The following is a 61,573-nucleotide window of genomic DNA, read 5'->3' as shown; positions in this document are numbered from 1 at the left end:
GCAGCAGGAGGGGAGGCCCTGTGGTGCTGCTCTGGAGATAACTACCTGCAAGAGAGGGGAAAGCAAATCAAGAGATGATTAAAGAGACATCCCTGGGCATGTCCTCAGGGTGGGGAGAGATGAAGCAGTTGACCTAGGATCCCAGAGCAAGAGCCCAGGAAGGACCTTGGAATCCACCCACAGGACTGTGGGGCCCTGGAGACCAGAGTGGCACGGTGCAGGGGGTGGATGCTGAAGACAGTTCTGATGGAGATGCTGGGAGACTCGTAGGGCTGAAGGTGGGCGTTCAGCAAGAGGCGGTGGTGCTAGCTTATAAGTCCAGTAAAGAGATTGCCAAGCTGAAGTAAAGACAGGAACGTGGTTATATAAAAGAATGTGCGTGTGTGTATGTGTGTGTGTGTGTGCGTACCTGTACACATACTCCCTGCTTCTTATGTGGATGGACTTGGCAAATGATCCAGGATGTGGAGAAGTGACAGAGAGGACTCAACAATGACTTTTATTCAACATGTAATTATCAAGCAGGCTGTACATTTAAATTGCACTCTGAAGTATCACCCTGAGTGGGATAATGCTTAGTAGCTATTATGAATGGTTGAGCTAGAATAAAATTACATCTGAATTGTGGATACATCTGATTTAAATTGAGTGAACGCTTTGGTATTATTACAGGAATTTTGCCCTCGGAGTGCACTTATTAAGATCAGCCAGAACAAGTATGCTCTCTCTTGCTCTCATATAAAGTCACCCCCAGTCCAGGAGGATCCAAAAGTGTAAGTGGCTCCCCCTTCTCATTTCCCGAATTATATTTATATTTTTGCACCTAGAATCAGTTTCTGAGTTGAGATCCATTCCTACTTAAAATGTAGTTCTGTGATTATTCTTCCTTCAGTGTCACACCTTTTACCTACCGGTTATTTGTCTATCTTAGGGGCCCCCAATCCCCAGGCCTCGGACTGGTACCAGTACGTGGCCTGTTAGGAACCAGGCCTCACAGCAGGAAGTGAAAACAGTGGGGCTAACGAGTGAAGCTTCATCTGTATTTGCAACCACTCCCAGCGCTAGCATCACTGCCTCAGCTCCACCTCAGATCCTCAGGCATTAGATTCTCATAGGAACACTAGTCCCTTATGCCCAAAAGGTTGGGGACCATTGGTATCTGGTTCTAATCTCAAATCCAGCATTAGTTTACTGACCTTTCAGAGAAGCATTCACCCTTGTCATGAATCTGAAGAAATTATTCCCTTTTTATTTGTTATGATTCAAGGTCTTCTAATGAAGTCCAACTATGAAACAGTTAGTTGCAGTTGAGAACAATCACCTGTATGCCTCTCCCCTTGGGGGTCAAGAGTGGAGCTCTGGCCCTGGCTGGCCTCTCTGCCTCACTTTTTGGGTGCTTTTAGTAAACCTGAAAAACTCTACTTCCCATTCTTCCTTCTTTGTTGCTCTTCTTTCTGAGAGGTTATAGGTTAGAAACTGGACTGCGATCAGTCCTAACACATGGGAAACAGAAAACCTTCAATGAGGAAATGCTGTGTGTCAACTTAGTCTACTCTGGAGGGGGGCTATCTGAGGGGCTTGGCAGTAGCGTGGTACGTAAGACTAGGTTTCAGAGGACAGGCTTAGTGAGTACAGCTTTATAATGTGAGTTCAAGACAGGTCTCTGACAACCTGGCCTCACAGAACTTACACATCTACACAGGCCCTGGCCTTAGATTTAAAGATAATTTTGTGGCTTCCTAGGAAGCCTTTTTCCAATGATACTGCTATTGATCAGGCTATTTTTTTTTTATTATGGTAAAAGATACATAACAGAAAGTTTATCGTTTTAACTGTTTTTAAGCATACAGTTCAGTACATTCATATTATTGTGCAGCCAAAATCGTTATTCATCTCTAGAACATTTTCACCATTCCGCTCTGAAATTGTCCCCACTGAACACTAACTCCCCCTCCCCCAGCCCCTGTCAACCACTATTCTACTTTCAATCTCTATGCATTTGATGTTCTAAGTACCTCATATAAGTGGAATCACACAGTATTTGTCTTTTTGTGACTGGCTTATTTCACTCAGCATAATGTCCTCACAGTTTAACTGTGTTATAGCAAATGCCAGACTGCCTTCCTTTTTAAAAAGCTGACAATATTCCATTGTATATGTGTACCATATTTTGTTTATTCACTTACCGTCAATGAACACTTGGGCTGCTTTCTATTTAGAAATAGCTAAAAAATATTTTCCCATTCTCTTAATTTTTTCTTGACAATTTCCAAAAGATCTGAAGCAGCCATGGTCAAGTTATTCAGATTGAAGGCTGGGTGATCAAGGTGGCAGATACTGATTATGGGGACAAAATACAGTTTAACACCAGGTAGCTTGGTGTCCTTAACTTACCCTGAAAGCTCTGAAAAAGGCAAGTTCCTAGATGGTGTGCTGTGATGGCATGCTGGAATGAAGTCAAGGTGTTCCCAGGACACCTTTGGAGGACAACATTTCTGGATAAATAAATTGTCCAGTATAGTTTTGTTTTCTTTTTTGGGGGGGGATACCCTTTTACCAACATCTCTCCATTTTCCATCCCCAGCTCCCAGCCCCTGGCAACCACCATTCTCCTCTGTGTCTATGAGTTTGACTTATTTTAGGTTTCACATATGAGTGAAATCATATAGTATTTGTCTTTCTATCTGACATATTTTACTTAGCATAATACCCTCAAGGTCCATCCAGTATTATCCCAAATGGCAAGATTTCCTTATTCTTTACTGCTAAATTATATTCATCACATTTTCTTCTTCTATCCATCCATCGATGGACACTTAGATTGTTTCCATATCTTGGCTATTGTGAATAATGCTGCAATGAACACAGGGGTGCAGATATCTCTTTAATATAGTGATTTCATTTCTTGTGGATAAATATCTAGAATTATGGTACTTCTGTTTTAAATTTTTTGAGGACCCTCCATATTGTCTTCTATAGCGCCTGTACCAATTTACGTGCCCACCAGAAGTGCATGAGGGCTCCCCTATCACTACATCCTTGACAGTGCTTATTATCTCTTGGCTTGGATATCTCTGTAGATATAGCCACTGTCTGGCCCAGGGTGACCCTAATTTCTCCCTCTAGGGTGGACGTAGACAAGAACTCAGCTCTCCTAACATGGCCCATCAAAGGAGCTGACACTGCAGATTTACAGGAGCTGAGGCAAGAGAACCCTAGAAGGAAGAAAAAGAAATCTGCCAAGAGGCTGCCTCTGCAGGAGGTGGTGTCCTCGGACTCAGAAGATCCTTCCCATGACAACAGGTCCCAAGACTCCTACCCCAAGAGACACCCCAAGCCCAGGGTGGGAGGGGGACAATATCATTGATCTCCGGAACACCTTGAAATCTCTCTCAAGAGTAGTGCCCATGAGAGCACTCCCCAGTTTCTGGGCCACCTTAAGTCCCAATATAGCAAAAACTCTTAACACCCTTAAATAATGCTGACATCCACTTCCCCAGAGAAGGTCCCCTGCTGGAGGTCTGGGAGGCAGCTAGCCACACCACTGCTGCCACACCTCCACCTGAGCAGCCCCACTTTGCACTCATAGAGCCACCCACAGCAGCAAAGGGCTGAGGATCGTTGCCAGGAAACCTTAAAGAAGTCTAGTGGCAGCTCTGTGTAAGAGAGCCAGCGTTCCCCCAGGGCTGCCCAGACCTCAGCCCTCCGACACTGTGGACCCTGCCCCTCTGCTGAGGTAAGGCTGCCCGCCTTCGTTCTGCCCCTGCCCACCCTGTCCAACAAAGGTAGACTGCCCTGCCACCCCCGCCTGGATCTCCTGCCTGTTTGAGCTCTTGGTTTTGTCTTTCCCCGACCCTTCTTTATCCTGTTCTTTCCCATCCTCACAGAACTGTGCTCAATCTTCTGGTAGATTCTCCACATCCAGAAGTTCCATCTGACAGGTTACTGTCATAAGATTTTCAAATTTTTTGGAAGTCAGTTATAATCACAAGCCTGAAGTCTCGTTTTAAGTCGATTATCTCATATGAATTAGGGATTTTGTCACTTAGTGTTAGGACTGAAATTGAGCCCTATGAACTTGTAGGAGAACTACAAGACTAAATATACCCTATTTTACTGTTAATCAGGAAATTTTTATTGAGCCCTTCCTAATTATTTTTGTCTGTAGTCTGTTGTAGGTACCTCTAATTGAGCACAGAGCCAGAATAAAAACTCTTACATTGGAAACATTTCAAAATTATTGGGTTGTTTGTTTCTATTTTCTTTGAACACATTTTTGCAATAGCATATAAAAGTATTCACTTCTGTTCATTAATTTCTTTAATTAGCTTTATTAATTTCAAAAATGAAATAGCTCTCCCAAATTCTCCTCTTTTAGTCAATACTAGCTTTGGAGCTAGATAATAATAGGGTACAGATTATTAATAAGAAAACTATTGGTTGCTTTTCGCAAACAGGAAAGTTAGGGCAGTGTTCCAATACTGTGAAAATTTATAACCTAATTAAAAGCGATGCTCACACTCCTGAAAGCTAGGGATAAAAGGAGGAAAGTACTTCTCAAAATGTAGAAGAAGCAGGGGCATGAGTTCAGCATCAGACTGAGGCAGTCGGGTAGTGAGAACGGACCAAGGAGTGAGGAAATCACCTAGAACAAGGCGGAGGCAGTGCGGGCGGCAGGCAACCACCCAAGGCCCAGAGTTTCTCAAAGACAGGAAGGCTCGGAAGCAGCCTCCTGGGTTTGGTCTGCACAGTGGAGCCCTGCAGGGGCAGGAAAGAAACCATTCATCCAGTGGGGTCATTCATTCATTCACTCATATATGCGTGTTTTCAGTTGTACGACAGGTGATTGACTGCTGACGGTGTGCCAGGCTCCAGAGAGACTGTCAGACTTTTGAAAGATAGTTACCTTTTCTCTCTATTCTACCCCTCATCATCTCCACAGGGGTTCAGGGATGAAGGACTGTAGGACAAAAGACACATAATAACAGTTTATTGATACTGTGTTACAATGCATGATATGCTTGGTGACATTGAGTGATATGTTCAGTGTATCAGTGATAATGCCCAGTTCCATGTACTGGAGAAAACTGCAATAACGACAGTGTATTTGCACTTAAAGCCAGTATGGAATAACAGAACTGTATCCCCCTCCCCCACCTGAAACAACTAAACCGCCTGACATAATAGACGTAACAACGGTTTCCAAAACATTAGGCATAAGCAATGATCTCTGAGAAACAAGCAAGGTGAGATAGCTTCCACACTGCAGCACATGCATCCATGTGTATCACCTTAGGTAATTACCTTAGATAATTTGTGTGACAATTCAGTTTGTTACTTAATAAATCTGCACATTTACCATATGCCAGAAATAATAAAAGGGGTTCGATCTGTTAAAAATAACAATAACAACAATAGTAATAAACAGCTATATATCCAGATTTTATGGCCACCCTGTGTAATTGGCCTGGATCATAAGCCAGGGGGAGGGGAAGGACATCAGGATGGAGTGATTGACAGCTGCACAGAACTGTGAGGAATGGGTATGGAGATAAGCTCTTACCAGAAGAAAGGGAATGGATATTCAAGAACAGACTGAATGACCTCTTGAGTGACATAAAAAAGACCCATGCCTCAAGTGACAGAGTCACCAACATTGCTTCTAAGTTCCTTTCAACTCTGGAGTCCAGGGATCAACGATGTAGTCCATTACCAACTCAGAGCAATTCCACATGTATGAAAAACTATCCTTATAAAAGGTGTGGCGGGGGGGGGGGGCGGGGGTGTGTAGCCAACGCAATTAGACAAGAAAAATTAATTAGGGAAATAGACTTGAAAAAGAAGTAAAATTATATTTGTGCATGGTAAAAGGATATACCTGAAAAATCTGAGAGAATCCATCACAGCACTAATTCAACAATAAAAATAACGCGGTGAGGTGTCAGGATAGAAATATACAAAAATCAATAGCTTTCATGTACACAAATAAAGATCAATTATAAGGTATTTTGATAGAGAAAACCTTATTTACAATAGCAACAAAGAGGATAAAATATAGTCAATTCTCATTATTCATGGCAGTCATGTTCTATAAAGTCACCTCTAACACTGAAGATAGCAAATTCTGAATCAACGCTCCTAGGGAAATACAGAGTTAGGTTCCTGCAAGCCTCCAGTCACATTGTTTTCACCAACCAATCAATATGTAACCTCCTTTTATGTGTGTTTCTGTTAAAGACACCTCATTTTAATATCTATTGGTGATTTGTTAACAACTCATGGCCAACAGCACTATTACTCCTCAATGACGCTTGTCTAACACGTTTTCTTTGTAAGACACATCATAGCCTCCTTGCACTTAGGAACACTGGATGGCACTTCACAACAGTTGGGTGCCATTTAAACAGTGAAATCAACATTAAGCACAAAAAATATGAAAAACGTGACACTAAATATGCCACAAAAAAGAATTTTTTTTACAAGAGCTGAAAGAAAAAGACAAAGAAAACAGCTGAAAGAAAAAGACAGAAAGGGGAGTCAAAGTTTCAGCACTCCAAACATATCTAACTGCAAAATGCCTTGCGTATTGATTTTGGAGTTATAAATAAATTTTAGTGAGGTGAATTCACAAACATGCAATCCATGAAAAATGAGGAGCAACTCTTCCTAGAATAAACTTAATAGAAATGTGTAAAAACAATATGAGAAAAACATCAAAACATTCCTGAAAGGCACAAAAGTAGACTTAAACATTTCTTATTTTTAGATAGGATGGCTCAACATCATGGTGTTAATTCTCCCTGAGTTTATTAATGTAACACAATCCCAAAATACCAGCAAATATTTTATGAGGCTTGAGTAAAGTTCATATGAAAAAATAAACATGTGAGAGTAACTAGAAAATTCTGAAAAAGGAAAGCCATTAGGGAGGACTTATAAAGTAAGCTAACATGTAAAACACTGTAATATCTTTATACTCAAAATAGTGTGGTGCCAGCGCAAGGGAAGACAAGTAGACCAATGGAATAGAATAGAGTCCAGAAACAGACTCAAATATATACGGAAATTAAGTATAAAGGTGACGTAAATGGCTGATGTCCCTAAAATATAGAGAACTCTTAAAAATTCAGGGGAAAAATAACTAAAAACGTGGCAGAAAAATAGGCAAAAGACATGAGATATCCACAAAGATATAAGAACAGACTTAAAATATGAAAAGATGTTTAACTTCACTCATAATAAGATAAACAAGTTAAAAATACACTTAGAGAATTTCCAGTAATGTTGCAATGTGAATGGATAATACAAATCCTTTTACAAATAACAACCTGGGTAAAATATTTTTTAAATTAGCAAGTATTTAAAGGCATGACAAAATGTTTAAAAACATACAAAATGTGGAGAGTTTATTCTCCAAAAACTAACTGGAAGAAGTAAGAATTGCGAGATTGTGACACTCTGGCCTAAGGACACTTTCCAACTTTCATGGCCAAGGAAACCAAAAAATGCAGCCTGACAGGTGCCAGAGATAAGAATTCAAGACTGGAAAAGCAATGAAATCTTAAAGAAGAAGTCCTGGCAGCAAGAAACCACAGTAAGAACAAGTCATAAAATCTAAGTATAAACTCTGTTTTAGTTCCTGGCTGATTCTAAATTATTCATGTACAGGGGAGACCCCAAGAGAGTCTTATTTAAAAAAAAAAATTAGGCAGAAAACAGAGAGGAATCTCTTAGGAGAAGGAGCTGCATGGAGCTATGTCTGTGTATTTGCTGCTTGTGACCTGAAATGCATTTCCAAATCATGTACAGCTTGGGCAGCAGTAATCTAGTCCTATAGGATTACAGTGTCAGGAGGCAGGAAAAGCAGTTGAAAATTTAAGCAAGGAAATCACTGAAAGAGTGAACTCCAAAATATTCTCAAATCCTACACAAATTATGTAGGCATAATTATGTAGGGGAAATACTCAAGGCGCCAGGATAAAAAAGCAGCAGTGAGAAGCCATAAGAATGGAATAGAGATGTGAACTGCTTCATACTATAGGAGAAAAACGTTTGCAGTTTGAATACAGGAAAATTAATTTCCTACTAGAATAGAAAAAAAATCAAGCAGCCAAAAACAAACAAGAAAACATTGAAGGACGCAATAGAATATTTCACTAGAACACATTGCCTAAAGTGTTTTGAATCAAAAAACTTAGTAGACATGCAAAGATACAGAAAAATGTGTGTTCTATTTTAATGGATAAAAGACAGTCAATAGAAACTTTGAGTCTAGACGTTGTATTCAACAGACTTCAAAACAACTATTATAAATAAATATATATATGTATATACACATACATATATTTAAAAGAAAATATAGTATCAACGAAGAAATGAATAGGGAACCTCAATAGAAAAATGAAGGTGTTAAAAATGCAAAAGAAAAACTCTACAACTAAAAAGAACAACAAAACATATACTAACTGGACTGAACAGCAGGAAGAGAGAGCAGAAGAATCGCTGAACTTAAAGATAAATTAATAAAAATTACCCAATTAAAAAAACAAAAAAGGATTGAAGAAAAATAAAAAAAAACCCTCAGAGACCTATAGGATAATTTCAAGCATTTCAAAATATGTAAAATTGGAGTCCTAGAAGAGGAGACAGAGAAAGAGAAAAAAAAATCTGAGACAATGAAAACTTCCAAAATTTGGTGGGAAACAATAGATCCAAGAAGTCTAACCCTAAGCATTATAAAGACAAAGAAAACCACTCCAAAGTACATCATAGTCGAACTGCTAAAAGATGATGATGACGAGGCAGAGAAGAACAATATGTTACATTCCAGGAAACCTGACATGGTACTGATGAGTTATCAGCCAAAATATGGAGACCAGAAGACATTGAAATGGCAAAATGCAGAAAGGGAAAAATAACAAAAACCTGTAAAAAGAATTGCATGTTCAGTAGAACTAGCATTCTAAAATGAAGATGAGAAGAATTCCACTTCCAGTATGTTTTAGTGTTTATACTCTTAACACAGAACCCTCTGATAGATAACTATAAACTCTGGATGAAATAGAAATAACTACCCAGAGATTTTTGAGAGTCACCAAAGGCAGGTCCTGATGTGGCAAGTTTTCTGTTATTACATATTTTAGTTTGAGGGCAGCCTGAGGCAGGACATGGTTAGTGCCACATATAGAGGTTTAATCTCTGAAAACATGTAGTCTTGCTGGCTTGAAAAACCAAAAAACTGAGTTTGGAGAAACTATAACTTCTGGAAAGTGCATATAGAATCACAACATGGAGAGAGCCTGAGACAGGGAGCCAAAAATTTTGTGTATATAAACTCTGCCCAAATCCCTGACTAATACCTTAACCACAGATGCACGGGTAGGTTACAAGATCATTGTCCAAGGCTAAAATAATTACACAGAAATTTGAGCTGTCACCCAAGAGGCGGAGATTTCTGTTCAAGTTCAACAAAGTTAATGTCTACTAAAGCAAAAATATCAAGGCTTCGGAGGGATGTTACAGAATTCTGAGTCTCTGCAACTTAATATGCACAAAGATCTGGGATGCAACGTTAAGTTATTTGACATGAAAATGTGACCCAGTTTCAAGATAAATGACAATAAACAAACCAACCATGATATGACCCTATGTTGGATTATCAGACGAGGACTTTAAAGCAAATATAACTATATCCATTAAGCTAAAGGAAAATATGCTCATAATAAATGAAAATACAGGAAATCCAGCAGAGAAACTATAAAAAAATGGAAATTCTAGAACTAAAAGTCACAATATCTTAAGTTAAACACTGCATGGGATACAAACAGAATAGAGGAAAGATTCTATGGATCTGAGATTGATTAATAGAAATTATCCAGTCTGAAAAAGAGATAAAAAAGTTTTTTTAAATGTGAAGAAGACTTCAGGGAATTGTGAGATGATACCAAAAAATCTAGTATAGTTTGTAAGTAGAGTTTTAAAATGAGAGAAGATGGGGTGGGGGGTGCAGAATCTGGAGAAACAATGGCTGAAAAAAAATCCCAAATTTATTGAAAGACCAATTTATAGAATCAAGTAGTTCAGTGAATTCCAAACAGGATAAATAAGAAAATCATCCCACCATAGTTATAATGTTAAAAACCAAACATAAATTGGAAATCTTGAAAGCTTCTAGAATAAAATGACACATCACATAAAGAGGAACAATAATTAGAAATCACTGACTTCTCATCAGAATCTATAGAAACTCGAAAGCAGTGGAACAACATTATTAAATTGTTGAAAGAAAACAAAATCTCTCAACACAAAATTCTATATCAAGTGAAATATCCTTCAGAAAATGAAAGCAAAATACATTTTCAGATAAACCAAAAGAAGTTATCATCAGAAGATTGTACTCTAAGAAATGCTAAAAGAAATTCTCAGGCTGAATAAAAAAGATACTACATAGAAAACCAGATCTTAAGGATGGAATGAACAGTATCCAAAGTGGTAAGTACCTAGGAAATAGTTTTTAAACTGTTTTCTTCTTAATTTTCTTGATATACATGTGCATACGATACATATGGCAACTCTGGCATAAAAGGCAAGAAACAGGTAAAGTGGTAAATGGATCGATCTATATGGTCGCAAGTTTTCAGCATTTACATAGTTGTGAATTTTAACTTTTTTCTCTTAGCACTTAAGTAGACAAACAAAAGCAAACAAACAAACTAAAAGGACATGTATTATCTCAACCACTTTGTACTCTAAATCCTGGAAGGCAGTCTTTTCCAGCCTGCTCGGTACTTTCACCAAGATAGCCCACATGCTTGGTCATAAAATAAGTCTCAACAAATTTAAAAGAATTACAATCATACAGAATATGTTCTTGAACTACAGTGAAATTAAATAAGAAAGCCCCCCCACCCCCCATGCCTTCACTCAGAGTAGCCAGGAGCCGCAAGACAAAGATAACCATGAATTCAGAATTGGCGCCCAACTTCTGTCATTGTCCTCCTCACACTGGGAGACGTTCCCAGGGCTCTCGCCTTCTGCAGCAGCAGCCCCTGGCCCCCACCCAGCAGCAAGCCATCCTCCATGGAGGAGTTAGTAACCCAATGCCCTCTCCACTATCGTGTCCTTCCTGTGTGCCACTGGAACTCCCAAATCCCCCTTCCACTGTCATCTCAGACGTGCATGATCTCACTCTGATCCAGCTCCCTCCTCCCCCATATCGAATGGCTGGTGGAAGCCCTTACCAAGTGCCCTTTGGAGTCAAAGTGCTATGAATCTCCCCAGTGCCCCAAACCCTTGGCCAAGACACCAGTGACCCTGTTGAGCCTTAGCACCCCTCTTGGTGTTCCCAAAGCAATCCTTCAGAAGCTCGTCAATCTTTGTTCCAGGGAGTGCATGGCTGTGTCTTGTATGATCTGCCAACTCCATTCACACTGAGTACAAATCTTTTTCAGTTTGATGAGGTGAGCCAAGCACACAGTATGTGCTCAATTTAGTTTAGCCACCCTTGCCCCTGACACAATATATGCACTTAAGAGAAATCACTCACTCTGGGCCTGGCGTGGGCTGGCTGGTGCTCCCCAGGCAGCTGCTCTGGGACATGTGGAGTGGGGAGGATCTCTGCATGACTGAGAGCACATGCTGGAAAGCCCCACCCTGTCCTTTCTGAGTCAGCGTCTGTAAAGAGGCACATGTAGTATAGCCTGGCTGTACCTGTCTCCTTATAGGACCTGTGGTCACCAGCTGTTTGGTCCCTACTTGATGGTATTTTTCATCATATGCCCTGTATCCTCCAGTGAATAGAACAATCGTGGACGGGCCAGATGGTACAATCAGGAATAAAATGGAAGACCTCTTTCTCGGAGAGTCTGGCCAGGGAACTGTGTTTACCAATGTGCCTACCGTTGGGCGTGATAACATGGACCAAAAAGGAAGATGTCTACAGTTCATGGCTGATTGTGCTTTGGGGCAAACAATGAAAGTAGGCGGGGACCCATGACATCACTGGTCATGGGGAAATGAGCATCTATCAAATGCTCAGTAGTGAACCTTGGAAGCTGGCCATTTAGGAGGTCAAAGAGACCACACTTTACTTCTCCTAGCTGGTTCACCTTCCTCATGACTTAGCGGTTGGGTTTGCATGGACTGAGAGCTTCACAGACACATCAACAACCACTTTTATGGCCTGAGAGTTCACACCCTCTGCTGGGTGTCTCCTGGGAAGATTCTGAGTCCTAGAATGGGCTGGGGCCAGCTTCCTGACGCAACAGCGACCACAGAGACACAGTTTAAATGCATGCTGAAGAACCTATCTCTGGTGCCTATCTAGCTTTATGGTAGTGGGCCCCTGTCCCATGCCTCAGTTTCCTATTCTGTTTTTCGTGAAAATTAAATAAATTGGTTGGCAAGTGCTTTGCACAGTGTGTGACACAGTATAAGTACTGTGACTGTTATTATCACCAGGGCTCAGGTTTTCTCAGTATCTCTCTCTAAATAACAAGCAGGTCTCATCCCTGTAGGATTGTGACAGTCTCTCCTAAGAAAAGAGCAAGACTTAGCTCTCCAAGGGCACGAAGCTATTGGTCTGTTTGATAGTTCTGAAAAATGTTGTGCTTTCTTTTTAATAGGCTGGAGGCATCACCAGAACCTATTGAGCACATCCCTCGTCATGACATTGTGGGAACTTGAGGACATCTGGGGCAAGAGACCTGGCTAAAAAGTCAGGGCCTGATCACAAAAGGTGGTCATTGGTGAATAGCAAAATCAGCTGGGCATTTAAGCTCGAGCTGGTCACTCCCCATTCTAGATCGCAGTTTTTCTCATCTGTGCAGTGGGCAGGTTTGAGGAATGTGGCCAGGCCCCTGCAAGGGGCGAGGGGATCCACATTGTTCTGTAACCCCGAGACCCTCCTGGTCTGCCTCCTCTGGTTCCACTCCCCATTCTTCTTCCACGGCCAGAACAAGCATCAGAGTAATCATGGACCACAGAGCATACAGAGGAAGTGAGCTCGCACAAGGCAGGAGAAAATGGTGATGACACCCTAATCCCAAAGGGCAGCTGGGGTGCAGAGGGGGTAGAACAGAGAAGAGAGAGAAAAGGAGGGAGAGAAAGAAGGAATACTGAAAGAAAAAATGGGAGGAATGGAAGAAGTAAGGCGGAGGGAGAGGCAGAAGAAAAAAGATAAATTCCTGTCTATATCTACCTAGCAAGAAATCAGAATTCAATAGAGAAGAAAAATTCAAAAGCCACACATGCTGCACAAAGAATGTAAAATACCCTATCTTCTCTAAAATATGTTATTCATTGCCCTGTGTCACTGCAGATGTGTGTGCTGTGCCCACTCACAGATAAACAGGGTACATGTGCATGATTTAAATGTTACTCAGATCTTGTGAATAATGAACTGGGTGGAGCCATCCCAGAGGGTCTGAATCACTTCCCCTGCAAAGTCTTCCTCAGCTAAGACTTCTTGTGCTGTTTCATTACCAATGACATAGGGGTCAAAATGAACCATGTCTCCTTCATCAGCAGCTCTCAAACACCCTGGTGCATAGAACCACCTCATCACCATACAAATAAGTTAGACTTGCCTCCTGTGCCCCAGGGTATTTTAATGTACAGCATTGAAAGAGGCAGGATAATCGGCACCAGCAGGATGAGAAACAAATAAGCAGCTATGGATGGGCAGGGGAAATGATAGCCTTCACAAAGCCTTCACTGGAAGTATGAGCGTCACCTTACCTTTTCAGGGCATTTTAACGTATATTATCCCCCATTATCTATGTTTCAGGGAAGAACTCCTCCCCTCAGTTGCATTCCTGGAGATTGGCACCCAAAGCCAGGAGTCACACATTTAGCAGATACTCTCTGAATTGCTACTAGGTGCCAGTCTTATTGTGGGCACTAGGAGGTATAGCAATAAACAAAGGAGACAAAAGTCCCTGTCCTTGTGGTGCTTACAGACTATGGGCATGATAGAAAACAAATAAAATATATAGTATGCCAGATGGAAATAAGTGCTATGGAGAAAAAGAAAGCAAGAAGGAAAGGTCGAGTGTGTCAGGGGATGTGAGTGGGTCTTGAACTTTTGAATGGGATATTCAGGTAATTCCTTGTTGAGGAAGTGACATTATAAACAGACATGAAGGAAGTGAAGGAGGCAGCCACATGGATGACTGTACCAGACAGAAGGACGAGCAGGTGCAAAGGCCCTGAGGCAGAAGGGGGCCAGGCTGTTTGAGGAGGAATAAGGAAGCTAGGGAAGGGGCAAGTGTGGAAGCAGTGGGACCAGTTAGGGAGTGATTGCAGTACTCCAGGCCAGACATGACAGAAATGGTAACACCGGAGGTGGTGAGAAGTCATCAGGTCAGATTTATTTTGAAGGCAGAACAGGTGAGATTTGCTATGGGAGTGGATGTGAGCTATAAAATAGAGGAGGCAAAGATTACTCTAAAGTGTTGGGCCTGAGCTACTTGAAGGTTGACGTTACCTTAGCGAGAAGGTCTTTAGGAATACAACTCAGACTGGAGAAGGAGGCCCTGAGTCTTTTTGAATATTAATACTGCCGAGAAGTGAGTCATGGAAGAGGGGAAGGCAGGAACCAGACTCTGGGGGACACATTCCTACCCTTCGCCCGTAGGCGCCATACACATCACCTTCTCATCTCATTCTATTCCTGTTTTAGTGGTCATTGATTTTTTTTAAAAAAATATTTAATACAATTTGTTAAATGAAGTATAATTTACATATAATAAAATGCATAGATCTTAAGTGCTCAGTTCAGTGAGTTTTGACAACTGTAAACACCCAGGGCAGCATCACCCCAAACCAGATATAGAAAGTATCTTCATGCTCAGTTGTAGTCAACCCCACCCTGTCCCCCAGGACCAGTGTTCTCATTTTTCTTGACCATAAACCAGTCTAGCCCATTCTAGGGCTTCATGTAAACAGAATCATACTTTGTGTACTCTGTGTCTGAACCATTTTTCTCAACATCATGTTTTTGAGAAGCGTCCATATTGTTGCATGTATCAGTAAGTCCTTCCTTCTCATTGCTGTGGAGCATTCCATGCCTGAATAAACCACGATCTGTTTATCCTTCATCTTTTGGTGAATATTTAGGTTAGTTCCAGTAGGGAGCTATTATAGATAAAACTACTATGAACATTTGTGTACAAATCATTTCGACATCTGTTTCCATTTCTCTTGAGAAAATATTAACAGTGGAAATGCAAAGTCATAGAGTAAGTATACATTTAACTTCATGAGAAAGTGTCAAATTGTTTTCCAAAACAATTGTATTATTTTACACTCCCACAATCTATGGAGGTGTTGCTCCACATCCTCTCCAAATTTAGGGCTGTCAGTCTTTTTAACATTAGTCATTCTGGTGGATATGTAGTAGTATTTCATTGTGGTTTTAATTTGCATGTTTATTTGTAATTTGATTATTAAAGGCATTGAATACTTCCATGTATATATTTGCCATCCATCTATCTTCTTGGGTGAAATGTCTGTTTAAACAGATATTGTTAATTGGGTTGTCTCTTTATTATTGTCTTATATATATTATTTATATCTTTTGGAAATGAGTCCTTTGTCAGATATACATATTGTGACTATTTTCTCTCTGAGATTCATTATACATTTCTTTTTAAAGAGATTTAAGACTTATAGAAAAGTTGTAAAAAATAGTCCAAAGAATTTTCAACATATATCCTTCACCCAGAACCTAAAAATGTTAACATTTTATTATTTACTGTGTTGACTTTATCAGCCTCTCTCCCCCTCTCCCCAACCCACCACCACACATACATACACACACATTTGAGATCATGACAGAGATGATGGTCTTTTATCTCTAATACGTCTATGACTATTTTCTAAAAACAAGGTCATCCTCTTAACCACAGAACGATTATCGAAATCAGTAAATGAACACTGACACACAACTATTACCTAATCTACGAATCTTGTTTAAAATTCATCAGTTATCTCACATGTCCTTTTCAGCAAAAGAAAAAATAATCTCTAGAGTCAAAGATGCAAACCAAAGTCACATTGCATTTAGTTGTCATTTATCTTTCATCTTCCTTACTCTGGAACAGTTCTTCTGTCTGTCTGTCTATATATTATGTGTTTATTGTCTTTCATGATCTTGACAGTTTTGAAGAGCACATAACCGTTTGTTTTGCAGACTATCTTCTTTATTTTCCTAATGGTATCTTTTGATGAGGAGAAATTCTCATTTTGATGAAGTACAAGTTATTGGGGTTTTTATAGCTAGTGCCTTTGGTCCTGTCTAAGAAAATTTTGCCTACCCTAAATTGTAAAAATATTGGTTTTTTGTTTGTTTATTTCTATGTATTATGATTGTAGCTTTTATATTTAGGTCTGTCTATGATCCATCTCAAAGTAAATCTCCTGTGTGGAGTGAGATGGGAGTTGAGATTTGTTTTTATTCATACATATCCCCATTGTCTGTCCACCATTTCTTAAAAATAAATTTCCCACTGATTGTCCTTGGCATCTTTATCAAAAACCAATTGGCCACAGACACATGGGTTTTTTTTTCTGGAATTTCCATTTTGTTTCACTAGCCTTTTACTTTGCAAATACCACACTGTTTGGATTATGTAGCTTGATCATAAGTCTTGAGGTCAGGTAGTAGAAATCCTTCAACCTTGTCCTTTTCCAAGATTCATTTTTTCTAATCTAGATCTTTTACATTTCTATAAAATTTTAGAGTCCAATTCCTTAACCGAAAAAGCCTGGTGGGATTTCGATTGGGATCGCATGGAGTCTATAGATGAATTTTAAAATTCATCTATAATCGTAAAATCATTGAGATTTCATAAATGTATACCATTACATGGTATATCTAGATATTTATTTAGGTGTTCATCAGCTTTTCTTAGCAATGCTATATAAGTCTTGTACATAGCATTAGATTTATGCTTAAGTGATTATGTATATGATTTTTTAAAATTTTATTTTCTATTGTTTGTTGCTAGAACATATAAAAGTAGAATTGAGTTTTGTATATTTACTTCATGTCCTGCAGTCTTATTAAATTCACTAGTGTGAGTAGGAGACCAGGAGCTGTGGAGCTTGTGTCAGAAGGATTGTGCCACCAGGTCATCACAGGAGACAAACCTGGGGACAGGGGCATAGGGAAGAAGAGGGAGTTGGAGCACCGGTACAGACAAGAGGGAGCTGCTTGAAAGTGATCACCTGGTCCAGCTGGGGCTGGGATGTTGTCGAGGGACCGTGTGTTCTAGACATGTGAGTGGGGCAATGCACCACTGGACATTCTCACACTCTCATTGCTGACCAGTGGTACAACCACTAGAAATAGCAGGTGAGTCCCTGCTTCCATGTTTTTCCAGTATCCTCTACTTGGAAATCTTAATATCTTGCTCACTGTAAGGAAGAAATGCTTAGAGTAATTCTACAGTGCGGGTATTGAAATTTGGAGCTGAGAGGCAATGAGTTGATAGCTGACATAGCGTGATTGGAGAATGGGGTGTCAAGGATTTCATCCATCCAATATCTAGTAGGGGATCCCGGAATAAAAGTGAGAAATAGGTACCTTTTTTTCAGTAGGTGAGGAACCTGAGAGCCCCACATTAAATTAATTGCTCAAAATGACAGAGATTTTTAAGTAAAACAGTCTAGACCTTATGTTAAATAAGCCCAATTGTATTGAAGAGTTACTAGTAAGAATAAAAACAATAAAAACAATCAAAAAAAGAGTAGACATATATGCACTGGAATTATGCATCCTAGGCTTTCAGTGAATTGAATGAATCTCAGTGGGAAATGCTTGCATGTCTCTATAATAAATATTATCATAACTGAAATAAAAAGGCAAGCATACTGAGGGAAATATTTTTATCAAATATCCCAGGGAAAAGTCTCTTTCAATACTGCACAAAAAGCTCATGAGAACAAAAAGAAAAATATCAACTTTGATGTAAATGGGTAAAAGGCATGAGTAGATGATCTGCAAAGAGGAAACACAAGTAGCAAACAGATATAAAATGTTCAATTTTACTATCTCTTACTAAGATGCAAATTAAAACTGTAATGGTGTAGAGTTTATGCATGAAATTTAAAAAAATAAAATAGCTGGTAAAAAAAAAAGATGGTGGGACTGATAAATGATTGATGGCAATAGAAATTGCTAAAACTTCTCTTGAATTCAGATGTTCACATCCCTGGAATAATCCTACTTCTGAGAATATAACCTAAGGAAATAATTATTAAAAAAGTAGGAAAATGTTCTATGCATGTGTTTATGGCAGTCATTTAAAGTATTGAAAAATGGGAAATAATTTAAATTATGTCCATAAGGGTCCATAATAGTATAAGTTATTCTATTAATTATGTAATTCATTTGACTATGATCATAGCCAGTGATAAATGACTTGGCCATAGCCAACAATCCTTGGAAACTAATGCATCAAGATAGGTTACTTCTCAAGACATTACACCTAATGAAAAGCAGAATAAAAAAAAAAGTATATTTACATGTGAAAGAGAATGATATGAGTATGAGAAGAAAAACCAGAAAATAATATAAAATGAAGAATTGATTTATTAAATTGATTTTTAAAGTTTATTATTAATAGAATATTGTTTATGCAACACTTTTTTTTTTAATGTGGCTACAGGGAGGGGAAAAAACAGCACATATGATAGAGGCTCTGTTCATCCCTCTGCTGACCAAATCAAAGTTGTGACAGAAACAAGGAGCAGCAGCAAGGAAAAAATCACCTGGGATCTAGATGAACAATCCATACAACTAGAGAGAAATCCAAGAAATCACCCTGCAATGGCAGAAGGTAGGATGGGGTGAGGACATGGGGCTCCCTGGTCTCCAGCAGCTGAGTGAGACAGAGGCTGTAGCAGCCTCCTCTTAAAGGGGCCATGCCTGGGAGCAGATTTTCTCAGTGATGGATCTGCTTGCTCTGAGCATCAGTGCCGATTCGACTGCGCGCAGGGGGCACCAGGGACCTACAGGGAGACATTGTCAGAGTGAGGGCCGAGGAGAGACTTGCTATGCACAGAAGTGCCAGAGGTATCCATTGTTCCTTGTTGAGCCCTCCCCCGTCCCAATGTGCAGACATAGCACCGCCATAACGGAGATGTTATCAAACTAAATAACAAAGGATTGCTCCACCCAGAGGACTCCCTGAAACCACTCCTTCTCCAACTCAAGGCCCCACCCAAGCCACACCCAGGTATATCCTCAGTGAGTCAGGTGCTCCTTGCTGAGCAGTGCCTACAGGCAGCTGGCCTTGGTTTCTGGTGTGGCCTTTTGAGGTAACTATAAGCACAGCATCTGTGGATTGCTTGTTGAATCTTAACAGGTGGCCCTGGAGGGGTAGCGGCTTGGGCTAAATTTAGCCATCAGCTAAACCCCTCTCAGGACTGTGCCACTGGACACTTACTCCACAAATCCACACTAATAAGACCGGGAGACTTAGGAGCTTTGCTTTGTACATAGAAATAAACACAGAAAGGCAGCCAAAATAGGTAGACAAGCAGAAACCATATGAGAGGACAGAACAGAGATCCAGAGATAATGAAGTCAAGTAATCTAACAGATACAGAGTTCGAAACACTGGTTATAAAGATGCCCAATGAACTTTTGGGAAATGTAGATAAATTCATTCAGTGAGAACTTCAACAAAGATAAAAAAAACAGAACATAAAAATCGAAATGGAAATTATAAAAGGGAACCAGTCTGAAATGAAGAACACATTATCTGAGATGAGAAGTATATTAAATGGAATAAACAAAGGAATAAACAAAGTGAATAAAGAAAATGATTAAATGCTCTATCTAGAGGATGGGAAAGCCAAGGACACTCAATCAGAATGTCAAGAGATTAGATACCAAGACTATAAAAATAATTTAAGGAGCATATGGGACACTAATAAGGGTCCAAATATCTGATCAGCGTACCTGAAGGAAAACAAAATGTTGAACAGCTGTTTGAAGAAATAATGATGGAAAACTTCCTTAACGTGGTGAAAGAAATGGACATAAAATCCCAGGAAGCTCAGAGAATCCCAAAAAACAAGGATCCAAAGAGGCCTACACCAAAACACATATAATGAAAATGCCAAAGGTTAAATACAAAGAAAATATTAAAGCAGCAAGAGAAAAGCAGTTAGATAACTACAAGGGAACATCCATAAGACTGGTAGCTGATTTCTCAAAAGAAACTATGCAGGACAGAAGGGTTTGGCACAAAATATTTGATGTGATGAAGACCCAGGATCTAAACCAAGGATACTTTATCCAGCAAAGCTATCATTTAGAGTTGAAGGACAAATAAAGAGCTTCCCAGACAAAAATAAGCTAAAGGAATTTATCACCACCAAGCCAGTATTACAGGAAATGTTGGAAGGACTTCTTTAAGAAGAAAAAACATGTATCAAAAGCAGGAATAAAGAATGGTAACAACTACATTCCTATCAATAAGTACCTCAACTGGAAAAGAATTAAGTGCTCCAACAAAAAGATAGAGTGGATGAATGGAAAGGAAAACAAGACCCATACATGTTGCCTATAAGAGATTCACTTCAGATTAAAAAACACACACAGACTAAAAGGGGATGGAAAAATATATTGGTTTGATGGACCTAGAAGGTATTTAAGTCAGGCAGAGAAAGATAAACACTACATGATTTCACTTATATGCAGAATCTAAGGAATAAACTAATCAAATAAACTAATCAAATATACTAATCAAAAACAGACTCACAAATATAGTGGACAATTTGGTGACCAACAGAGGGAAGGGGGGTTGGGAAGATGGGAGAATAGGGTGAAGAGTTAAAGAAATATAAATTAGTAGCTGATGGATAGTCATGGGGATGGGGAGAATGGCATAGGGAATGCAGTTAGCATTAATATGATGGCTAGGTGGAGGGCCAGGGGAGGGAGGGAGCAATTGGGATCGTTTTATGAACTACATAGATGTCTAACCAATGTACTATATACTTGAAACTAATTAAAATAAATTTTAAAAAATGTGGCTACTAAAATGAAAATAATACAAGTGTGTTGATGAGAGAAGAACTGAGGCCTCTTTTCTAGATATATGTCTATGGAGTCAGCATCATTTCTCCTTAGCTTTTCACCAATTTTTGTGGAGACATGTCATCCTGAGGTGTCACATCATTTTGAATGAGGCCTGCTGGGCCACGTCTCCTCTTCCTGTATGTGGGTAGCTGAATTTTGGGGACCCTAGTGCAGAATCTTACCTTTGTTCCTGTTACATTTTTATCTTGGTCTAAATATTCAGCCCATCAGCTCTCAAGACTTTTTTTGGATCATGATTTACACCCTTTATTTGCCATATTTCCGGAGTGCATGTTAATTGTACATTCTGTCTACTTTAAAATATACAGGAGACTCCTTATGCTTTTCCATGGCCTTGATGAAAATGTCGACCTGAGCAGTCCTGAGCCCCAGGACATGTCATATTGATTAAGGAGTGCCTTTGATGACATTTACCTTACAATCCACTAAAATAGTCTTGAATCCAGTACACACTGGCCAGATTCAACAATTAGCAAAGGTGATTGTCCTTTTGTGGGTGAAAAGTGAAGGCTTCAGGCTTAGAGGAAAACTCAGGTGGTTTTCCTAGACCAAGACCAGGCTCAGCTGTGACAGGGAGAGCAAGTGTGCCCTCAGTGTTCAGTGCCATCACTTGGGCCCTTTTCCCCTCTGATACCACCTGTGCCCCTGCCACAGCATCCATACCATACCACCCTCAATGGGCTCCAGGGTCATCAAATGCTCTTCTCAGTCTTCTTACCAGACTTGTTTGGGGTTCTTTACACTTTATGTCCTGGAGTTATCTGCATTGTAAAAGAAATCGAAGGTTGGAAATGGAGGGAGGGTGGACTTGCAGGCATTGACAGTCAGATGGAAGAGATCTGGGTGAGGTGGGGAGGCTTGCATTGGGCTTGATAGACAGCCCCTACCTGTCCACAGTCTGCAAGGCTGGCCTGAAGGTGAGACTTCCTAGGGACAAGGCAGATTAGATCCCATGGGACCACAGTCCTTCTCAGGCTCTTAATGATATTTGGATAGAATTTACAACGCTTCACATCTCATTAATCTAATGTTATTCTCTTCTATTCTTTCAACTGCCAGATAGGTGAGGGAAAGATACCATCATGTTTGCTGTGTGAGAAGGAAGCAGACAAAGTAGGTCTTGATAACTGAAAACAACTGCTTTTTCCATCTTTGGGCCCTTTACCCCCAGACAACTTTGCACTGATGGAGAATTCCTACTGGGGAAATTGATGCATCATTGCTGCTCGTGTGAACCTTGCCTACTGCTGCAAAATATTTTATTTCCCAAAAGACATCCCTACAGATTGCCTTATCATTTGCCAAGGACCTAGACCACCTGCAGGAGCAGACTCATGCTCCATCTCCTTACTAATAACTGGGCTTATCTCTTTACATTTCTGCTTATCATCTGCTAGCCTGGCTTATCGCCTTATCAGATTATGTGTTCTTTAACACACTGCATAGCATATGGTCCCCAGTAGAGTGGCTGTTTTGTTGCCCACCTGTGGCACAATGTATGTGCCTTTTAACCTGAACCTATAAAAGTCAGATCCCAGTATATCTGAAATTTTTTGGACTAGGAAAATTTTATTTAATTAGAATAGCAAAAATTTAGTTCTTCTCAATTTTTTAAATTAAAAGGTATAATCTGAACCAAGAATAACAAATCATATATTTATACATGAAACTGAAAGAACTATAGCTATGATCAACAACCACTGAATTCTTAACATCGATTGAAAATAAAAGCAAATCCAAGAAAACTATATAGACCATAATCGCATTTTCTAAATTTTCAATTTTAAAAACAAAATGACATAAGTCACACGTGTGCACACTCATGCTTACACTCAACTCCTCTGAGCACGGCTATTATTTATCCTTTTATCTCTCTGGCACTGAAATCACAGGCAGGTAGAACTGGACTCAGCAGGTTCCCTGGCTCCAGCTTCCCTCTGCTCCTGATGGCTGCTCACCACCCTTTTCCCCACATACCCTGTGTTTCCTAAGCAAGTCCTAAGGCTGAAGGACCTGGAATTTCACATAGCCCCCCGCCCCTAGTCTCACTTGCCCCATCTGCGCAAGGAAGTGGTGCCTGTACCGTAGCTCCCTTCTCACTGTAGTCCCCCAGTTCTGGCACGGGCTTTGGGTTTCTGGGGATCACTCTCCTAGGGCTCTTTGTGCCATGCACCTGTTAGGACACCCCACTAACTCATCTGGGGACCTTGAGAAAGGTGTCCTGCATCTTGACAAAGTATTTCTGTCCCTTCCACTCTGTGCCATATACCGCTGGTTGTACCTCAGATGAAACTTGAGCAATGGGACACGTCCCCAAAGCTACCCCACTCAGTGAGTCTTTGGCGAAATCTGGACCCTCTCTCTTGGCAGCCCAAGATCTTGCTGCTGGATGCCTTTTGCAGGCAAATTCAGAGATATCCCCTCCGGGCTCTTGCCACTCATTTGCAGTCTCCGTTCATCTGTTTCCACCTTTCAGATCCCAAAAGTTCTCCTGTGACGATTACTGGCACACACATCTTTTCCCAAGGGCCAGTGATGTGCCTAACCCTGCCCTGGTTACTTCTGCATCAATCCATCAGACTCAGTGCTCATCTCCATTTCACGGTTAGTTTTGTAAGGTCTTGTTTTCCCCGCTCAGATCTTAGAAATGGTCTGCACTTCAAAAACAACATCAAAAGGGATTTTTCATTTTTAGGATTATGCCTTAAAATGATCTCATAGCAACTACTACTTTCTCCAAAATCAGCTCTGAAATGTTTCTGGACAACAGAAAATAACCATCTGTTCCCAGTCTTCTCCAAGGACAAGCCAATGAGAAACAGCTTTAATTCATGTCAGAAATTACAGGGATTAGAGGAAATAAAGCATTTCCTGACAATGATGGCTGTAAAAAACAATGCTCAGGGCAACTGATGTATGTTGGAGGTTCTCTGGATTAAGGATATTAAGGGCCTCAATGACACACGGTCTCATGAGTATGTTGCCTCTTGTGTTAAACTCACTCCAGGTTTCTTCCAGAAACCCAAAAGAGAAAGCAAGAACTCTACTCTCCTCCGATTTCTGTGCCTTCAACTTTGTTTTGTTGATTCACCACTTCTGTTTTCCTACTACCTTTACTGAACAATTAAGCCTACCTTGACTTTGGGGAAATTTTTTTCTAGGTTTTTCTTCCCTTCTTTAAGATGTGTGTGTGTGTGTGTATGCACGCACCATCCCAATTTTTTATTTCTCCAGTGAACAGTATACTTATCTCTCCCTTCAAGTGTTGCATAAACTTGAAAAGCCTTCTCAAGGCAATCTGCTCCATGAAAGGACAATTTGATAAGTATGTCCAGGAAATGTCATGTGCCCCAAGTCCTCAGAGAAACCCCTGGTATTCAGGCTGCTGTGAGATCTGCTCCTGCAGAGTTTCATCCCATAAGGGCATCTGTCAGTCATGGGAACCTGGAATCCAACAGGCTTCCAGACCTTGTCCTAGACAAGAAGGCTGGATTCTTCCTAGGACCTGCTCCTGCCAGAACTAGTGGGAGGGGGAGGTGAGATTCCGTCTTCATCCTGGATGGAGACGAGTATCCTTGGACATATATCTTCTATGGTAAAAGTGAGTTTGGAGAAATGGGGAGGCTTTGTCCAATAAAGTTATTTTCTCCAAAAAGATTTTAAGTTCCTTTGGTTTCTATTGAGAACAACGAATACGACCTGAATCAATGGGTTTTGATTTTTAGTTCAGGGAATCTGGTGTTGTCTGGTGTGATAGAAACTAACAAAAGCTCTGCAAAGAGAACACACAATCTCCCTATAAGAGATAAGTGTCTAATTCCCCTCTAAGACTAAACAAGTTTAAGGGGATATATATTCCCACCTTTAAACTCCAAACTCCCAGATCTGCACTGGGTCTGCACCCAGTGTGGATGAATGACACTACTGGTTAAACACCCCAGGATCCCAGGACAGAGTCCCAAGTGGCCGCTCACGGTTAGGAGAGAGTCCAGAGTTGACAGACGGACTTTCCTGCTTTCTTGTTCTTGGTTTGCCCCCTCTTCTCTGGGAGGGGATGGTGACATGACCTCTTCCGGGACCGCCTTTGAGGCTCCAGAGCCTCACCTGACATTCCCAGAGAGAGGGCGGCAACAGCTGCTTCCGCAGTCGGTCCGCAAAGAAGCGTCCTGGGGCCAGAGCGCTGCCCAGACCCAGAGGGAGCGAGGAGGACACGCTCCGCCGGACTGAGGCGCGCCGCGGGAGCTCAAACTTTGGTAGGGTAAGGATTTTCAGGGCTCTTGAGCTGGGAGTGCTGGGTGCTGGCAAATGGGTCTGGGACGCAGACTCTGCCAGGAGGAGGGTTCAAGTCCGCGCGAGAAAGCGGGGAGCAGAGCACAGGCGGGCGCAGCACTGTCCGCAGTCCTCGGTGCTGAAACGGAATGCGTCTCGGAGGAGGAGAAAGGGGCAGAAAGCAAAGGCCAGCTCGGTCGCTGTTTCCACTCCCGGCGCACACAAACCCCTCCAGCCGGGGTCACAGGACAAGAAACCGTCTCCTGTGTTCTCCAAGTCGTTCGCACCGCCTTTTACTCACGTCCCGCCGCCGCGCTGGGCCAAGCGGGTCTGAAACGTCGGGGCAGGAGGCAGAAGGAGCTGGGCTGGCTCCCGCTGGGGACAGAAAAGGTGTCCAGCCACCAGTCCGGGGACACTGTCCCAAGACACTCTGCACCCGGAGGCCGCGCGCCGCGCTTCCAAGTTCTCACGTCCTGGAAGGAGCGCCCCAGTTGCCTGGCTCCCCGTCTCCAGGTCTGGGACTCGAGCAGAGTCTCTCCAAGTCCCCGTCCAGCGTGGGGAGATTTGTCCATGGCTCAGAGGTAGCGGGAGTGTAGGGGACCAGCGAACGGGATCGAGGACTGCCTCTGCCAGTCCCTACTCGGCCTTAGGAATCTAAACAGATAGGTGGGCTGAGGAGGAGGCGAAGATTTAAAATAATTCGGGGGATTCAGCAGTCATTTCTTTTTTAATAATAAAATTATAATCCGCAGTCTTGGCTTTGGTGCTTGTGAGCCAGGAGATGGGGCTGTGGGCCCTCTGATCCTCTGCAATCCCCTAACCAGATGATCCCACCGGCTCCCTGTCCTCTGGCTTTTCTTGCAGCTCAGCCCTTAACCCCACTCCCTGCACCCCCGGAGAGGGACCTGCAAAGCACGCTCAGCCACCCCGGCTGGGGCTGGGTGACTGGGGGTGGGGTTGGGTAGAGGTGTAGTTTCATTCCATCCCATTTTAATTCCCTAATTCACAGCTGCGATACCTTATGCTGCTGTTGAGACTTTAAACTTTGTCACTCTGAAGCTGGTATCTCCAGCTACACACAGCTAGTGGCTGAGGATGGAAGGGGAGAGAGCAGAAGGGACCCGGAGCCTGCAGCCTGGCCTCTGTGGAGGTGACCTAGGGCCCTTGGATCCTCAGTCCACTTGCTCAGAACCCTCCCTGCTGGCAACTTTGTGGGCACAAATTCTGGCCCAGAAAGTAGACAGCCAGATGGTGGACAACCCTCCCAGATCTTCCACAGTGTGAAGCTGGGTGTCAGAAAGGTCCTTTGCACCCCAAACCTATAGACAATGCCCCATCCCATCTGGGTTTAGGTTCCACCCCGGAGTGGGCAGCCCAGATCCTTAATTGTCTCTGAACCATCTGCCAGCCCCTCCCACTCCATTCATTCATAAAGAATGAGCAACAATATTGCTGTCTGGACCTGGGGTCACATACTTCCTAAGTGAGAAATCATTGGAAGGGACCGTGGAGAGTTGAGCCGAAAGAAGGGAGGTGACTGCTATCGCCGCCACTCTCCAAACCAGGTCTCTAAACCAAAGTCCCGAGTTCTTGAGAATTCTGCCAAGTCCGGGAACCCAGCTGGGGTTTCATTGAGCCAGTAGGAGCCCTTTGGGCAGGAATGGGGCAGGGAAGACATACACACCCCCTCACACGAATGCCCATACACACGTTTTCACTCTTCAGCCTCTGTTTGGCCAGAAATGGGGTCCCTGTTGGGAGCCTGATGCTGGAGAAGGTGAAGGCGGCTCTGGGTGACTGGTGGGAGGAAGAGCTCAATCAGTTTAACTGGGACCTCGGCCAGCTGCATATGCCCTTTGCCTTTGATGTGCTGCTTTTTGTGTCTTCTCTGTTATCATTTACTATCTGCCAGCAGTCCTGCTTCTGTTAACAATGAGGTTGCCATAGTGACCAGTCTCTCATCGCCATGGTGCACAGGAAGTAAACAATTGGAAGCTGCAGAGGCTCTTCGCTAGCTCCCCCAGATGGAGCCTGCAAGACTGGAGGAGGAATGGCCAGGACAAGGCTCTTCAAACCCACTCCCATGCCACCCCTACCCCCTAGCAGCCTACTCACCTGAAACACCCTCTAACCCCTACTAACCACCCCGAGGGGCTTGAAATGGATCAAGCTTTTTTCTTTATTCCCGAATTGCATAAACTGAGTCCAGGGATAAATTGTCTTCCTTCTGACCTAATTCATGTCAGCTGCACACTGACTACACCTGAGTACAAATTACGAGGTTAAATCTGGTGGGAGAAAAGATTAAACGGACACAGTCCCTGCCCTCTGCATAGTGTGGCATAGTGTGGCATAGTGTGGGAGACAAGCTCTTTCACCATAGGCTAGAATAGACCACCTCTACTCTGGGCTGAAATAGAGGTGATTACAGTGCCCTGGCAGTGGAGAGACATGGGAAGAGACTGCCTCCTGGTCAGGGAAGGCCTCCAGGAGAGGTCATATTGAAGTCAAAACTTGAAGGATGAAAGGAATTTCAACTGGTGAGCAAGAGTGGAAATATCTCTCTAGCCAGAGAGACTAGCAGGAGCAAAGACATGGATTAGTCAGGAGCAGATAGACTAGGAATGTCTTAGTGGCTCGGCCCATTGCTTGTGCAATATTATGAGTGCAGACCCCAAGAAAGAAAATACCTATGAAAACAAGCTCCTGGTGGCTTAGTGGGCTCAGAATTAATACAAACAAACAACATCATCAACAACAAAACATCTAGCAGCCATTTCTAAACATAGGCCTCTTCTTTAAACTGCACTTTAGGGAGAAGCCTGCACTAAACTACTGTACTGTGCCTCCTGCACTGTGCTTCTGCCATTTGAGCCAACCCTCATAAAGGAGTTCCTGGAATCCTATTTCAATCAGTAAGACTGAAACTTTCCCATCCAATTGGAGCTGTGCAGCTGTGTCTATATTTAGCATTTTCACTAACCAATCAGAGCAGCTCCATTCCAACCAATCAGAACAGTGCTTTTTGGACCAATCAAACTATGAAGATTTGGTGTCTTCATTTGCATGAAGATGGACCAATCAAGGACCAGGGTTGGGAACTACTCTCTACATAACTCAGCTCCCTTATGGCTTTGGAGCATAGTTTTCCCTTCCAGTGGGTATTACTGTAGGGACCCTGGAGCTGAAAGTACGTAGGAAGACATCTTGTGGGTGTGGAGCCTTTTTGTCTTCCTGTACCTGAGTGGATTGGACCTGACTGGACCAGAGGAGAGCCAAGCAGGGCTGCCTCGTGGCCATGTTGTTCCACAGCCATGTTGTGTCACAGTTGATCTGTTTGCAGTGAAAAATGTCTCTTCCTTCACCTCACCCCAAGGTGGGGATTCCCATTGGCATTAAATTATGTGAGGCATTGGGGAACTCTGAATCATGGGAGGAATCCGCTGGCCAGAGCTTGTCACTTAGCCGTCGCCTGATCTGGAAGGAAAAAACAAATGCAGGAAGTACAGGATGCACTTTGGTGAGCAGTTCGTGCCAATAGGTGGAATGCGAACATTCATGACACACTTAAAGAAAGCATGAGTAATGTGGTTTAAAAGGAGCAGCCTGTTTAGGCCAATATGGTCCTGATTACAAAAAGTCTTCAGTGTCAGGTTAAGACCATATTCTGGAGAAAATAGGCAACCTCTGAAAGTTTTTGAGTGATATGACTGAAACTACCTTTCAGAAAGACCCTGGTGTCAGGGAGGGGGAATTGTTTGGTGAACAATCCCAGGGAGGGGGACACGGGTCTGGACAAAAGTAGGAGCAGAACCCAAGGAGGCCTCTTTTCTCCTCCTTTTGTAGGACTTTCATGGTCCACCTTGTATTACAATAATGCAGTGTTGTTCCCAGTTCTGCTACTGGGGGACTTTGAACAAGTTATTTAACCATTGTGAGTCTGTGCCTCCATGTGTAAATTGGAAGTGATAGTTATAACACCTACCTCATTGGGTTGTTGGGAGATGTAAATGAAGTATTTGGAGTGAGTTCTTTTGCTCAGTGCCTGACATACCAAGTGTTCAAAGTTAAATATGACCCTCTTATTTATTATAATGATAGTACATTCCTTTTATAATTACATCCTCAAAGTTAATTAAATAAATGAATAAACAAAAACTGCTTTACGTCCTGGGCCTGCAGCTAGGCTTGGTGAAAGAGGTCCTTGGGGAAGAAAGGGAGGTCTTGTGTGTTGGTGCGGGGAGCAGACAGACTTCTAGGGAAAGCATCTGTAGAGCTGGCTATTGATATCTGGGTTCTGCAGCTCCAGCAACATCTGGAAAGCAGTTTCATCTTGGAATCTCAACCTGAGCAGCTGACTCTTACTGCAAAGCAGTCATTTTGAAGCTGAGCACACTTAGAGCCAAGGAAGCCAAAATCCCACTTGTCCTGAGTCATCTCTGCAGAGACCAAGACACTTTCCCAGGCCTGAGACAGGCCTCTATCTGATGGTTGAATAACACGATTGATTACCTTGTTACAGTTTCAGTGCATTCTCTTTCACCCCAGATCTCTTCCTGTTCTTGGACTGATGTTAATTTTTCCTCCCAGGCAGGACTTGAAAACCCTCAGCTGACATCTGCAAGCTTCTTTTTGCTTGTGTAATAAAAACGTGTAGAGTTCAGGAGGGAGAACTGCAGCTCACAGCCATTCAGAGGTTTCCTTGAGAAACAAGACTCAGGGCTCCTAACTCAGACTCCTTCTCTCTGTCTTGGTGTGGGGATGTTTCCCGGGGTCTCCTCTACTCCAATTCACAGGAAAGGGAAAATGGGGACTTTGCCTTTCATTCTCCATCACCTAGAAGGTTAGCCCTGAGCACAACTGGACACACCCTCCTGATCTAAGACCTGAGCTGCCTTTTTTTGGACCTTTCTTGGGCACGTGGAGGAAGCTTCGATATTTACTCTTTCCAGGAATTGGCCTTGTTTATGGAGGGGAGGGGGTTAAGCTTGCAGGCTCCACAGTTAGATTGTCTACCGTAGTCCTGGCTGAGCTGCGTATCTTGGTTTGCCCATCTATAAAATAAGAGTAGCAACAGTGCTTACCTCATGAGGTTTCTGTGGAGATAAAATGAGTTGATATAGGTAGAGCAGTGCCTGATGTAGTGTGAGCCCTCACAAAGATCATCATCATTGTTATATTCAGTGTACAAATCTTTCATTTCCTTGGTTTTATTTCTAGGTATTTTATTCTTTTGCCACTATTAAAAATAGTTTTTTAACTTTTGCTTTCTTATTCATTGCTAGTGTATAGAAATACAATTGATTTTTGTATGTTGATCTTGTATGTTGCCACACTACTAAACTCATTCATGAGTTCTAATAGTTCTTTAAGGGATTCCTTAGGATCTCTATATAGCAGATCACATCATGTACAAATAGAAATAGTTTTACTTCTTCTTTTTCAATCTGGTTTAGAAGAAAGGGCTTTATATGTTTTGAGCATCTTTGTTGCTTACCTGCTCTCTCCCCCATCAATCCCTAACTGTTTTTCAGTGGGATAGAAGTGTTCATTGTTACTCATTCACAGCAGTGTTGTGAGGATTAAATGAGTTAATACACATTTAAAGTTATTAAAACAGTACCAGGCAAAGAGAAAATGTAAATATACTGTCATTATCATCAGTGTCACATTACAATTACTTACCTGTTCTTGCTCCATTTATACCACTCACTTTATATTACCCATCATATATATATATATATGTCAGATATTTTGGAGAAAAAAAATATTTTTGTAAGTAAAAGGGAATAGTTCTTGCCTTTGAGGCTTTTGGAGTTAATAAAAGAATGAGAAAAGTACAAGAATAACTGGAATGCTGGTGAGCGGTGTTAGATTCCTGGCCAAGAATGATGGAGAAAATTAAAGATTGCACTAGAGCACAAAAGTCACAATGAAATCCTGAAAGGCTCCTGACACAATGGCTAAGGCATGGTAAATGGTGAATAATGTTAAGTGAATATCATGGCTGCCTCTCACCTGAGGAGCCTCCTTACCCCTTGTACCTGGTCAGTTACCATGTTCCAGAAGTTCTATCCACTTCGTAGTTTTTTAATTTATCAGATTCACTACCACAAACTTAGTTTAGGCAACTGTTCTCTCTCCCCTGAGAACTACAGCAATCTCGCATCTACTCTTGTTCCCTGAGTGTGGTCTCCCCAGTGCAGCCAGAGTGACCTCTACATATGTGACCAATCCCTGCTGAGCTCAGGGGGAAGGCCCAAGCTCCTTGACACAACCTGTAGGCCCCTCTGGGGTCCAATGTCTGCTCCACTTGACTAGAAGATCCTGGAGAACAGTCTTCGTTTTGTCTTCCTTTGCATCTCCTGTGGTCAGCCAGAAACTCACTGTTATATAAATGAATATAATTCTTAAAAATCAAAACATTGAGAAAATTATAAAATTCAATATCACAGACTTAACTGTCAAATATTAGAGCTGCACCAGGACTGTCTGACCAGCAGCTGCCCTCAAGGAACTCATAGGAAATTGACCTTGGTGACGTGAGGCGGTGCTCACGTCGGCCACTTTGGCACGGTGCTCTGGCTCCTTGCACTGCCTTCTTTTGGGTATGGAATTAATTTTGTCCTGAAGTGAGTCACGGGGCTATTTCTAGTGGTCTCGACTGCCATCTGACACACTTAGCCATGTGGCTGCTCAAGAGAGCCAGTGCCTTGTCTGTTCCAAAGTAACTGTCCTCAGAAACTCCTTCCACCTGGAAGGTTCTGATCAGAAATCATGGAACTGGCCAGTCTTTGTGTTCTTCACACCAGCCCTGCACCAGCCCTGCACCCACACCAGCTGTAGAGCCACCTGCTGGTGTTTGCTGATGGAAGGGTATTCATGATCTGATTTCTAGCACTGAGATCATGCTGTTAACAGGTTCTATCTATTTCTTTGCTTGGGCAAGCTGCTTAAACACCCTTGAGTCTCATTTTAGTCATCTTTACATGGGGATAAAAAATCATAAATATACAAGCAGGTTATTGTGAGGATTAAATGAGATAAAACGTGTTCAACATCACATCATAAAGGTTTTACGGATGTCAGGTATCGTTCGTTTTTTAATGCTTTATTTTAAAACAGGATTTGTGGGAGCTACTAAAACATGAGCAAAAGTATAAGAAGTAAATGGGAAAACCGGAGTTAAGTGGTACATAGCATCACCCCAGAGAATCGTGAGGTTTTCAGCTTTCTTATACCAGACACCAACTTGGCCATTCATTTGTTCATTTGCTGGAAGGGCACTTTGAGCAGCTCTGCGGTGTGGCAGCATGTGCAGAGGGGTGAAAGACTGTGTTTATGCTTCAGGTGGGTCAGCAGAGCCCAGAGCTGCCCAACTGAAACACAGTGAGGCGGGAACTGTGAGGGAAAATGGAGGAGGGCTTGCCTGCATGAGGAGCTGGCCCTGCAGTTAACTCCCCAGTCCTGATGCTGTCTGCTCTGTGTTCAAGTTTCAGCAGCCATCTTGGAGCCGAATGTGACGCAAAATGGCCAAGGTTGTCACCCAGTATTCCCACCCCAAGCTGACCCACCCTGCGGTGAGGACCACGGGCAGAGAGCTAGGTCACATTGAAAACGGCCTCAGCAGGTAAGATGGGCTTTTAATTTTATGCATGAAAACAGTTATTCCCATAGCTGATCTAGACTGCGGGGGAAAGAACGCCTTCGCCTGTGGCCAACCACAGGTTGGAAGGCAAGGGATGTTTGCTGAGATCCTTTTACCTTTTTCATCTCACCAAATCCTCGCAGCCCACACTTTCATAGTTTTTAATCTCATTTTAGATGTGGGAAAACGAGGCTCGAAAAGTTACATAACTTCTAGATTTTAAAGTTCTACTGTAGAAACTTCTCCAAGCTGGCACACTTCCTCATGTGTACCTCAGACATGGGGGACTCTGTTGGGGGTGCTGCACAAATCAGTGGCCCTGCTCTCATGTCCAGGGCAGGTCAGGATTCACACCGTGGTCATAGGCCTGTTGGAGGGTCCATGACTTGCTGGCGAAGCCATTAGCCCATTTACGATACCCCAACACAGGCGGCCATAGGAAAACCTAGGGTCTTGAGTTCTACACCTAGCTCTGTCCCTGACTTACTAGTAGACTTGGGGAAATTCACTTAGCCTCTTCATGCCTCAGTTTCTTCAACTGCAAAATGGAGCAGCATTCTTTTTCAAGCACCTGGTGAGGAAATAGGAGACTACCCACATGAGGCAAGAAGACTGACATTTTTGTTTCTTAAGTTCCCAACGTGTTGACTGAGTGGAACCATGAGAAACTTAATTTCCAACGCTTATGTTATTTTTGTCCTAAATACATAACACTGAAAATGTCTCACTCTCATGACGACTGCCTATTACCTGGTGGCCAAATAATGCACTGACAGTCCTTCATTCCCTGGCACTTGGCCCCCATCCATCACTTGTCCTCACCCACTTATGAACATAAATCACTTCCTCTCTCAGAAACACTGTTGTTTCTTCTCTATCTGGATTCTTGATTCCAGTTCCTTAGCAACCTCTGTTAATAAGTGATAGACAACAATTTGCAAAGAGATTGAGTCTCTATTATTGAGAACTTATGTAGCCCTTACATCCCACTTTCTGGGGTTTAGATAAAGGGAGAAAAACCTCAAAACATCCCAACAGAGATTTATTCTGTCCAACCATTTTAATGTGGTACTGGAGCTCAGGAAATTCGATGTGACTCCGGGGCATCAGAAATCCCCACCATCCTCAAGTTGCTGCATCCCAGCTGGCCTACTGTCAACACCTGTGTCCCACCACTGGGGACTTATTCTTTTGGATTAAGGCATTGCTCCTTATTTAAAAGAAAAAAAAGTCAGGGTCCCTGGGCAGCATCAGGCTCCTGGGATCGTGGGCCCAGTGGGATAAGGATAGAAACTGTGGGGATGAGGGGGGTTTGAAGCGAAATGGAACTCATACCCCATTGCTCCCTTTTACTTCAATGGGGCACAAGCAGAGCATCTGACAGAGCTTGCAGACTCCCTGGGGCTGAGACAGCAACAGCGGGGATTCAGTCTGCCTCCTTCCAGTGAGATTCTTAAGAGAGGGTAGGCCCCATTGGTGATGGGGCTGCTGCTCAGAACTCCTGATGGACCAGATGCCATAGTAGTCCGACTCTGCCTGACTTGTCCTGGCTCTTCCTCAGCCAGTGGCCTACAAGCCTAACCTGGGGCTGTCCAAGAGGGCTCACAAGGTCTCCTGGAAGACAAGCCTTTGCAAAACAAATGGCCAGCTCATCAGGCTACACTCATACCCAGTGATGGGGCTCTGGCATCTAAGGGACACTTCGGCTTAGCTGGGATCATTCATGCGCTCAGGGGATGGTTGGGGCTCTGAATCAATGGTATTTGCCATTTTTATGGGTGAAGAAGTGCCCTCCCAACTCCCCCGTGTCCCCACCCCCTGCCCAGCATGGTGGCTAACAGCACAGGCTCAGGATCAGACTGCTTACCTGAATGATGGCTCCGTAATGGGCCAGCTCTGAAAAGGTGCTCAACTCCGCAAGCCCCACACAGTGAGAGGCTGTGGGGTTCAGAAAGGTCGCAGCTCTGGGTTCCATCCGTGCCTGCAGTGAGTGCTTCCGCAGTCACTGTCAGCCTTGGAAAAGAGCCCTCCACTCCCACGTGCAGCCTCTGGTGTCCCCGCTGGAAGCCTTCTCCACCTCAGACCTGAGAGCCCAGCCATTCCAGCACCTGGAGCTGGCCCTTTCCTGCCTGTGTCCGAGTCTTGCTTTCTCAGCCTGATCACTAGCCAAGTCTCGCTGAGCTCCACTCGGGGCCTGGCCCAACAGCTCTCATGGGAAAAAGTTGTTGACAGATTAATGCAGCATCCCATGGAAACTCTGCATAGATTTCAAAAGGGGAGAGCAAAAGGATGCTTCTTTCATGAGAGAGAGATGCTTTATTTCAAGGAGGCAGGAGTGTGTTAACAGATGGAAGTTTCCAGAATGGGTTCCCTGGCATCACCAAGGATTGAGAACCGTGTTCAGGCTGGGGCTGGAACAGCAGCATCCAGGCCCCTCCCCCACTTTCCAGCGCAGCCCAGCATCTAGTTTCCCCTGATTTATTTGAACAAAGGACTCTGACACATACAGAAAAACATTTTAAAGTTTTAAATCTCTGTTTTAGGGGAGGAAATAGTATTTGAACAAACCAGAGAGCTTTGCCTTGAAATTCAAATCCTTTTAGAAAGCTTTTGGGAGAAATAATTGTGAGTGTATGTCCTTAAATATTCATTACTCTTTATCCTCAATGACATCAAGAAACTATGCTGGAAACCTGTGTGTCAGGGTGGTCCTCTGCTGAGTGCCCCCTTAGTGGGTGGGAGGCATTATGTTCCCACCCACTAAGACTGTCCCCAGGTCTTTCACCAAAGTGGACACCCAGATTTCTGTTTCTCTTTTTAAACCATTAAGGTCATTTTCTTGGTGAAGAGTCATAAGGAAAAATGAAAACATTTCATTTGAACCAAAAAAATTAAATTTACACCCTGAAAATACCAGAAATAAAAAGTCTTGAACTTTTTTTTCTGCGTAAATCTGTTTTGTTGACTCAATTATTTAAGAGCCATTTGGAAAATTTTGGAAAATAATGCAATAGAGAAAGACTCCAGAAGGTACTACAGAAAAGTGCAGCTAGGCACAAGGGCACCTCAAGTCCCAGCCCCATCTCCTGCTATAGCTATGTTAGGTGAGCTTTTGGGCATCGGGGTTTTTTCCCCTGCGGAAAAGAAGCATTCTCCATGCTGCGTCTTGGGCAGAGCCCAAAGAAGTTATCACTGAAGAAAGCCATTTCCAGCTGTTTCCCAAGATGGAAGGCAAGAATTCACTGACTTCAGTACCCTGGTCATATGCTGATGGCAGCATATGCTGGTGGCAGTGTATGCCAGTCATTCAAGTTCCTCAGGGCTTGGGGAGTGGAGGAAAGACATGAGCCACTATGTTCTCCACCTTGGTTCTAGAAGGCCATTTCTGTTTGCTCTCATGTCCCCAAAGTCACCCGAAAAGGCACCAGGTGCCCTACAGAGGGCAAAGTTAATTACCAGTTCCCACTCTGACAAGACTCTGTCCTGACATGATCTGCTTGCTTGGCAGAGACTGAGGTTCCCATGAGCCCTCGCCCCAGGCCCCTCCATCAGCTTCAGGCAGGACACGCTCAGCCCCCAGCCTTTCCTGCCACCGTATTTCCCTGGGAAGCTCTAGGTCTCACTCTTGCATTGGTCACCAAACATTTCTCCCTTTCCTTAGTACCTGTGTGTCCTTGGGGACTCAAAACTGTCACCTCAGACACTCGGCTCCTCCCCTCTCATCCCACCCCCTTCCCTTCTGGTGGTAGGATCAGTTCCTCTGAGGAGTAACTAGGTGGGTTTACTGGTTAATACCCTGGCGTTTAACAAGGTGGAGACTCTAGACTAGAAGAGGATATCGTGGTAGAAATTCAAGCATCAGGAACCAAGTGGGAAGATGCTTGGGGAAAAAAGGACCTCTCAGGTCCCCTGCACTTACGTCATACAAGGCACCCCACTTCTTCATGGCCGAATGTGCCCTTATGGTCTTGGGCGTATGAACAATACTTAAGTCAATATAGAATCACCAATTTTTCTTTCCTTTTCTTTTTGAAGACCAGGAAACAAACTCAGGGAGGGCGAGTGACCAGCCTACAGAGCACCTAGAATGGGTGCTGGAGGTTAGGGCTTTGACCCAGGCCCCTTACTTTGCTGCCTTCCCTCAAGTGGGTGTCACAGGTCCATTCCCACTGCTGCCACTCCCACAGATCCAGTCCCACTGCTGCCAGAAGCAGGCCTGCTTTGAAATCTGGGAGGATTCTGCCCCCTTCATCAGCCCACAAGCTCTAATGTCATAGGCATTGACTCCTTTGCTATAAATGCAACCGAATCTGGTCTCAGAACATGCCCCCATGTAATTAACGGAAACCAGACCAGGCAGAAATGCCGGACTGACTGCTTGGTGCCTAGAGCTCCCTGAGGAGCTACTGGTGGGGAAAAAACCCCTCTGTCCTTGGGATTGCCTCCAGGTCTTCTGGCCACACGTGCCATGTCAGAGCTCCAGCCCAGCTGTCAATTGCTGCCACTCGCTCTCCCCACCAACCCCTGACCTCCCTCCACCACATGCCAGCTGCTAGGATCCAGGTGCTGGAGAGACAGACTCGCTTGACCCCTGCCTGTTCCTTCTATAACTGACTTAGGTGCCTTGGAATGTGGATTCCACCTTTGTAGTACAGCAAATATTAGGAGGGCAAGGGAATGGAAGCTTTCTAACTGTAGCAGGGCCTGACAGGAAATAAAGAGCTACACCCACACAGTACAGTCAGGTGGACCAGAGTCATATCTCTAGTGGCATACCACAGGGCTCAGTACTCAGCCACATCCTTTTCAACTTTGCTTTAATCAGTACTATATGTGAAAATACAGAGGGCAGCTTCATGGAGTGCATGAGAGCAGGCTTTGAAGTGGGATGGAATGACATTCAAATCTCAGCTTTGCCACTTGGCTGTGTAGCCCTTGGGGAAGTTACTTAATGTCTCTGAACCTTAATTTCACTTCTTACTGAGTTGTTATATAGATTAAACGATAAAATGTATGTGGCCCATACACAGTAAGCAGTCCATAAATGGCATGTGATTTTTGTATTGCATTTGTGAATGAGATGGAGTTAGGAGGAAAGGCTAGTATGATGCCACTGCATACCAAGGATCCCTTAAAACATCAAGTGACTCAGATAATTGGGAAGGTCTAATACTTACCTCCAACAAATAAATTGTATATGCACAAGACAGGGCTTTCTGGTGTAGCAGCAGCCCGTGTTGTAGGGTTTGGCTGGTGGTAGTTGGTGATGGGGGCACCATATACATGCATGTGAACCCACAAACCTACAAAGAGCTCTGGCTTGGGCTCCAGGAACAAGATGGTCTCAATTTCCTTGCCCAGGCAGGTGAGACCACAGGAACCTGCTCCCAGGAGAGCCTGGGGACTCGAACTGATGAGGAATGGCTGAGTGGGCTGTGGGGTTTAGCCTGGAAAAACAGCAAGGTGTGAGAACGGACCCATCTTGGAAGGCAGCCATGGGGGAGATGGAGTTGCCTGACTCTGTGTGGTTCCAGCAGCCTGATATGGGGAAGCTGAGGGAGGAAGAGAACTGCTAGCAGTCGGGGCTGTGCAAAGATGGCCTGAGCTCCCTGCTGCTGGAGATGGCAGAGATGTTGTAAGGAGACAGCAAACTGGTGGCTGGGATGCAGGACTGACCTCCCATCACTCACTGGACAGAAATAGAGGCTTGCCCCTGACAGGAATTTCTGCCTCCTCTTCAGCTGTGCTACCACCTTGTTAAGAAAGCTGATTAGGTTGGAAAAGGTCACGTGATAGAATTAATTTGTCTTGCCCGGCTCTTCAAGACTTGGAGAATGAAGTTCAGATCCCGAGAGGCCCATGCCTGGATGGCTTTTAATCAAGCTGATCAGACTTCAGCACTAGGAGGTTTTGAAAGAAAGGAAAATCTTCTCAGACACGTGGGTCTTGTTCTGGGCAACTCCACGAACACCAGGCTCTGCCGACGTGACTGGTGTTCCTACTGCATTGTGGGCACCTGGCCTGGGAATGTGCATGCTTCCCCCTGAATTGCCCAGTGAGCTCACTGCCCCAGTTACCCCCGCATTACAGGAGACGGAGGGTAGGGTCTGGTGAAAAGGGCACGATGGGTGTGGATTTTCATTTGAAAGCACCGCAGATGTGGGAGAGGAGGCTAAGGAAGGCTTCCTGAAGGAGGTGGCACTTGGTCTAGCCTTAGAGGATGGGATTTCAGTAGGCAGAGGTGAGTTTGAACTAAAATCCTTGTTCCGGGGGCATAGTGTGGAAGCAGCTGTTATGGCTCAAGATGGTGGCACTAGAACCTCCCTTTCCCAGTGCTCTGATGGTGCCCCTTTGCAGCTGGCTCACTCCCTCTCAACAAGCCCATGGCAGCAGCTGGACTTGAGTTTCTGTCCTTGGTCTGGCTTGCTATAAAGGAGAGGCCGCATTTATCCTAAGAGCCAAGATCTGCAGTGGAGTGACCTGAAGTGGGGAGCCCCTGGGTTGAGGACCTGTGACGGCAGCTGTCCTCATTAAGCAGGGCATCTGGCCATCTCATTCCTGAGTGTGTCCAGGAGGTGGATGAGCTTGAAATCAATTTAGCCTGCTGCATATTGGATTTCCTAGGACCCACTTGCCATGTGAAGAGACGTCAGAACTGCAGCAAGGGATCGCCATGGAGACCAGTGGACGGGCTGGATCCGGACGAGGCTCCTTCACCGGCCTCAGGCCTGCAAGGTAACTGATTGGTCTCAGCCCTCACCTGGGAAGGGAGAAACTGAGGCAGAAAGAAGCGGTGGGTGGGGGTGGGTTGACACTTTGGAGAAGAGACAGGAACAGAGCAGTCAGAAATCCATTGGTGGGTAATTTCCTCTTGGGCCAGGAGTTCCGAGCTCAGAAAAGTCTAAGAAAAACTGCCCCTATCTGAAATTGCTTTAATAAAAAGTGATATTGAAGGACTTGCCCAATTATGAAAGAATTCAAGAAAAAAGCCAACCAGGGAAGTTTCAGAAAAACATTTAGAAAAAATCCCAGCTAGCCATGGGAGACCATCGAGTGGGCCACCATGGCATGCAGACAATAGTGGTGCTTCCGAACTAGCCTCTGGCAGTCCTCACCAGTGCGTGTCTGGGCTTCATAGCTGTCCTTGTGAAAGCATTTCAGAGATTAACCAGGCTCTGTCTCCCTTCTGATGACAGCTGCACTCCGGCTAGCCATGCCACCTGAAGGGAGTCATGCCCTTTCAGGTCTCACATAGAAATGCATCTAACCACTCCAGCCCCATAGTAGCGGGCTCAAAACAGAGGTCCAAAAATCTGGACTCGTCATCTTCTTCCACTAATGCTTTTTTTTTTTTTTTAAACAATGCCATAGTTATTTTACAGTCCTGTGTTCTACAGTTTTGCTTAGGTTGATTGCAAAAATTTTATTTATTCTTCGTTATTTTCATTGTGGAGGATGCTGCTGCCATTATTCACATCACTCAGGCCCCGCAGCTGGATATTTAAGTGATGTACAGTGTCTTTGTCTTATTAATAAAGTACTGTCTTAATGCTCATTGAATACAAGGAAAAGAACACCTCCAAACCAGCTCTAATTAAACCGCGTGGGGCAGGGCTGGGGCAGGGTGCTGGTGGCAGGTGAGATTCAGGCCACCTCAGGAAACAAGCCAGGGCTTATGGGTGAAACAGGGGAAACAGTGCCTTCTTTCTCTCATTTTCTTATGGAGTTTCAGGTCTTGGTGCTTTTTTCTGCATGTCTGTTTTGTTTCTCTCTCTCTCTGCTCACACATCAGCAGGCATGGGCTGAATATGACCTTTGCTGTGTGATATCAAGTTGAAACACCCAACCCCATCTTGAAGTGGGTCTTAAGTTCAGAGGCTTGAGTAACTCGCTGTGAGTCAGCCACGGCTGAGGCTGGAGGGCGAGATATGGCCCCAATTCAGCCTTCTCAGCAGAGGGAGGACGAGGAAGGGGGAGTGTCTGGAGCAGACAGGTGGGGCTGGTGGGCACTTCGAAGGACTCTGCAGCAGCAGCTGTAAGCATCTGTTCCTGGGATGCTTTCTTGCTTCAATCCATTCCCGTGGGCTAAGGTCACAAGCGTGCAATTAAAGTCAAGTATGTGACAATTCATGACTTCATTCCAGATTGCTCAGAACTGATTTTTGGGGGTTACAGTGGCATGCACTGTAGATGACAAATCAGGAAAACCAGACATTGAGATGCAGAGCGGAGCCTCTCCTCCTGGTCCCCTCCAGCAGAGATGAGGCGGCAGGAGGCTTGAAGGTTTCCCCCAGAAAGCTGGAGCTAAAGCCAGCTCTGGGGATGGGGACTGCCCGTCTTGGGGCTTGAGGCCCCTGTGGGGGCTAGCCCCAGGAGAAGGGTCAGGGCAAGTTACAACAGAATTGACATGCAAGCCTGGGGAGAAAATGAGTGTATAAGAACTATCAATCAGACAAAGGTTAGGGTAAGACTCTAAATTGTATCTAGGAGCTTGTTCCTTTAAGCCTTGCTCTAAATTTTTCACCATCTAGAAAGTGCTTTTTATTGCTCCTCTGCTTACTAGTCCTAACACAGAGCTCCACGCAGGGCAAAAGCGATGGTGAGCTTGCCCATGCCTGTTTGAAGGCTCATGCTTCTGTAGGGTTGAGGCTGTGGAAAGACAGAGCCATACTGAAGACAACGTCCCTTTCAGAGGAAGCTGTGTCCCAGGTGAAGCGGGCAGAGGATGCAGGAATAAAGTCCCTGGCATAGTGAGGTGCAACCTGAGCCAGGCCGGAGGGGACAGGCGCTCCTCTCCCTCCTCTGTGCGCTGCTGCAGGTCGGTCCCCTTCCAGGTTATGGCGCCACATTATCTCGCTTCGCCTGTGGGCCACCAGGCACTTATACCCCCAGGACCAGAGACCTGACTCTTTCCTGGAGCGTTTCCGAGGAGCCGAGCTCAAGGAGGTGTCCAACAGAGGAAGCAACTCCCAGTGCGGCGTGGGCGGCCAGGAACCAGACAGAGGGAGGAGGTATGAAGCCACAGAGAAATGGCTGCCTGCACCAGACATGGGTGTCAGGCAGGAGAGCGAGCGGGCGGGCGGGCATGCGGCAGCGCTTGCTTCTTCTCCTTGAAGGTGTTGGTCTTGGGGGAGCACTGAGTGCTCTAAGTGTCCCCCATCCCCCACCCCAGAGTCCAAGAAGCCCTGCAGGAGAGAAATTCTTTAACCAGAGTCCCCAGCCTCAGGCGACCCCTGCCCCAATCCTTTCCAGAGCTCAGCCAGTGTCTCCTGGAATTGGTGCTGTCAGAAACACCCGTGGGGGTGCTTGTCTCACCCACTCCTTTCTATCAGAGGGCCCTAGCCCTGGACTGCACTGTGACCCACCTGGACAAAAACAGGGGTTCTTACAGCGCAAGCCTTGAGGAGAACCCAGATGGTGCCCAGAGTGTTGTGCATAGGTATGCACGCATTCCTCCGGGAAGAAGGTCTGCAAGTGGGTCAGAATTTTTGAGGGGTTCTGGGATCTGTTTAGGAACCCTGAGGGGTGGGGCAGGAGGCGGGGCTAGGGCGGGGCAGGTGTTTGTTTTTCCGTAAGAGAAGGGTCTGGGAGCAAGGCCTCTGGGCCTCTTCTCTGGACCCACTGCCCAGCTGGTAGTGAGTGGCAGGGGCCGTGTGGCACAGCTGTGTGGACAGACCTGCAGGTGGTGGACTTGCTTCCCCACCCCACACCCATGCAGCCTTGCCTCCCTCTTTTCTTGTCCTTGAGACAGCTTCCCAGCCCGTGGTCAGTGGAGAGACCACTGGGCCACCACCAGTTAACTCAGTGGTCACTGAGCAGCAGAAGGTCCTTGGGCCCCGAGGGGCAGGTGGAGATCATGAAACTGGATCTTCCTGGAGCTTTTGTTTTACTCCCATATTTGTGTATGTGGGTAGGGGGAGTATTTTTACTACAGATGTGCAGTAGATTGCAAAATGTACATGCACGTTTAAGATAAAATCTGCGAGTTTGAGGCGATTTCTTGCTAGACCACTGTAGGAGACCTGGTTGAGTCTTATTGCTGGGGAGAGCTGTGAGGATTGCTGACTTGGATGTGGGGGCCCCTGGAGTGCATGCTGGGGCTCACATCTTCCCATGAGTGTGGATGCAAACCCCTGGGCTCCCTGGGCTGTGGGGTGGGGACCGTGGAGGGCTCGAGTACAGGCGGCACATATGCAAGGACATCCCAGGTCCCCAGGGCCAGGCAATCCAGACTCTGCCTGCAAGGCCTGCCTGCTATTTGCCGCTGACAGGGGTGGTAGTCAAGGGGAGAGAGAAGGTGGGGGAGAGGAGACAGAGAAGGAAAGAGGGAGGAAAAAGAGGTTTGCTAGCAAACCGGCCAGACTGGTTCAGTTCCTTTTGGGCGAGCAAAGACTTCTTGGCTTAACTGATCAAATTACCTTCTCCACAGCCTTACACATGAACATAAGGCTCCTTATCCATTTCCCAGTGTAACCAGATGAGCAGAGGATTGAGCTAGGACCCCATCAGGGCCAGGCCCAACTGTACCACAGAGGCCTGGTCACTCTTGGGATGGTTCAGGGTGGGGAGATAATGTCGATGCTCCAGGATGGTAGCCAGTCAATCAGGGAGGCTTCCTGGAAGAGAGACTGTGTTTTTGAGGTAAAGTCTCATTGGCAAAGCAGAGAGTGTGCAGAGATGGGTCTGAGCTCTGTGGGGTTACCAGCACAGAGATGTGGTGAGCACAGGCCACTGTGCCCCATGCAGCTAAGCTTTCCCTCCCGTGCAGTCTCACAGGGGAGTTTTGCTTCCTTGGGGGATTTTCTGATGTTCAGAGTCAATTCCCAATAAGCAGTTAGAGCAGCGCCCTGGGTGAGGAGAGGGAGGCTTGGATAGGGTGGGCAGAAATACTGGGATGGCATTTGGCTAGATGGTCAGCATCATAGAAGAGGTGCCCTGCGGGTGGGGTTAGAGCATCACTGGCCCCTGGCTTTGGTCTCCGGGTCTCCTGTGAGTGTCTGCAGTGACCATGGATAGGCAAGCCACCCTCGGGCTCTGTGAGGCCAAGCTGGCTTCCTTACACCAGCCATGTCCTGGCACTTGGCCACTTGGAGATGGACACTTGGTTCACCATGAGGTGCTGAGCAATTCAGATTTAAGTAAACATCCAGTTGGGTACAAAACCAGCTCTGCTCCCTACCAGGTTCTCACAGAGATCGGGGTGGCAGGCCCAGAAGTTTTAAGATGAACGAGAGGGCAGGGGACGGGGGAAGAGAGATTAAACCCTTGGACGGTTCTGCCTACTGTCTCGGTCTTCGTTTGCTTGCAAATTGGAAGCGGCTGCTATGGCTGGATTTTCGAGGGTGGGCACTTTTGAGAGCCAGGCTCGTGTACACAAGAGTAGCAAGTTGTCACCACTGCTGATGTGTCTGTTCTGGTGCAGAAGGCGCTTGACTGCTTCACCTGAGAGCACCTGAAGGGCAGGTGTCACGTCGAGTCTGTGTCTATGCCCCTCATGCAACCTGGCACATGGCTAAACTGACTGAAATTGAGTGGAATCTGAGCCAGATGTACACAGTTACTCCCCGTTTATTTAGAAACCTCCATTTAGCCAAGCATTCACCTCTTTCCCCAAAGCTTTGACCATAGCAAACCCGTCACAAGACACCTCAGCCCCTGACAAAGAGCAACACCGTCTGTCCTTCAAGCTTTGTGGTAAGGCCCGGGAGATGAGATGCGGATACTAGAATAGCCACCTGGGGGGCAAGTAGTCCCCAGGAATGGGAGCTGAGTTTAGGTTCCCATGCTGCATCGTTTCTGCCTCCTGCAGTGGCTGGCCTCTGGCCAGGGACAATGCCAACAACTGCAACAGCTCAGAGAAAGAGTGAGTACTTGTGCTCCCTGCAGAAACCCCAGCTCTGCCTTTCCCCTTGAGTACTCCTGCTTCCCATCCTCTCCAAACACCGCTAGACCCTTCTAGAATCCTGTTCCTTTCATTGGAGTTCCATCCCTATGGACGAACGGGGAGGGAACCTGGTCTGTCTGACTTCTAGAAGCAGGTCATTTTATCTCATTGTCTCACTTTTTTTTCTTTATCTATAAAACAAAAGGGTTAGATGGGGTACATTTTAAGCTCTCTCACCTTATATTGCCATATGTTTGACAGCATAAATCGAAGCTCCTTAACAGAGCCAGGGGCATTCTCCTTTGGGATAAGAACATGTTTTCCATTCTACAACCTCATACACCTGCATGCTAGAGAAGTGCCCTTGTCTTAAAGGCAGATTTGGGCTAATTTGGAAGGTGGAATTGGGGAAGTGGAAAGAGAGAATTTCAGTATTCCTAGGGCATAGCCTCTGGAAACAGTGGCCTGCTGTAATTACTTTCTGTCACCAGATGCTGAGCCGGCAGATTAGTGTGATATGTGATTCTGGCAACTGTTGCCCAAGAGCAACAGGGATGGGGTGTGCGTGCATGCGTGTGTGTGATCATAAATGTGTGATGGCGCATGTGCACCATTCTCCCACCTTCTTCATGGAATACGGTGGGAGTATGTAGGGGAGGGCGTCTCAGAGCTTAGGGAAAAACCATCATTATACCAGCAGTCAAGAAAAATGGAATTATTTCATTTGCAAAACATTTACAATTGCAATATGTACTTGACTGAAAGCCAAGCCTGATAGTAACCACCCTCGAAATCCCGCATTGAGTCCCACAATCAGGGAAAGGCTCAGGGCCCTGGGAACCATGGACAGAGGTCCTGGGGTCTTCTGTCCTGGGAATGGGATGTGGATGAGGGTGGAGGTGGACAGTGTCGGCTGCATCGGGCTCCCATAAACCTTTTCAGATAGGCTCGTATCATGGGTCCACACTGCAGCCAGGGACCAAGAGACAGAGTTGGAGACTCCCAAGATGGGACACGGATACAGAAATAATTCTTATGGACACCCACTCCCATCCTTCCCCTGTACTTCTGGCATTTCCGCTTAGTCTCATATCCTGAATCTCCCTGATCAAGTTCTTCCCAGTCAGAAACCAGTATTGTTTTATAGCTCTGTGTAGGTCTTTTGGAGGCAGTGCTGGGTGGATTTGGGGATACAGCTGGATGATGCTGGCTCTTTCCTAGGCTCTTAGCAAGTTGGTAGCCAGAGGAAAGGTCAAGGCCTGTACCAGGGGTCACAGATCCCACAGAAGAAAACCTGAGCCCCGTGCAATTGAGCTCCCAGCCAGGCTAAGCGTGCCAATATGCTTGTGGGCAGCGCCCTCTGCTGGTGCTTTGAGGTTAAGATGTCAGTGGCAGAAAAGACCAGGAGGCAGATTACAGTAGATTCAAGTCAGAGGATGGGTTACTGTCCTTGCTCTTTTCATGTAACAAGTTTAATAAGTTTTTATTCTTACTCAATTTATGTGTATATGCATTGTCAAAAACTTTCCAAACACAGGAAAACACCCATGAACACACACCCACAGAGATGACAGCCCAATAAAACAGCAGCAGCAGAGTAAAGCCGAAAGGGAGCTATTCCACCCCCAGACTGCAGACTACTCAAAGATGAGCCGCAACATGGCAAACCTGCTCTCACCTGTATGGAGTTTGCTTCTCTCCTTCCCCCCTTCTCTCCCCGTCCTCGCTTTCTCATCACAGCCAAGTGTTTATGTGGTGTGGCGATAGGTTTTGAGAACAACCTGCAGGCCACACCCACATCCAAGAGTCTCAGTGACTTTTCCACCCTACACGTGTGGGTTTGGGTTTATTGCCGGTTGCCTCAAAATGTCTGCAGTCTCAGCTGTTTGTGCTTTGCTAGGGGCTCGTAAAAATGGGTCAGAAATTGCCCAGCGTGAGGCTGAAACACTGTCCACCACATACGCTTCTTTGGGTGGTTCACCTCACACTTCAGGAACAAATAACAATAATAATAACAAAATAATTAAGTCAGTAACCTCATCTCACCCCAATGTGCTATAAATACTCACTTCCTACCCCATGCCCTCTCCTCCTTGTCACTCCAGCCTACCCTCCCCATGTGATAGTGTCTGTAGTATATGAAAACTGCTAAATGTCACCCCATGTCACCCAGTGACCGAGCGAGAAAGGAGGAGAAAGAGAAAAAGGAAGAAGAGGGAAAGGAAAACCACCCCAAACTAGAGGAGTGAGTACTGGGAGCAGCCGCCTCCACAGGGTCTGCTGATCACAGGCCAAACTTCCTGGGCCGGGACCTGAGTCTGAGAGGGATGCCATGGGCCTCAGTGTAGCCCTGGAGCGGCGGCTGCTGAGGGCTCGGGAAGGACTTGGTCACAGGCGGGGCCAGGCTTCTGAGGTCCTGTGAGGGCCCGTTCTGCAGCGAGAGTGCTGCCCAGCTCAGACCCCATAGAGGGAAGCCTCCTGGTCTCCTTGGGGGCGTAGGGACAGCTCTGCAGTCCAGCACATGAGGTGTTCAGGGTGGGGTAGAGACACATGAACCCAAAGAAAAAGAATCCCCAATACCACCTGTAAGCTCTAATCCTCAGAAAACCTGAAAATAAAAACAGAAAGCACCCTAAACCATCTCTCCACTCAGGGCTGGCCCACATTGTCCAGGCGGCGCCCAAGTTCGTGGTTTTGGTGGTTCTGATGGAAAGGCAGAATCCAGCTATTTGGAGATGATCCTTTAGAATGTCTGTGCAAATGATGTGTGCAAGCAGGGCATGTCCCCAAGGGACTGCCCCAGGCTCCCAGATTCAGTTCCGAGGAGAGCTGCCTCAGAACCAATGGGCAACGTGTGAATGCACATTGCCAGGCCCCAGCCCTGGAGGGGATCTGGGTGGGCCTAGGGATCTGCATTTTCACAAAGCTCCCCCAGATGGTTCTGACACTCCCTCTGCAGCCCTTGGAGACATCACCGTGCTGCATTTTCATTCCCAGTGTCCTGAGGGCAAGGAGGATACCTCAGACACATGGGAATGTTACCACCATGATTTTATAGTCCACTTTGACTCCCTGGGGATCTGAGCTGGGCTGGAAGGATCCCTAGAGTCTGCCCTGCCTCCCAGACTATCTTCCCATGCAGGGCCACTCATGTGCCCCCTAAGACTGAGAGGATGCTGAGCTTCAGCTTACAATTGCCCTGGGGTCCCCCTAAGCTAGGCCAGGTCTCTGAGACCCTCCAAAGCTGTGGTCTTCTGATGCACTGCACTGTGTTCATATGCGTCTGTTTCCAGAAAGAAGGACACCATCGTGGTAGACCCTGCCAGCAACGCGTACTACCACTGGCTGACTGTCATCGCCCTGCCTGTCTTCTACAACTGGTGTCTGCTGGTCTGCAGGTAGGAGAGGGTAGGGAGCACATGAGGGCAGCCAGGCCCCGTGACAGAGCTCTGAGTCTCAGAGCCCCAGCCTCTGGCCCTCTCGCCCTCTCACGGCCACCATCCAGCTTCATGTGCCTCAGTTTCACCATCCACAAGGTGGTTCTAGAAGGCACCATCAAGGTGCTCTGAAGCACTGGTGGGAACAAGTGGGGGCTGTATCCTTCCTGAGCAAGCTGCAGGGCAGATGCAGGTGAGTGGCTGCTCTCTGTGGGCAAGCAGAAAGTCTGCAGGAGAGTGATGTTGGTCTGTCGTTTGTCCTCTAATGGGGCAGGTGACGGCTGGAAAGGCATTTCTGAGTAAAGTATAGGGCAAGGATGCAGGGACGAGAAGCTGCATTTCTGAGAGTGACCAGTGGGCTCTGGGAAGTTCCTGTGTAGGCATCTGGAGACATAGCTGTTGCTCTTCTGGAGTGCATAGGAGGCTTTGGGCTTTTCTAAGCAAACTTCAGGACAGAGTAAGAAGTGACCTGCTACTCTCTGTGAGTAAGCAAAGGGTGAGGGGCCTTTCCTAGCAGGCCTGTGGGACAAGGATGCAGGGTGAGCAGCCACTATGCTGAGAGTAGGTGGGAGGCATGGGGGAATGGGGGCTCTGTGGCTTTCCTGGGTCAGACTGAAGCAAGGAGGCAGGTTGAGTCCTGTGCTCCTGGTGGGTTTGGAGCTACCTGATGACACCGCCTACTGGATGCGGAGAGACACTCTGCTCTCAAGTGTGAGCTGGGAGCTCCAGGGCTTTGGGGGAGACCAGCTGCTCTTCTAATGGAGGACATGAGCAAGCTTCAGGACAGGGACACAGGAACAAGCTGCAGGACAGAGGCACAGGCACAACCTGCGGGCAGGGGCACAGAGGCGAGCTGCTGCTCTGTGGGGGCTAGGAGAGATATTTGGAGGTATTGACCATATGAGAAATAGTGAGCATAAAAAGATCTAGAAAGTAGAAAAATTTACTGGCTTCTTCAGTTGTTAATCTCTCAGAAATTCTAATCTTTTTGTTGGCCTTTGACCCAGAGAGGGCAAGTCCTCCACCCTTTCAATTGACTCTTGCAGTGAAGCTGAGAGAAACTGCCCCTTCTGGGGCTCAGAGCTTCCTGCTTAGAAGCAACAGGACCCGCTCTTTGGGCTCAATGCCAGCTCTTGTTAGGAGGTCTGTGACCTTGGGACAGAAAGCCTTCTCAGAGCCTGGTGTCCACCCCAGGGTCTGGTCTGGTGATGCTGGGATACAAACTCGTGGCAGGGCTGCTACCGATGACCCAGCCCAGTGTCTGCAGCCCTGAGCTGGTGCCCACCTGGGACCCTGCCCCGGACACTTGCTCCTTGTTGTTGGTTTAGGGCCTGTTTTGATGAGCTGCAATCTGAACACCTGATGCTGTGGCTGGTCCTGGACTACTCGGCGGATGTCCTCTATGGCTTGGATATGCTGGTGCGAGCCCGGACAGGTGCGTGTGCCCCGGGCCCAGGAACTCTCTGGGCCAGGCCAGGGGTTTCAGGGGACCACAGGCCATGTAAGGTGGACATCACCTCCCTCTGACCACCAGAGGCCAGGCAGGTCTGAGGAACTTTAGTGTGAGGGGGTGATGCCGCTTGGAGCTCCCTCTACAGTGACTCCTGGGGTTGGGATGCCTGGGTTCTGGTCTCTGCTATGCCAACCGTGTGACCTTGTGCAGGTTGAGCTGTTGCTCTGGGCCTTGTTTGTGTCGCCTGTGAAATCAGAGCACTCCCGGCCCTGCCCTCAACACTGTAGGAAGTGGGAGACAGCTCAGTCATCCTTGGGCAGCCAGAGGACCAGGATGTGCTGCTCAGTGGTTTTAGAGGACCTTAAATACGGAGAAGTAAAACCTGAAAGGGCCTTCCTTCAGTAGCCTCTGGTTGCAAGTGAGGGCTAACCCCCACGCCACCCCCGCCATAGACTCTGAGCCATGTGTCCTTGGCGCACCCTTTTCTAATTTTCACAAAGGCGTCTCATAAACTAGTGGAGGCCCTGCATGTCACTTGAACTAAAAAACACACCTTTGCTACGAATACAAACAACACCGGCTCACAGGAACAAGCCTTGGTGAGGCTGGCTTGGTGGTGTGCATAGCGTTTTGGCGCGTCTTGTCTCCTCAGGGGAGCTGCTGCGTGAGACACTAGTGCAGTCATGACTCTCTCCATGTGGCTGATCTAGAAACAGGCCCAGAGATGCTGAGTGGTGTCTGGCTCAAAGTCCATGGTCACTACTCAGCAGGCCAGACTGGCGCCCCGCTTGCTTCCACATCGGTGCCCAGCATCTTAACCTACAGGACCTCACCTACATGACTTGAGGTTCTATGTTTTCAACAGTAATGTGTAGCCAGGAAGGAGAATTACTGCTTTCCTAGGCAGGTCGTGCCCCATTAGTGACCGATGAATCAATTGGATAGGCCATGGCCTGTGCTCTTAAATTTTTTATTAGTATTTTCAAACATATACAAATTCAGAGCAAATGGTGTTATGAATCCTCGCATGCCCTCACTCATGCCCTCATCCGCTGCAACAGTTACCAACAATTCACCAATCTTGATTCATTCTCCATCCCCACCCCCTTTTCTTGGCTGGAGTATTTTAAAGCAAATCTCAGACAATAACTCCTTTAGCATGTATCTGAAACTTTAAAGGGCCTATTTTTTAAAGCATAACTTCCACCTATCTTTTAAGATTCAACAATCATTCTTTGCTATCGTCTAATACCCAATCTACATTTAAATGTACCCAGTTTTTCTATATTTTTTAATTGAATAAAATAGGTTAGAACATCATAGACTATATGATGTTCTAATATCAGAGTGCATTTTCAGTAATAATTGGTAAGCATGGTTTTGGAAGTGGTTTTTATCACATGTATATAACTACGTCTTCTGTCATCATGTTGTGGAATATCTTGCTGTGGTCGAAAATGAGCAGCCCCTTTGATGTACAGGTGACTTCCATCCTCTTCTTTAGGCTTCCTCGAGCAAGGCCTGATGGTCAAGGATGGCAAGAGACTGTGGCAGCATTACACGAAGACCTTGTACTTCAAGCTGGACGTGTTGGCCTTGGTCCCCACAGACCTGGCTTATTTGAAGCTGGGTGTAAACTACCCAGAACTGAGGTTCAACCGCCTACTGAAGTTGACTCGGCTCTTCGAGTTCTTTGACCGCACGGAGACAAGGACTAATTACCCCAATGTGTTCAGGATTGGGAACTTGGTCTTGTACATCCTTGTCATCATCCACTGGAACGCCTGCATCTACTTCGCCATTTCCAAGTTCATCGGTTTTGGGACAGATTCCTGGGTCTATCCGAACATCTCAAACCCAGAGTATGGGCGCCTCTCCAGGAAGTACATTTATAGCCTCTACTGGTCCACCTTGACCCTGACCACTATTGGCGAGACGCCTCCTCCTGTGAGAGACGGGGAGTACCTCTTTGTGGTCGTAGACTTCCTGGTGGGTGTCTTGATTTTTGCCACCATCGTGGGCAATGTGGGCTCCATGATCTCGAACATGAACGCCTCACGGGCTGAGTTCCAGGCCAAGATTGACTCCATCAAGCAGTACATGCAATTCCGCAAGGTGACCAAGGATTTGGAGACACGGGTCATCCGGTGGTTTGACTACCTGTGGGCCAACAAGAAGACGGTGGATGAGAAGGAAGTGCTCAAGAGCCTCCCGGACAAGCTGAAGGCAGAAATTGCCATCAATGTACACCTGGACACCCTGAAGAAGGTCCGCATCTTCCAGGACTGTGAGGCAGGGCTGCTGGTGGAGCTCGTGCTGAAGCTGCGGCCTGCAGTGTTCAGCCCTGGGGACTACATCTGCAAGAAGGGGGACATCGGGAGGGAGATGTACATCATTAAGGAGGGCAAGCTGGCCGTGGTGGCCGATGACGGGGTTACTCAGTTCGTGGTGCTCAGCGATGGGAGCTACTTTGGGGAGATCAGCATCCTGAACATCAAGGGCAGCAAGTCGGGGAACCGTCGGACAGCCAGCATCCGGAGTCTTGGCTACTCAGACCTGTTCTGCCTTTCCAAGGATGACCTAATGGAAGCGCTCACTGAATACCCTGATGCCAAGAAGGCCCTGGAGGAGAAGGGGAGGCAGATCCTTATGAAGGACAACCTAATCGACGAGGACCTGGCCAAGGCCGGGCCAGACCCTAAGGACCTCGAGGAGAAGGTGGAGTACCTGGAGTTCTCCCTGGACGCCCTGCAGACCAGGTTCGCACGGCTCCTGGCTGAGTACAGTGCCACCCAGATGAAGGTGAAGCAGCGTCTCAGCCAACTGGAAAGCCAGGTGAAGGTCAGTGGGAGCAGCCCTCTGCCTGATGGGGACGCCCCAGAACCAGAGACCAAACAACAGTGAAAACACAGAGGTCTGTCCCCTGCTTCCCAGAGCTAGCTGTCACTGTGATGCTGTGACCGTGGCTACACGGCAAGGGACTTGGCGGGGTGGCATTCCAGCTGCCCTTGCCCTTTGCAAGCTGTGTGGCCTCGGGAGAGAGCCTGATTTCCTCATCTAGAAGACTTGCTATGTCAGCCTCTGGCGAGTGGCAGGTTATTACGAGGTTTCCACGAAACACTACATAGGGCAGGGCTTTGTAATGTGCAAGGTGTCCCTGGTGCGAGCTATGAAAGCCTAGGCACAGAACCCTTATTTTTTTATCCATAAGGAATTTTTCGACTTCTGAACTTATCACTGTAAGTGGAAGGTTACTCAGTCCCCCTCCCATTCTTGCACTCCCGCCACCAACTGCTAAGGGAGATGTCACAGAGGCTGAAAAAGTACAATGTGGTAACAAGTTCAAAGCAGCCTCACACAAGCAGTTTGGGGCAGATTTCTGAACCTGGTCTCTCTTCACAGACTCTTTGAGACCCTAGAAACCTGGGCCTTTGTTGGTGCTGTGACAAGCACAGGATGAAGCAAGATCACCCCATTTGAGGTCACTTTGAGTGTGCAGCACAAATCCAGTCACCCTGCCATCCAGCCCCTGTGACATAGGACTCTGTTTCATGGAAAAAGCATCTCGGTGTAGGAGACCGCCCTTCTAACTCCCGAAGGAACACAGAGACAGCCCACTTGTCCTTGAGTTGGGGCTCTGGGCCAGCCTCTCCTGGCCGGAGGGGGACAGTCTTGTTCAGGGGAGGGCCCTTCAGGCTGGAGGTAGGAGTGAAGTCCTCAGCCAGACAAACCTGACAACAGGGACTTTGAGACGATGTGACACTTAGGCCACATCTTTGCTAACTGCCTCTTTATCCAGGAGACGCAGGCTCGCTCCCTCTCAGAATTGCACCAGAGGCAAAGCTCTTAGCCAACAATAAGCATGTAGAGTGCAGAATCTAGCTTTTTAAAAAATTCAGTAAATAGAATTCCATTTATATATATTTATATATCTTATAAAATATTATAACCTCAATGATCCATTCTTTGCTTAAATATGCATCGTAAGTTACCCTTCTCCTGTTGCAGATAAGCCATATCGGAGGGTTTTACTTCTCTTTTTTTCTCTTAAATCTGTCTTTTTCTCTCTCCCTTCCTCTCTTCTTTCCTTCCTTCCTTCTTTCCCTCCTTCCTTTCCTCTTCCTTTTTTTGCTTCTCTTTCTCCTCAGACAAAATGCCCCATTTTGCTTTGACCACTAAAGCCTAGTGGTTTAGTGTTATAATATAACATGCTACCCAACTGGACCTGGATGGAGTTCATGCAAAAGGTGCTGCATTTCCAAGTATGTATTTTGGATTTTTATGGGCCTCTTCTGGTTTTTATTATGGCTCATTTGACCATTTTAACTTTTTAAAAATGAATGTAAAATGTCTGTTAAAGGGAAGTGTGATCCAAGCTCATATCAGCAAAATGTAACTAGCAATGTAGTCTCAAAATGCATATATTTTAAAAGCCTTAACTATTAGTTATGCCTACATTCATACTTGTACAGGAAAAATAAAGACCTGGATTGAAAAATGCAGAATGACTCCCACTTCATATTTTGTCATAAGGGAAGATGCCATCCTCGAGCATGTTTTTAGGGCAATGGCCTGGCTTCTGCAAAAGGAACAGGTGCTGGTGAGCAGAGGACAGCACATACTCCATGTGAGGGGACATACACAGCCAGGAGTAGGCTTAAGAGCATGCCACCAAAGCTGCGACATTTGTCAGAGTGAAGGGATCAAAGCATTCAGGTGTACATGAAGTACATCCTGGGTGAGATGCTAAATTTGTTGGCACCCTTTGGTCAGGCAGTTTGAGGAGCCATGAACAGACAGGAAGCTGGGGAAGCCTGGGTAAACATATCCTCAGCTTTCCCCACTGCTTATGCCGAAGGAGTCTGGGTGGTGGGTTAGGATGTGGGCTTTGGGAAGTCGGGCAGACTAAGAATGCTTTTCTGAATTGCAGAAAGGGATTTTGACTAATAAATTTGAAGATGATACCTGTTACCTAGCAATCCTCCTTTTGGCTCCACGTTATAGGACAGCTATCACCTATGTATACCAAGAGACAGGTACCAATGTTCATTTCAGCATGGTTTTTAATAGAAAAGAAGAAAATAGCCTAAATATCAGAAGGACAAATTAGGGAAAATATATAATATGTTAGAGGGAATTAATCACATAGGCAGTGGAGGGCTGGAAGGGCAGAAAGAGGGCACTGAGGTTGTCTGGAGAGAGGAACTGTAGGGAGCAGCCATTGCCTCTTGGGCTGGAGGGACAAAGGGTAGGGGTGCTTGGAGGACCCCTTCAGAGTTGGACCTCAGACCTCTGAGGAATGGCTCTTGCTGGCTGTTACTGGTAATTTAGGAACTCAGAAGAGTTTGGCAAAGACGGGACCTCAGACGTAATCTGAAGAGAAGCATTGCATGGTGAGTTTGGTCCTGAGAGTCCCCCGCAAAAGCCCCCAAAGTAGTCTGGGACTAACTGCCCCTGCCAGGATGATCTGCTGTTGCTTGGACAATATAGTTAAGACAGTAGGCAGACAGGAAAGTCCCTTCTTCCCTCCCCCTTCCTTCCTGTCTTCCTTGTAGAGAGTTCTAGAAAAGTGAGGACTTGACTGACAGTGTCGTTTCATTTGTATTTATTTGTTCAAAGGTGATTTTACTACTTCCCGCATTTGTTTATCAGTCATTTGAATTTTATTTTTTGTGTGAGTCGTCCTTTCCAGTTCTATTGTCTGCTGACTAACCATGCCAGAGAGACAGAGTCGCCCCTTACATAAAGGCTGGGTAAGGAGAAAATTAACTATTCAGAATCGCCCCAGGAACTCTCTGCATTGCCCTCTGATTCCAGTCCAGAATGGTCTGTGGGGTGTAGTGTAGCCAGTGAAGCAGACTGCTCATTCTTTGGCTGGGAACCAGTGGAAGGAATTGGCTTTGTTGTTGTTGTTGTTTGTTGTTGTTGTTGTTGTTAGTAACTATGTCGAAGGCTGTCACATATGGTTGCTCTGCCCCAAAGGGTCCTTCCAAAAACACACTGCATTTGTCGCCATCAGTGTTAGTATTTATTATGACCGTTCTCCAGCAGATGGCAGGAAAGGGTCTTGTTCTAATAGAGTCACCCCAGTGTGACAGTCTTCCCATAGGGGACGGTAGAGAGTCTTGTCTGGATAGGGCTGCTGTGTGTCTTTCCCTCTCACGTAACTATGGAGACACAGGTTTTTAATCAAGCCAGTTTTTGACCCCCACTAGAGTGTCGCAGCATGCTTGTAGCAATGATTCATTTCTGAGTTCTTTCATATATATTTATATACAAAACCAGTTAGCCAATATCAACTGCCCCTGGAGAATGAAGCTTCTCGAGATTTACAAGACAAACTGGCAAATGCTGTAATCATTTCTATAGGAAAGTGATAATGGGACACACAACATTAAAACAGTCAAAGAATTTCATTTCCATGAAAGTGTGTGTACCAATTTCATAACAAATCAATACATCTTAGTGAGTTAGGGTTCCTAATGGTTCAAAGTTTCTATTTTATCTTTGATAATTTGCTTTGCACAATTTTTTAAAAATGGCTTTAAGTTTGTTATAATTATTCATATTGAGTGCTAAAAAATCCATGAACTAAAAAAAAAGTTTGCCTGGTCCTGGCAGGAGAGGGTCTTGTTCTAATAGAGTCACCCCATGTTGAATGTCAGTGCGGTGAGCCTCCCACACTCAGATGCCCTTGACATCCTGGCTCCCTTCAGCAGGGAAGGAGGGGCAGCGTGTCCCACACGGTTCAGATTGCTTCCCTCCCACTCTGCCCCAAACTTAGACAGTTGCATTTGCAGAAGTTAAAATGAGCCAATGGTGCAACTCCACAATGTTTCTTAATGTTTCGTTGGCAAAGGGCACTGGGTTCGGGGCTCTGGGGCCACTGTGTGAGTTAGTGTTGCTTCCAGCAGAGTGACATCATTGCTCCCGCATCTCTGCCCCTGGGACAAGAACAAGGGCATGGGGTCAGCCAGTTTCCAGGGCTCTTCCAGCTCTGCCCTCCTCTGATCCAACCGGGAGGAAAGACGAGGACTGTGACCCTTGTGTTTTGCAACTCTGGTGGCCACTAGTCCCTTGACTAATGTCCTGGCAATTAAAATTGACTCGGTGAGAATGAAGGAACTGTAAGAGTTTGGCTCTGTTATCACTGTCATGGGTTTTGCAGTCATTGTCTGGGGTAGGGCAGGTCCTCCCTGTATTAGAAGCAGTGTACTGGGGACATTGGGACCTGCCCCTCTCCTCCAATGCCGTTAGCACCGCAGTCACCTTGACAAGCCAGCACCCTTTCTACTCACTTCCCAGTGCCCCTCAGGAGGTGCTGAAATTTATTCTAATTTTAGAAATTAATTTGCCTTTTTAAAAATTCTTTTTTGGCGGAAAGTTCTATTTACACTGTATTTTAAATTAGACATATATTGTAGAATACAGAATTCTGTCCTTGTAATTTGCTTTTGTTTTCTATAAGTCACTCAATAATTCAGATCAAATACATTTAAAAGTAAAACCATTTTCAACTAAAAGCTCATTATTTAGAAAAATTACTCACCCTTGGATCAAGGTCCACTTTGGGGGGAGGCAAAAGGAAAATCCACGGGTTCAGGGGAGTGTGAGAAGAAAGGAGGGAGCTCCCATAGATTGTCTGGCCCCACTCCCTACCCCCTTGACCCTGCCCAAGCCAAGCTTTGCTCTGTGTCCTCCTAACTCACACCTCTAATGGCACCCCAGCCATTACCAGTCTACGGAGGCCTATCTTTCTGACAAATGGGTGATGGGCAGGGTGGGAATGGGGAGGAGGAAAGCAAAAAGAAAGATTTTTGCTAGCCTGATAGAATTCTGGTTTTATTTTCTAATAGAAACATTGTTATAATATCAGTTAAATAGAAATCTATAGGCTCTCTGGATACTTTGTCCCCATTTGTAACATTGATTCTCTGAAACAAACAAACAAACAACCTGATTTTAGACAACTTTCAAACAACATTTTCAGCAACTCCTTTTGCAGGATTGATTTTTGTTTGGGGCACTAACAAATAAGGGAGCTACAAAGAATGACTCCCCTTTTCTTCCCCATTAGCCAGAGGAAACATTTACATCTGTGCAGAGAATCATTTTTCAGTGTACCCAGGAGCAGTTTACACAGTCTTAAATGAATGCGTCATCCTACTTTTACTGCAATCTGGGAATTTACATTAGTCTTCAGTTCCCCGGCTGAGTCAACAACTTTCTCAGTTTGTTCCCTGAACTCAGAAGTACACACCAGCATATCCCCAACAGCTGTGGAGGAAGAAGACATCCTTCTGTGTCCCTCTGCCACCTTTACTATTTCATCCACACTTGATAAGAGCCCAGAGCCATTCCACACTGAGACTCAGGGCCCCACATTCCTATGCATTTCTGGCCCTGTTTGTACCTTAGTCCTGAGGGGCTAGCTCAGTGCTGGAAACTGAAGTGGTATGAAATTAAGCTCCAGTTGAAGAGTGAAAAGATACTGTTGCCTGTATTGCCCTGGAGCTTTTGACCTTCTGGATCCTCACCCACTCCGTGGATAGAGATGCTGGGGCTATTGAAAAAACCATCGAAAGCACCCTAATTTCAGGCTACCAGCACCATTCATTCATTCATTCATTCATTCTCCATCCTATATTGCTAGAACATAAAAGTTGGGATGGCTTGAGATGAAGTAGGAGACATAGGCAAGGGCTGACCACCTTATTTCATGGTACAATTCTGCCATCCCCCTCTCCTTGTTAAAGGAAGTTACTCCTCTCTTGGTGCTTTCTCTACTCTCCCCAGGTTTGGCTTTTGATAGTTTGATCACAAATGTCTCGGTGGGAATCACTTTGAGTTTATCCTAGTTTGAGTTTATCCTAGTTTGAGTTTACTGAACTTTTTGAATGTGTAGATTAGTGTTTTTCATCAATTGTTAAAAAATCAAATTGGGATGTTTTTAGCCCTTATATCTTCATATATTCTTTCTGTGCTTTTCTTTCTCCTCTCCTCTCCTCTCAAGAACTCCCATTATGTGTGTGTTGATGTACTAACCCGTGTCCCACCGATCTCCAAGGCCCGTTCATTCTTTTTCTTTACATTCCTCAGGTAGGCAATATCAGTTGACCTAGCTTCAGGTGCCGATTCTTCCTTCTGCCGGCTCAGTCCTGCTGCTGGTACCTCTCTAACAGATTTTTCAGTTCAGTTCAGTTGTAGCTTTTATGACAGAATTTCTATTTGGTTCTTTTTTTGTAACTCATTTCTTTATTGATAATCTTTTTGTTGCTCTCATACTTTCCTTTAATTTTGGGGACATGATTTCTTTTAGATCTTTGAACATACTTATAATAACTGATTTTAAGTCTTTGTCTAGGAAGTCCAACACTTTATTTTTCTCATGAACATTCCGTTGGCTACCTTTTAGCCTGTATTCTTTTCTGTTTCTTTATGTGTCTCATAACTTTTTGTTTACAACTGAACATTTTAAATAATAAAATGTGGTGATTCTGGAAATTATATTTTCCTCTACCCCAGGGTATGTTGTTTCTTTTTATTTGTTTAGTGACCTTCTTGGAACAATTCTGTAAAGTCTATATTTCTTGTCATTTGTAGGCACTGGAGTCCCTACTTGGTTAACTTAACAACTTGCTAATAATTATACAAAGATACTCTCAAATGCTGGAACCAAAATGTCTTCTTGTCTTTAAGGATACGCTCTGTGTGAATTCCTATTATTTCCTTTTAAGTTATTTGATCAGCCTCTTTTTAGCTCCCCCTGGTGTCACCACCTTAGGCAACTGTGGTGTTAAACAATTATCGCTGATTGCTTCACCAAATGCCCTGTAGATAGAGCCATTTGCACAGAGAAAGCTCCGAGTCAGGTCAATTAAAGACAAGCCCTGAAAATGGAGTTTTTTCCAGTAAGCTGCCAGACAAGTCAAATAGTGACAAGTCTCTGGGGATAGGCCTTTGGCAGCAGGGCTGTTGGTGTTCAAGGCTACATATATTCTCTAGTGAAAGCACACATAAACATAAACATATAATGTTTAATAGCCCAAAAAAGAAATTCTCATGTAGGTTGGTTCAAGTCCCCAAAATAACACAGTTCAGCTCATAATTATTATACATAGATTATCTAAATCAGATTACTAATTATACATAAAGTTATCTAGGTCCTCATGCTTATTGGAATCTCCTGGAGGGTTTGTTAAATATAGATTGCTTGGCCCTACTTTCGGAGTTTCTGATTCAGCAGGTCTCACATGGTCCTAGCAAGTTTTGAGAGGACGTTAATGCTGCTGGTTAGGGAACCCATCCTAAAAGCTTCCAAGGGATGGGGGTACTTTCTTCTATTATGTTATGATACGCAGGGAGTGCACAGCACCATATCTGCTAACAAACTTGGCTCCCTTTTCTCTTGATAATGTTTACTCTACAGTGGATTTGGAGCCCCATCCCACACTGAAAACACGGAGGTTAAATGAGAAATGTTATGGGAAGCCTGCTAAATGAATTGTTGAAATTGAACTGCTGTCTATTTTTAAATGTGAATTTATTTATTTATTTATTTTTAAAAAGTTATTCATTTAAAACCTCTCTTGGTTTGATTAAAGCTAGTATGCATTGTCTGAACTCTTTCAAGACCGCTTTTGAGAGTAAAAGGGGACCCTATTAATAGTTTTGTTGGATGAAGGGTGTCGACTGGAGTTGTCCCAAGTAAATCAGGTGTATTTGTTACCCTTAATTTAGGAAATAAAATATAAAAATATTTTTTTGCATAAGTTCAATGTTTTGGCTTTAATTTTGACAGGGTTAAAGTTCTGTCAAAATTTCTTTCCATTTATCTCAAAATATGACAAAAAGTATTTGTGTTAATAAATTACTTTTCAGAGGAGACATAAAATAAAAAGTCAGAAAATAAACTTGATAAAGTTTTACATTTGCTCATTTTTATTCCAAACTATTGTCTGTATTTGGTTTTTGGTGACATGCAGAGACTCAGATCTAATTCTAAATGAGATAATTCTTGTTTAATTCTAACATGTTAATAGTATTTTTACAGCAAATTATGGATGCTTGTTTTTATACCTGAGGCATGTGAACTCTGAGAAGTGTTCTGGTTTATTAAAATAGTTTTCAGAATTTTTAAGAATTTTTTTTCTGCTAAAATTTAAAGACTTCAAGAAAAAATGTTAATATTCAGTCCAGCATTTACCCTCGCTCAAGCAGAAATATTAAGGTTTAAAGTCATATTACAGTGAAAAATTTCTTCCCAAATTTCTTTCTATTCTATTTAATTTTGCTATGGAAAAATACTTTGGGGGAGAGCGTAGGGAGCAGATGTTTAGCGAGAGGCTGTAAGTGCGTATTCACACAATATGCCAGCGCAGGTCTGAATGGAGATTAGTGGTTTCTCTCCTTTTTGCTTATCGGCATGTTCGTAGTTGGCTGTTGATTTTGCGTGTTTCTGGGGTGAGCGCGGTGTTTCCGAACGTCTCCCGGGAACTGCGTGCACCTGCACCACCCGCAGCGCGCTCACCCTGCGGGCACACGACGGAGCGCTCACCCTGCGGGCACACGGTGGCTCGTCCTTGGAACCGTCTTCCTTGGGGACATGTCAGGGCCTCGGAAGCCTCTATTCTGTGCAGATGGCCCAGATCCCTGCAGGCGGTCGGGCCACAGCCGAGCACGGGGTCTCGCCAGAGCCCAGAGGTAGGATTCAGCCGCCCGGCGGAGGGCGGGGGGGTCGGCCCCGCGGGGCGCATGCGCGGCGAGG

The 61,573-nt window shown here is 45.1% G+C and overlaps 2 protein-coding genes across 10 annotated transcripts in view; both read left to right on the top strand.

The window, feature by feature from the left end:
* The window catches only part of VWA3B (von Willebrand factor A domain containing 3B), a 137,040-nt gene extending 132,800 nt beyond the window's left edge, over nt 1-4,240 (top strand). For 7 of the 8 annotated variants that reach the window (XM_023524306.1, XM_011381973.2, XM_011381972.2 and 4 more), the window contains one exon: nt 3,127-3,717. In XM_023524306.1, the coding sequence (XP_023380074.1) occupies nt 3,127-3,367 (241 nt within the window). In that variant the 3' untranslated portion in view covers nt 3,368-3,717. Of the gene's footprint in view, nt 1-3,126 lie in introns of all 8 variants that reach the window. The other variant, XM_023524304.1, reaches the window with a different exon arrangement.
* Nucleotides 4,241-32,881: 28,641 nt separating this feature from the next.
* Nucleotides 32,882-52,736, top strand: CNGA3 (cyclic nucleotide gated channel alpha 3). Of its 2 annotated transcripts, XM_023524328.1 has the most exons (8): nt 32,882-33,014; nt 39,657-39,767; nt 41,867-42,043; nt 44,842-44,895; nt 46,203-46,214; nt 48,210-48,314; nt 49,682-49,788; nt 51,311-52,736. In XM_023524328.1, exons 1-8 carry the CDS (start codon nt 32,914-32,916, stop codon nt 52,708-52,710), a joined length of 2,067 nt encoding a protein of 688 aa, XP_023380096.1. In that variant the 5' UTR covers nt 32,882-32,913; the 3' UTR covers nt 52,711-52,736. The 2 variants fall into 2 exon arrangements, with proteins under 2 accessions (XP_023380096.1, XP_023380097.1); XM_023524329.1 differs by lacking the exon at nt 44,842-44,895.
* The last annotated feature ends 8,837 nt before the right edge of the window (nt 52,737-61,573 follow it).

The sequence above is a fragment of the Pteropus vampyrus genome, unplaced genomic scaffold (assembly GCF_000151845.1).
Source record: "Pteropus vampyrus isolate Shadow unplaced genomic scaffold, Pvam_2.0 Scaffold461, whole genome shotgun sequence".
Classification (NCBI taxonomy): domain Eukaryota; kingdom Metazoa; phylum Chordata; class Mammalia; order Chiroptera; family Pteropodidae; genus Pteropus; species Pteropus vampyrus.
The sequence above is the reverse complement of the archived record's forward strand: the minus strand, read 5'-3'. Positions and strand labels throughout refer to the sequence as shown.

Excerpts from the sequence above, each read along its gene's own strand:
- CNGA3 (XM_023524328.1), top strand. The coding sequence starts at position 32,914 with ATGGCCAAGGTTGTCACCCAGTATTCCCACCCCAAGCTGACCCACCCT. Across the intron at positions 33,015-39,656 it reads ATTGAAAACGGCCTCAGCAG|GACCCACTTGCCATGTGAAG; the intron begins GTAAGATGGGCT and ends TGGATTTCCTAG. Across the intron at positions 42,044-44,841 it reads GAACCAGACAGAGGGAGGAG|TGGCTGGCCTCTGGCCAGGG; the intron begins GTATGAAGCCAC and ends TGCCTCCTGCAG.